This window comes from Glycine soja, chromosome 4 (genome assembly GCF_004193775.1).
Source record: "Glycine soja cultivar W05 chromosome 4, ASM419377v2, whole genome shotgun sequence".
Taxonomy (NCBI): domain Eukaryota; kingdom Viridiplantae; phylum Streptophyta; class Magnoliopsida; order Fabales; family Fabaceae; genus Glycine; species Glycine soja.
In genome coordinates, this window is record NC_041005.1 from 29692483 (window position 1) to 29764571 (window position 72089).

Consider the following 72089-nt stretch of genomic DNA (forward strand, 5'->3'; position numbering starts at 1 on the left):
TCCCTTTCTTCCCTTCGCAACTTGAGTTCACTATTGCTACCCCATAGAGCTCCGCGAAATTTGTTCCGGCCATACTCTTCCTTGCGAGCCCTCTTGGTCTCTCGTTCAAGGGCTCTTGCGGTAATTGCATTCTCTTCCCGTAACCCGGCACACTCCTTCCGAACGTGTGTAGCAGCCAACTTGAACTTCTCCTTGGCGAGTTTTGCCTTTCCTAACTCGCTTTTGAGAGCTTGGACTTCCTCGTCCTCTTCCGGTGCTTCAAAATTCTCTTCGCTGACGACTTTTAACTTGGCGAGCCAATCTAAACCTCGTATGCGAACTTTCAGCCATTCGTGGTACCCACCAATGATGCCATTACGAATGCCTCTAAGCTCTTGATCTTTCCTTAACGGGGTTTCCCATGCCTTATGGATTCTTTGTATAGTCTTGGAATTTTGTGCGCCGAGATCCCTCACAAGGAAAGGAGACATGCTTTCTTCCGTCGGTGCTCCCCTCATGGGGTACCCTAGTTGTCTTATAGCGAGCGTGGGATTGTAATTAATACAACCCCTCGTTCCTACCAGCGGAATGTTTGGGTATCTTCCACATGAGAAAAGGACTCCTTCTTTTCCTTCCTTCCATAGGGGGAACCAACTGATTGTTCTACCTCCTATCCCGGCCAAGAGCTGGTCCCAATCCATTCTCCTCTTTTCAGTACACGAGCGATGACTCAGGAGCGGACATGGATGTCTTGTGTCTTGTTGGAACAAGTGTGAAACCAACCAAACACAGAGGGCGGGTAAGCAACAGATGATCCGTGCGCTACTCTTCTCGCACCTTCGGTCAAATGTGTCAAATAGATCTGCCAAGACAGCTACCACCGGACTTTCCTTGCTATGGTGGTAGGCAAGGAAAGCGTCGATTGCTGCTAGGTCTATCAAACCATCCACGTTTGGAAAGAGGACGACCCCAAAAATTAGCAAAGCTAACACATCCATAAACGGGACCCAGTCTCCTTGATTGGCCATACCCCTCGCCTTGTCTTCTAGGTACTTCTGTGGCAGGCCCGCTATGCCGTTCCGAGTCTGTTTTATGCGGTCCAAACCTCTGGCTGAATCCTTGACCACAGTTGCAATTCTGCTCAAAGAGGGGAGACACCCGGAGGAAAGATATGGTTTCCTTCCCCCGAGAGGACATCCTAGAATTTCCTCAAATTCTTCAATGGTTGGTACTAATTGGAAGTCCCCGAATGTGAAGCATCTCAAGGGCTGGTCGTAGTATTGGGTAAGTGATGCAATGGCTTCTATGGACACTTCTGCTATGGTCAACTCTAAGATCTTTCCGTAAGTCTTGCGGAAGGCTTGCATTTGGAGGGGTTCCATCAACCGCCCTAATTCCTTGACGCTGGTGGTATCTGGGCTTTTGACCTTGACTTGGTAGAACCTCTTGCCGGTTTGATTTGTTCCCATGCTTACTAAAGTGAGACAAAAGCTGGTGCAAATCAAAACTCCGATATCTCATGGGTGGGATGGATGAATGCATGAAGAAATGCATATGACACAGATGCAATCTAGGAATGCGGGGGTCCGGGGAATTTGTCCCCTTCTTAGATACGACGTCTAGGGGTAGCAAAATGCCCCGACGCACGTTTTTAAGAAGGCGACACGGACCCTCCGTTGGATCAAGACAGAACCCATATGCAATGCCTATGCAAAAGACACAATGCGGGAACGTACACAGTATGACAATATTTACTGAACATAAGCAAAAGGGTATATGATACTCATGCATGGCAGTGTGAAAAACGGCACGCAGCGTGTTTGCTTCGTGCCCCTATTTAAGGGACCTATAAGGGAGAGAACTAACTAGGCTTTTAGCAATAATCCCCAAGGTAGTTATATCTCTCTTGATGGTTTCTAGAGGTATCATCCCCTTTGAAGAACATATTGTAGCAGTAGGGACTACTAGCAACAATAGGTTTTCAAAGAGAAAAGCTCTAGATGAGGGTTCACTGTAATCAAGCAAGTCGGAGACCTAGCATGATCACAGATTCACCTCCACTCCTTATGCTCCCATGAACCCGGGTATAGGGCCCTTTTTCACTCACAGTGTGTGCAAATAGTGTTGGTGTTTGTGTGCATCAAATGAATAAATATTTACCTCATGCATACATTTTAAAACACACTAAAAGCAACAAAGAGTTTATATACACAAGAACATAACGAAAGGAAACCAACAAAGGGGTAAGTCATGGTAAAACATTGCACAAAATTAAATGGCCTAACTCTCTAAAAACAGTCCCCAGTGGAGTCGCCAACTGTCGCAACCTACCCTTCGGCGGGAGGGCGACGCGAGACTCGCGGGATGCGTGTTCCACGAAAGGAATACGCGCGGAGTCGCCACCAACGTTTATTTGAGGAAAACGTCGGAAAAACCGGAAAAGACGCGATCTACGAACTTTTTAGTGAAAGGTTCGGGAGTTGTATTTACGCACGGGGAAGGTATTAGCACCCCACACGCCCGTCCCAAGGGAAGACAGCCTTTAATCGAATGTGCAGACATGACTTTGATTTTTATGTTCCCTTTTATGCTCTTTATATCCTTTATACCCTTTTTATATTTTTTCTTTTTTGTGGTCGACAAGGGTGTTTCCCTTTGCTCCTACGTATTCCTCAATTTGGGATGAGAAAATCAGACCTACGTAGTTCTTTCGGAACAAAGTGTTTGGTTAAGTTGTTTTTGTCTTTTTTGCAAAATATGTTTTTATTGAACAAAAGGTCATTTAAGGTGTTGAACCATTAAATGGTCTTTTGATTTTGAAAGGGGAGAAACGTTAAGGCGTTGGACCATTAACGATCTCTTGTTTTTGAAAGGAGAGAAACGTTAAGGCATTGGACCATTAACGATCCCTTATTTTTGAAAGGAGAGAAACGTCAAGGCATTGGACCATTAACGATCTCTTGGGGTGGTCGACAAAAGCGGGGCTTTTGCTCCTACGTATCCTCAATGAGGAACTCAGACCTACGTAGTTCTTGCTTATCAAATGATTCTTTTTTACTTAAGTGGTGATCATTTTAAGGCGTTGGACCTTAAAAATGATCCATTTTACTTAGTGAGAAATTGAAATGACAAACTTCAAAAGCCTATTTTTGTGGACGAGCTTGACTAGGCGAGTTGATTTTAGCCTTAATTTCACTTTAGTTATTAATCAATTCGATTAAGAATGAGAAATCCCAAAGAGAAAACGTCCGATTGATTTTCCGCTTTATTTTACTAAAAAGATATTTTTTTGATTATTATATCATTTTTTTACCTCTTTTTGATTTCCAACGTGGTTACGGCACGACCGAACGGTCGGAATTTATTTTAACCGAAGTTAATGGATAATACAATTCAAACGTTCGGTGGAAATTTATTTTATTTTTAAGTTAAGCGAGAAACGACTTAAGAAAAATGGCTTAAGCACGTCAACAGGGGGTATAAAAAGTAAACAAAACGAGAATAAAAATGCACTAAACACAATGTGGACCTCTATGGGTGCATAGAATGAATCGAAAAGCTTGGTTCGAGGTACTTACCCGTTGAAGATCGAAGAACGATGAAGAACGAATGAAGAACGTCGAAGAACGGTTGAAACCTTTGCGAGATTCCTCACGGAAAACGTTACGGAAACGTTTCGGAAGCGCCTCGGCTTAGATTTTCTTCACGGAAACAATTTTTCCAAGCAAATTCGAAAGAGAGAGAAGTGCCTAAGGGGGCTGGATCCTTTCCTTCTTCATTTCCTCCCCTATTTATAGCAAAATAGGGGAGGTGATTGCCGCCCCGCTCGCCCAGGCGAGCTCAGCTCGCCCAGGCGAGCAGGGTTGCTTCCTCCAGAAGCAACCGCCTTCTGGAGGAATCTTCTGGAGGGCCCAAATGGGCCTGGGTGCTATTTGCACCCCCATTTTTACTAAGTACACCCCCCTCTGCTGTTTTTTGGTGATTCTTTTTTCGTAAAGTTACGGAAACTTACGAATTTCGTAACGATACTTGTTTTCTTTCCGTAATGTTACGGAACCTTGCGGATTACATAATCATCCCCTTTTTGACTTACGGAATGTTACGGAACCTCACTTAATTATGCAACGATGCTTCCATTTGATTTCCGGTGTGTCACGGAAACTTACGGATTGTGCATCAATATTTTTTGGTTTTTCGGCATGTCCTGGAATTTCACAAATTGCCTAATGATGGGTGCTAAGCACCTCACGAGGACCAAAGAATGGTCGCACGTCATCAAGCAAAGGTCCCCGGACGAAATTAGGGTATGACAAAAGTGAAGGATGAAGAGGAAAGCAATTATGATGAAAACTCAAAGAAGGGCCCGCCAGCGAAGGTTTTGTGGTATCTTCCAATCATTCCAAGGTTTAAGCATCTTTTTGCTAACAAGGATGACGCAAAAGACCTTACATGGCATGCAAATGGAAGGATTTCTGATGCACTGGTCCGTCATCCGGCTGATTGCTTATAGTGGAAGAAAACTGATGGTTTGTATCCAGATTTCAGGAAAGAGCCAAGAAATCTTAGACTTGGACTCACCAGTGATGGAATGAATCCATATGGCACCTTAAGCACTCAACACAGTTCATGGCCAGTTCTGCTAGTAATTTACAATTTGCCTCCTTGGTTGTGCATGAAGCGAAAATACATGATGTTGTCTATGATGATATCAGGCCCAAGACAGCCAGAAAATGACATTGATGTTTATCTAAGTCCGTTGGTTGAAGACCTGAAAAAGTTGTGGGAGGAGGGGGTTGTAGTATTTGATGGATTTCGCAAGGAGACGTTTGAAATGCGTGCAATGCTTTTTTGTACCATTAATGACTTTCCAACATATGGGAATCTCAGCGGTTACAGTGTTAAGGGTCATCATGCATGCCCCATCTGTGAAGAAAACACAAGCTACATACAACTAAAACATGGAAGAAAAGCAATCTACAATAGGCATCGCCATTTTCTAACACCCACTCATCCTTACAAACGACTGAAAAAATCTTTTAATGGAAGTCAAGAGCATGATATTGCACCCATATCGTTGACTGGTGAGCAGGTATACCAGCGGGTTCAACACCTGAATACTGTATTTGGAAAGACCCAAAAGAAGGATAAAAGTAAGAGTTGCATATGGAAGAAGAGGTCCATTTTCTTTGATCTTCCGTATTGGTCTGATCTAGACGTTAGACATTGTATTGATGTTATGCATGTGGAGAAAAATGTATGTGACCGTGTGTCACAACGTGCGCTTCGCGGGCGAGCGAAGGCGAGGCTCACGGGTGTTCTTTCCAAAGGAGGAAAGATGCGCGGAGTCGCCACCAACGTTTATTTGTGGAAAATGTCGGAAAAACCGAAGGAAACCGGTCAAAATGAAAATTCTAAGTTCGGGAGTTATATTTACGTTTGAGGAAGGTATTAGCACCTCTCACGTTTGTCTCAAAGGACAACAACCTATTTTTTAGAATTGTGGAAATTGTGTTACCTTAACTTTTATTTCTTTTTATTTTTTGAGGTCGACAAAAGCGGAGCTTTTGCTCCTACGTACCCTCCATCAAAGAGGAAATCAGACCTACGTAGTTCTTTCTTTAGAGGTGACTCAAGCGATTATTTTACTTGAAAGGTGATCACTTAAAGGTGTTGGGCCTTTAAAAATGATCCATTTAACTTGGTAAGAAAAAGCTGAGATAAAACTTTCAAATCCTTTTTTAGTGATTTTTTGGTGGACGAGCTTGACTTGGCGAATTGATTTTAGCCTTAGTTTCGCTTTAGTTTATTTAGTCAATTCAATTAAGAATGAGAAATCCCAAAGAGAAAACGTCCGATTGATTTTTCCGCTTTATTTTACTAAAAGATATTTTTTATTATTATATTATTATTTTACCTCTTTTTTGATTTTCAACGTGGTTACGGCACGACCGAACGATCGGAATTCATTTTAACTGAAATTAACGGATGATACAATTCAAATGATCGGTGGAAATTTATTTTATTTTTAGATTAGGCGAGAAATGACTTAAATAAATGACTGAAGCACGTCAAAAGGGGATATAGAAAGCGAATGAAAACGAGAATAAAAATACATGAAACAAAATGTGGACCACCACGGGTACATAGGATGAATTGAAAAGCTCGGTTTGAGGTACTTACCCGTTGAAGACTGAAGAAAACGAAGAACGAACGATGAATGTTGAAGAACGGTCGAGAATTTTCGTGTAATTACTCACGGAAACGTTACGGAAGCGCCTCGGCTTGGATTTTCTTCACGGAAACAATTTTCCTCAGCAAATTTAAGAGAATACGAAGTGCCAAGAAGGCTGACCCCTTCTCTCTTCACTCCTCCCCCTATTTATAGCAAAATAGGGGAGGAGCTTGCCACCCAGCTCGCCCAGGCGAGCAAGGTTGCTTCCTCCAGAAGCAACAGCCTTCTGGAGGAAGAATCTGGAAGGCCCAAGTGGGCCTGATTGCTATTTGTACCCCCTTTTTACTAAATGCATCCCCCATTTACCTTTTTTGGTAATTCTTTTTCCGTAACGTTACAAAACTTTACGAATTTCGTAACGATACTTATTTTCCTTCTGCAAGGTTACGAATCTTCACGGATTATGTATTTACACTTTTTTAGCTTTCGAAGAAGTTACGAAAACTCACGGATTGCGAAAAACACCTCTTTTCGATTTCCTTCACATTACGGAATTTTCACGGATCGCGTAAGCCTTTTGATTTTCGGCACGTCTCGGGACTTCACATATTGTGCAACAAAGGGTGCCAAGTACCTCGAAGCGGCCAATCAAAGGTTGCATATCATCAAATAATAATCCCCGGACGAAATTAGGGTTTGACAGTTGACCCTCTTTACTTACCTCTCATCGGAGATAAGAGGAAAGCAAAGATAAGACACTGATTTCATCCGTTCTGCCCTTTCCGTGATGACGATTCTCGTCTCTACTCCTTCGTTTTTTGCTGTACAACACAAAACAAAATACAAACAACAACAAGAACAATGAATATAATATACATATACACATATACACATGTTTGGCGAAGGAACCGATCCGGAAAATAACAGAAAAACATATTTCCCAGTCACCAGAGGCTCCGCGCTTGATGACGGAGGACACATGAACAACGCTAGGCAATGACATTCATGGGGCTCTGAATAAAAGTGAAGAACGGAGAATTGGCGAACAGCGCTAGGCAATGACATTCACGGGGCTCCAGACTCGAAGGTGGAGGACACATGAACAGCGCTACGCAATGACATTCATGGGCTCCGAAAAAAGTGGAGAATGGAGGATTGCACTAGAGGGTCCACACTTAGGCAATCATGAAGCATAGCTCCAAACTCGAAGGTGGAGGACACATGAACAACGCTAGGCAATGACATTCATGGGGCTCCGAATAAAAGTGGAGAATGGAGAATTGGCGAACAGTGCTAGGCAATGACATTCGCGGGGCTCCAGACTCGAAGGTGGAGGACACACGAACAGCGCTAGGCAATGACATTCATGGGGCTCCGAAAAAAAAGTGGAGAATGGAGGATTGCACTAGAGGGTCCACACTTAGGCAATCATGAAGCATAGCTCCAAACTCTTTGGGTGGAGGATGCATGAACAGCGCTAGGCAATGACATTCATGGGGCTCCGAAAAAAAGTGGAGAATGGAGAATTGGCTAACAACGCTAGGCAATGACATTCGCGGGGGTCCAGACTCGAAGGTGGAGGACACATGAATAGCGCTAGGCAATGACATTCATGAGGCTCCGAAAAAAGTGGAGAATGGAGGATTGCACTAGAGGGTCCACACTTAGGCAATCATGAAGCATAGCTCTAAACTCGAAGGTGGAGGACACATGAACAGCGCTAGGCAATGACATTCATGGGGCTCCAAAAAAAGTGGAGAATGGAGGATTGCACTAGAGGGTCCACACTTAGGCAATCAAGAAGCATAGCTCCAAACTCGAAGGTGGAGGATGCATGAACAACGCTGGGCAATAACATTCATGGGGCTCCGAAAAAGTGGAGAATGGAGGATTGCACTAGAGGGTCCACACTTAGGCAATCATGAAGCATAGCTCCAAACTCTTTGGGTGGAGGATGCATGAACAGCGCTAGGGAATGACATTCATGGGGCTCCGAAAAAAAGTGGAGAATGGAGAATTGGCGAACAGCGCTAGGCAATGACATTCGCGGGGCTCCAGACTCGAAGGTGGAGGACACATGAACAGCGCTAGGCAATGACATTCATGGGGCTCCGAAAAAGTGGAGAATGGAGGATTGCACTAGAGGGTCCACACTTAGGCAATCATGAAGCATAGCTCCAAACTCTTTGGGTGGAAGATGCATGAACAGCGCTGGGCAATAACATTCATGGGGCTCCGAAAAAGTGCAGAATAGAGGATTGCACTAGAGGGTCCACACTTAGGCAATGACATTCATGGGGCTCCGAATAAAAGTGGGAGGATGGAGGATTGCACTAGAGGGTCCACACAAGGCAATCATGAAGCATAGCTCCAAACTCTTTGGGTGGAGGGTGCATGAACAGCGCTAGGCAATGACATTCATGGGGCTCCGAAAAAAAAGGGGAGAATGGAGGATTGCACTAGAGGGTCCACACTAGGCAATCATGAAGCATAGCTCCAAACTCGAAGGTGGAGGACACATGAACAACGCTAGGCAATGACATTCATGGGGCTCCGAATAAAAGTGGAGAATGGAGAATTGGCGAACAATGCTAGGCAATGACGTTCGCGGGGCTCCAGACTCGAAGGTGGAGGACACATGAACAGCGCCAGGCAATGACATTCATGGGGCTCCGAAAAAAGTGGTTTGTTGGTAGGACCGAACGGTCCACCGGGTTTTTCCACCTAAAAGGCAAACATGGTTTTTTCAAAGAAAAATAAATCATTCGCGAGAGCACCATATCTTAGAGAAACAATATACTTGTGCTAAGGGTAATCTTCCTTGTAATCGAGAATGAAGGGCAGGATGTCAACTTTTAGCTTTTAAATGAACATGCCGGGGAAACATCGGGCTATGTTGAAAAAAAATCACTCATAGTGTATAAAACTCACACAGGCAAGTGTTTTATCCTATTCCCAAACCATAACTGCACCACGACTCTAGTTTGCACACGACTTCCTATCGAATCAAAGATCAAACGTACGATCACGGACCAATAGGATTTTCTCGAGGGAAGTGTTTTTGGAGAGGAAGCCGGGTGTTTCGGTCTTTTTCTCTTTGTTCATGTGGGGTGGGATATCGCCAGTCGAGAATGGCAATCTGAAAGGAAGAGATACCAAAAATGGGTTTCCCTTTGCCGGCAGTCATTTACCTTGCCGAGAATTTATCTGATCTGAAGATTTTCCATTCCCTTTCTTTCATTGACCCAAAATTATTCTGTTTGCCTCCGCTCTTTTCCATTTTCACTTTCCTTTGACCTTCGATCGGGAATCTATCTTGGGTGTTCGAAAAACTTTTCACAGCATTTACCCTTCAAATGTGTACACATTTTTTTCAAAAACTGGTTAAGATCAGTAAAATCTTTCAAAGAAAAGTTGGAAATTATCTAGACAACTTTTTATTATTATTATTATTATTTTTAATTATTTTTTTGTTTTCTTGCTCACTTTCTTTTTGCTCTCTTTTTTCCCATGAGGTATTTTGCTACCTAAACATACATATATATATTTTGTGAAGTATATATATATATATTTGTGAGGTATGACTACCTTCCGAGCTTGTGCTTGTTTTATTTAAATTCCTAGGATCGTGAGCAACTAGGTGTGTCCTGCAATGACTTGAGAAACAAAGGTGATCAGATAACAAGCAGAGATTTAAAAGGTACTAGGTTGCCTCCTAGTAGCGCTTCTTTAACGTCTTGAGCTGGACGCTTGATGGCTTGTCGGTCACGGACCTAGTACTTTGCTTACCTTTGGCTCTGGACTTGGTTGCCTATTGCTCGGCCATGGGTCGTAAGCAACGCTCTAACCTTTTTGTGGATGAGCTGAGGTGAACTCTAGAGGTGATGGCGGTGCGTCTGTTGCCCGCTGCTGGCCATCCCCAGGCTGCTGTGGTGTTTCGCCCTGCGCCTGCCTGGAGACGCAGTACTTCTTGATGAAAGCTCGATTAGTAGGGGGCCTGATGCCCTTGCTAGAGGTGACAGGTACTCCGTAGAACTGACAGAGACCCGTAATTAGAGCTTGACAACTCCAAGACCCTGTTGGACTTCTTCGGGTCCACTGGGTGTCTTGCAGGCGCGATCCTTGCAAACAATAGATGAAATCAGAAATCAGTTGAGCGATGTGCATACTTACCTATGATGACGTGACCTTGCTGGGGGGAACGGGCACCCTGTAGGACTACAGAGGCCCGTAACCAGAGCTGGAAACCCCAGGGCCCTATTGGACTTCTCCGGGTCCACTGGGTGTCTTTGTAGGTGTGATTCCTGCAAACAATAGATGGTATCAAAAATCAATTGAACCATGTGCATACTTACCTATGTTATGACGGCACAGACCAACCGATACATCTGCAGGGGGAGATTGGCATTGTGGTCGCCGGGCAGAATGTTACTAAATAGCAACGTCATCCATATCCATGTAAAAGTGGTCATGTTGGTGCGCATGATCCACACTCGTCTTTTTGCAGCGGCACGGGTGAAATCTTGCCCCGGTATGCATAGTAGATGCGTGATAGCCTCCCTCTCTGGATGTGCTCGCACAGCTGGTCGCCCTCTAATATCAGGGGGTGGCCCAGGAACTGATAAAAGGAAACTACTGGCCCCTTAACCGGGAGCGCAAGTCTCGGTTAAGCATCTAAGGGCAAAGGACCTTATATTCTCCTAAGGTGTGGATATGGAGCACACTGAAAATGAGGACGCGTAGCCCTCTAAAGGCCAGGGCGTGCAGCCCTCTGCAGGCGAGGATGTGCAGTCCTCTGATGGCAAGGACATATAGTCCTCTAAAGGTGATAGGTACTAGTACCCAAGGGTCCACCTTTATGAGAAGCAAGAGATCGACTCATCGAGAGAGCCGGTCATCCAACAAGATTGGACATGAGATGTAGGAAATCTATGCAGTTAACATGATTTTTAGGGATACAGACGTATGCAACCTTTGTCGTGAAATTTGGTAATGGTGACCTCATATGAAACAATGCAATGCAATGGAAAGTTGTACAATGTTCATGACATTCTTTCCCTACTTTGTGATTTTGATTTTGATTTAATTTTTTTTTTTGGAAAACATAGATTGACTGTCCTTTTGAAAAAGGTGATAATTCATGCAACCTTATCCTATCTTTTGCAAATCTCTCCGGGAACTCCTCAGAGTGTATTCAGTCACTTGACCATTTTGGAGCAACGACAATGGAGCGGTTTGACGTTTAATCCATCTATTGAAATTCTAGGGCTTGTATCCCCTTTTTTTTCTTGTTTAAAAACCTCGACGGGTGAGAACTTTTGATCTGCCCCTATGTTCACTTGAGGCTCATGCACGATGCCCCTCATTGCCCCAGTGTAAGGCTTTGAGGTACCAATTGTTATCTTTCGTCATGACCTTGTAGCTGGGAACCTATTGGGTGAAAACTTCTAATCAGCCCCTAGGTTCGCTTGAGGTTTTTGCATGGTGCCTTTCGTTGCCCCAGTGTAGGGCTTAGAGGTACCAATTGTTGTCTTGTTTTCACAACCTCGTAGTGAGGAAGAATGAAAGAAGCAGTTGATTCTTGCAAAAAGAATTTTCCAAGGATGAGAAATATTTGAAGGATTTTTCAGTTGATGGATTAAGTCAAATGACTCCTATGTAGAAGCAAGATGTTTTGATGTCTTGATGATGCTAAAGGATCAAGTGCTTCTAAGTTTTATTCAAGACAAGAATCCAAGAAAATCAAGATATATGATCAAGTTGATCTCTAGAATCTTTAGGAAGAAGTTTCCAAATTGAAAAAACAAAAGGTTTGATCGAAGAATTCTATCACCTCAAATTGAGATTTTCTCTCTGGTAATCGATTACCGGCAGCTGAAAATGTTTATCACAGTCACTAGAAATTTGAATTCAAAATTTATAATGTGTAATTGATTACGCATGGATGGTAATTGATTACCAAAAGTTTATTGAACGTTTTAATTCAAATTTTAAAGCCTTTAATCGATTACACAAGTCTTGTAATTGATTACCAGAGGGGATTTTCAGAAAATAATTTCCAAGTCACATCTATTCAGATGACAATAAAAGGTGACTTGGAAACACGAATTTAAAGAGACTTTTCTTTGCCCAAACAGTTTTATCCTCTCAAAAGATTAAGAGTTTTTCTAAACTGAAATGTCTTTATCCTCTCAAAAGGATTCCTTGGTCAACCACTTGCATATTCAATAAGGAATTTTGATTGATCTTCATTATACAATCTATCTCTTTTAAGAGAGATTTCTTCTTCTCTTCTTCTTATTTCTGAAAAGGGATTAAGAGACCGTGGGTCTCTTGTTGTAGAGGATTCATGAACACAAGGGAAGGGTTGTCCCTGTATGGTTCAGACTTTGTAAAAAGAGTTTTACAAAGAGAATGGAAAATCTCAAGTGGGTTGCTTGAGGACTGGACGTGGGCACGGGAAGTGGCGGAACTAGTATAAATCAAGTTTGCATTCCTCTCTTCCCTTAAACTTCTTTTATTTATTGCTATTTATCTTTTGCCTTAAAGAACTTTATTTTGAATTGTCTTTTGAGTTATTCATGTTTTAAGGGTGCATTGTTAATCCGAAAAGAGAGAGTGAAAGTTTAATTGGGGAATAGTCTTCGTATCTTAATCAACCCCCCCCTCTTAAGATAACTGAGGCCATTTGTCCAACATCCTATTCTTGATAACTCACTTCTCTCTAAAAAGACAAACTTTCCGGAATGATAAAATGAGGTCACATGAACGTCTTGAAAACACAGCCAATCAAATGCTTTTTTTTTCTTTTTCTTTTTGAACCTTTTTTTTATTTTAATTTTTTATTTTGAAACTTATTGGTTTTGAACTTTATTTGTTGTTTTACGGCAGCCCCACCAACGCGCAAGACGAGTAATCTCTGATTGAACGGTCTTGGAAGTCCAAACTCAGGAGCACAGGTCGCTTGAGCAAACAGACCAATGGCTTGCACCCACTTCCGGTGAAAGTTGAAAATCCTGATGAGTCATTAGAGATATCTAACAACAGCTTTCAAAATTGCCCCATGTGTGGCATCTCTTGTCAATGTCAGGATTTACACGCGATTCTCCTCAAATTTCAGCCAGCCCATATCAATTAGACCTTGCACCTTATGCTTCAGAGCCCTACAATGCTCAATGGAACGCCCCGGGGCTTCTCCTTGACAAGTACACGTTGCGTTCGAGTCGTATTCTAGGAGAAATGGAGGTTGATGAACCTTGGCTAGGGTTATGGCTACCATTGAATTATCAAGTAGATATGGGAGCAAGTCAGCATAGGACACTGGAATTGGGGTGAATTCTACAGGCTTTCTCGCTGCAAAATTCATTTCTTGGTTGGTGTTTTGGTTTATGCTAAAGGTGGTGGTTGTAATTGGAAGTGCGGTAGGTAGGCTTTGTGGTTGATTTTAGGGATGGCCTTTGTGGATAACTGGGCGGTGGGTAAGGAGAAGGTTTGTTATTGGCTGAGTAATGACATTGTTGGGTTGGTGGAAAACTTGGCTGTATAGGAATGACAGTCGCAGCACGGGCTTCTCCTTCATCCTCACCCTCTTCATTTGCCCCAGCTTTTTTTTTGCATTTATCAAAGCAAGATGATCAGATTTGCCTCTTTTTAGACCCACTTCGATCATTTCGCCGGCGAAGACCAAATCCGCAAAGCTTGAAGGTGTGTAACCCACCATTTTCCATAGTAAAATACTGGTAATGTGTCTACTATTATTGTCATCATTTTTTTCTCCGTCATTGAGGTGCCACTTGAGCTGCCAGGTCTCTCCACCTTTGGGCGTATTCTTTTGAAGGATTGTGCCCCCTTTTTGCACATGTTTTGTAGTTGCATCCTATCTGAAGCCATTATACTGACACTGCCTAACGAAGGCAACCATTAGGTCCTTCCAAGAATGGACTCGGGAAGGTTCCAAGTGAGTGTACCAAGTAACAGCTACCCCAGTAAGACTTTCTTGGAAGGAATGTATCAGCAATTCCTCATCTTTTGCATATGCCCCAATCTTCTGATAATACATCTTTAGATGGTTCTCGGGGCAAGTAGTCCCCTTGTACTTGTCAAAGTCCAGCACCTTGAACTTGGGAGGGATGATGATATTGGGTACTAGGAACAACTCTTCTAGGTTAGCAAAGGCATAATCTCTACCTCCTTCAATGACCCTGAGCCTTTCCTCTAGATGATCCAACTTTCCCATTTCTACCATAGCATGAGGGTTTTTACTTGTCGTGGAATGCAAGAGGTGTAGTTGTGGGTGATACTGAGGGCCCTCCAAAGGGTTTTGTAGGGGTATACCAACAATTGCCTGCCCTTCAGTGGCATATCCGAGGCAAGGCTCGAAGTCGGCTAGATTTTGGTGGGGCATTTCATGTGTCTTACCCATGGGTTGAGAGACATGTGCATGATCAGATTGAGGTTGTTGGCTCTCAACGAGTATAGGAGTGGCGCTATTGACATTCTCATTGGGAGTGTACGCCACACTGGGTGGCGTATAGTTGAGAGGCAAGCCATATGGCGGGAAAGCGTGCTCGTTTTGAATTTGCACATCATGGGGGCCGCCCGTACTTCCCAAATCTTTGCCTACCATATCTGAGGTTGGATGATTCATTTGGTTGATGTCGAATGGGGACGTCGGGTTCACCTTAGCAACAACGCTGGTAGCGGCAATTGCAACCGCATTAGCTTCCATTATCTTTTTCACGCTAATCATGGCCTCCATCATTGCGGCCATTTGCTCTTTCATGGCCTCCATGTCGGCCTCCATCTACTCTTGTACCTCCTCCGCTTTACCCATTACTCTAGCTCTAGCACAGGTTCGGCGAGGGCACCGTAAAGCATGCTCTTTTTTTTCTTTTTTATAACAATGATTAGGTTCTCTTTTTCTTTTCAAGTAAAGAATGCAATGAGCAATGCAACCAATGAACAACATGGATGTATGCGAATGATGCACAATTGAAGTATTGCGAATTTTTACACTGGATATGGGGTTGAATCAATTTAGATTTTCAACATGGTCCATGACATCTTCGTCAAGGTGAAACTGGAAGTAACAGGGACATCAGCATCCCTAAATGTGTTTGGCAGTAGACGAAGCAGTGATGTAACACGATCTTTTGCCCCATTTTTTTTCAAGATGGTTACTTCCATACTTCAACTTGACTCGATGAACCTTTTCGTAAAAGCACGAGCTTGGTTCAACCCCATAACCCAGGAAATGGCAATTTTGATCGCCAATACTTCATCAACAATTCATAGGGATGAAAGACTCGGGAATATGCATGCAATGTATGGAAAATGTAATTATGAGATTGAGATGCCCGAAGAAACATCCTTTCTTAGTTAAACATGCATTAGGTACCATGTTCAATCATTTTGTTTTTAAGTGAAATGGGTTTATGATCCCAACATGGTTGGCTCATGGTACCGAATATATGCAACTAAGAATGCAGCGTGAATTTTCGTGCTTCCCCTTTTTTGTTTTTGTTTTGTAGAGGAAAATACAAGGATCATGTATGAGAAAACAAAAAGTATGTTGAACGCATATGCATGATGATGCAATGACTCATGCAAAATGGGAATGTGATGTGACATCTTGGAAATTTTTACCCGGAATTTTTGAAAACGATGTATTTTGAATATATATATATATATAAGTATTATTCAGTGTATATGCATATATGTTCTTGGTAGAAGTAGGAATAGTGGGGGCAAGATACGCGGGTTAGGCTAATTAAGGAAGAGAAATCCATAACTGAAAGGTTATAGGTTAATTCTTAATTAATTAGTCTAAAAATCATCGTTTTGCGTGCGACTTAAAATTTAACAAAACCAACCTCTGAACCACGCTCGGGGTTTCATTCTGAGCTTTTTGATATATATATATTGCCTACTTTCGAAAACTGGCCCCGACGGGTGCAGAGAAACGCGAGGGACTGGAACCAGAGAAACGGCACGCAAACTGAGGCAGGACTTTAGCGTTTCAAAGGTCAAATTTTTCTCACTTCCTATGGCTGTGTATGGGTCACATCAAAAGAAAAGTGGGCCCTTTTTGGCTCCACTCAAATGGAGACATGTGGCATAGCTTAAAATAAAATAATAAGAAAAGAGAAAAGCCTTTCTTTTAAACTAAAAAGCTGTATTCTCTCTCCTTACTCAGCCCCAAAATTTCAGAAGCCTTTTCCCTCTCTCTCTCACGTTTCCATTCTCTTCTTCTTCCTCCACCATTGAAGCTCCAACAAAGCTCCAACCTTTGGTCATCATTTCTGCTCCAAATCGCGAAAGGAAGGCATTTTCGGAGTCGTGAAGCGCATCTCTACGTGTGGGACCACGAAATTTCAGGTTTGGGTAGACTTCTTTCTCACTTGATTTTCGTGGGTATTGGGTTTTGGGAGATATAATGGGTAGTTTTGCTAGGTTTCTGCTTCATGATAGTTATTTGTGAAGAAATTTGTTGAAAGCATGTTGAACTTGCCATGTTTGGATGGGTTAAGCTTACCCATTCAGTTTTAGGGTTTTTATGATGATGCTTGTGATGTTTATGTGCTGAAATTGCTTATGGAAAACTGTTAGAGATGAAGGGTAGAGTTAACCTAGGGTTAGAAAGTGAGAATATGGTGTTATGAGTGGAAAAAGAGTGAGGTTTTTGAGAGTTGGAAGGCCAAATCTGGATTTAGTGGTATTTGGAGGTTAAAGTGAGTTAATCCTAGTTTAAAATGTCATTTAGGACTTATGAGGAAGCTTGGGTTGTGCAAGAGAGAAAAACAAATGACCAAAGTGAACAAAGAGCCATTTCTAGGGTAAAATTGGGTGTTGAGGAGTCAAATTTTGATTCGGTGGAATTTTAGGTGTAAATCCAGTTTGAGAAAGTTTAGATTGATGTTATAGACTTGTGTGAGGTGAGAGTTTGCTCCAAATTTACCTCATTCTCAATTTCACTTCTCAAACCTTGAAAATCCATTAAATTGAGGGGTTTCGGATACCTAGATTTTATGTTGCTTTGGTTTGAAGCTTGTCCTTGGTTTAGACATGATTGGTACATGATTTGGGACTTGTAGGATTCAATTTGGGCAAAATTGGATGAGGGAAAGAGTGGTTTTCGAAATTTGCACTTTATGCAGAATTTTGCTGTTGAAATGTGCAGCAGAATTTTGTATAAGTGCAGAAAAATGCTTGTGTATGGCTGGTTGTGAAAAAGGGTAGTACATATGGGGTTCTGGACATTTTCTAGCAGATCCCAACGGTCCAAATGTAGACTTATGTACTAGAGACTTCCAGTCAAATTTTCGAGTCGATCCAACGGTTAACGAACTGGAACGAAGAGAATGTTACTGGGGAAATTGAATGTGAAAAGCTGTGATGTTGGTTTGTGTTTTGGGCAGAGTTTTCTGCCTTTGCCCTGTTTTCTTGGCTGTGTTAGTTTGTGATGATCGAATGTTGAATTACTTGGATGTCATGGAAGCTTGGTAGGATTGATGGGGACCCGGCGTTGAGAGGAACGAGGATAAGGGCTACGTGGGAGTACGTGAGCTCAGTTGGAGGTGGGCAACAGAGGATGGTGGGTTATACGTGATTTGTGGATGTGGAGAATCGTTTTGCACCATCGCCCGACCGCCACCTAGTACCACATGTGATGGGTACCCCATAATCCTACAAGCTTGAAATGAGGAAGTGTGGAAGGGTGAGACTTCCTTCTTTTATTGTTGACCACAGAGTGGTACCTGGAGATATGTCGCGGGGGTCAGGAGACCTTGGGGACATCAGGTGGGCTGCTATTGCCCAAAACCAAGCTTGACCAATCCCGACCCAACCCGGGCATAGTCAGTCAGTGAGAACCTGTGATGTACCTAAGCAGGCGAGCTCCTGGCAGTCAACAGATAAAAGGAACAAAGACCACAAAGCAAGGAGGCTTGTGTGGTGGCTGGCTGGCTGTGAATCTTGTGTGATATATGGGTTATGGCCTCTGGTAATCGATTACTAAGGGTGGGTAATCGATTACAAGGCTTAAAAATGAAGACAGGAGGCTAAGATGGTCTCTGGTAATCGATTACCAAGGGGTGTAATCGATTACCAGGCTTGAAAACGAGGTCAGGAAGCTAGGAGAGCTTCTGGTAATCGATTACCAAGGGGTGTAATCGATTACCAGGCTTAAAAAGGGAATTGGAAGGTTGTGGAGGCCTCTGGTAATCGATTACCAGTCTGTGTAATCGATTACACAGAGGAATGGGTCACTGGTAATCGATTACCAGGTATGTGTAATCGATTACACAGTGCCTTTTTCAGGTTTCCATGTCCTGAAGCTTTGTGATTCGAGTGTGGCCTCTGGTAATCGATTACCAAGGCTGTGTAATTGATTACCAGAGATGAAAAGCCTAGAGATACCCTTTTTACTTGCATGTAGTGTTATGGGACGCATTGTGTTGCTACGTAGTTAGATATCGCGTGAAAGAGTCTACCCCTTTCTTTTCTTTCTTGTAGATCGTGATGGCGGCGCAGCTAATCCATGATCGAGTGGAGATGGAGTGCCTAGAGGGAGCTTGGGAGACCCTCGAAGGCAACACGAGGTGCCGATTTCGGGGCACGATTCGATTTACGGCTACTTCATTGGTGCATCCAGATGAACCCGCGCGCACGCTTCAGCGCACTGTAGAGTGGATACTACCCACGCCTACACCATACCGTCTAGTGGAGCTAGTCCACATGATTGAGGTGACGTCATCCGAGGAAGACCCTGAGGAGGGTCTCGAGGAGCTACCTCCTGAGCCTGCTGTGGATGCTCTTGACTTTCTAGAGGGTGATGAGGACCCACTCCCTGAGGTGGATTCTTCTGAGGACGTCATGTCGGCATCTGAGGCAAACTCTACGGAGGATAGTGGTCCGGGAGAGATGGCGATCAGTGGAGGCTCTTCATCATAGTAGACAGCTCATTGGATTAGTTTTGTATACTTTTGAGGGTGGGTGTATCTAGGACTGACTGTTAGGTTTACTCTTTTGTTTTTGTATGGGTAGACCTATTGTATAGGAATTTGATGATTGTATACATGTGGCTGAAGCCACCACTGTGGACGCCTTTGCTCTGGATGACACTATGTATTTTGTAAAACTCCCATATTTTGGACAGCTTTTAGATGATGAATGTACTCATGTTTAATCTTGTTAATTGGAAAGAAAGCAGTAGCAAACTTTCTTTGCAAAAGAGTTTACCGACCGTATTTTATTTTACTATTTTCACGTGACGACCTAAAGTAATTGCTGGTATACTCTGCCTTTTTAAACAGCAAAATAGTTTAGAGAGTACGAGCGGTAAGAAAGAAATGACTCCGAATAGAGTTGTGAACTGGCCATTCAGGACTCTATAGTGAGGATTTTCCTTCTGAACCTAATTATTGTGAAAAGAGAAAGAAATGAAAAAGAAAAAGAAGAAAAAAAAGATTACCATGGTTTTTGTTATTTAAATCATTACTATTAAACAAGTCATTATTTTAGGGACGCCACATGTGATAACGGACAAATGCAGGAACAATATGTTCATTATGATGCTGAAGAGATGTTTATGCGGTGCATGATAAGAATGCATTTACGGACACGAGAGCCCGGAAAATCATCTCTCCTTACTGCGCATTCGGGGGCGCAGTGCCCCATGTGTGCAGTTAAGAAGATGATATGGATCTTTCGACTTCCCACGACAAAAGACGAGACCCACATACAACGCATGTGTGACAACATGATGCAGATGCGCAAAAGCGCAACAGGGGGATGCACCGAGTACGACAATATCCATAAATAATCGTACAACAAAGGCGTACATGACATTTAGGTCTACATGCATGGCAATGTTAAAAATGGCGCGCAGCGTGTTTGCTCCGTGCCCCTATTTTAGGGACCTATAGGACAATATCTAGGGGTCTCTAATAACTACTCCCCAACAATTCATAACTCACACGGCTATTTTCTAGAGGTATCATCACTCAAGATAATAATATTGTGGCGGTATGGAATACCAGCGACAACACATTATAAAGAGAGAAAGCTCTAGACGAGGTTTCACTATTATCAAGCAAGTCGGAGACCTAGCATGATAATAGATTCACCTCCACTCCTTAAATTCCCATGAACCCGGGTATAAGGCCCCTTTTTTACTCAAACCCGTGGGTGCTTAGAATGCAGTGTAAAGAATGCGAAATAGACAACAGTTATTTACATTTTACACCGTTCAACAAATGCACACACAAAGTTTCACAAATCCACAATTCCTTAAAATAGGCCTAACTCACATAAAGGTCCCCAGTGGAGTCGCCAACTGTCGCAACGTGCCCTTCGCGGGCGAGCGAAGGCGAGGCTCACGGGTGCACTTTCCAAAGGAGGAAAGATGCGTGGAGTCGCCACCAACGTTTATTTGTGGAAAACGTCGGAAAAACCGAAGGAAACCGGTCAAAATGAAAATTCTAAGTTCGGGAGTTATATTTACGTTTGAGGAAGGTATTAGCACCTCTCACGTTTGTCTCAAAGGACAACAGCCTATTTTTTAGAATTGTGGAAATTGTGTTACCTTAACTTTTATTTCTTTTTATTTTTTGAGGTCGACAAAAGCGGAGCTTTTGCTCCTACGCACCCTCCATCAAAGAGGAAATCAGACCTACATAGTTCTTTCTTTAGAGGTGAATCAAGCGATTCTTTTACTTGAAAGGTGACCACTTAAAGGTGTTGGGCCTTTAAAAATGATCCATTTAACTTGGTAAGAAAAAGCTGAGATAAAATTTCAAATCCTTTTTTAGTGATTTTTTCGTGGACGCGCTTGACTTGGCGAATTGATTTTAGCCTTAGTTTCGCTTTAGTTTATTTAGTCAATTCAATTAAGAATGAGAAATCCCAAAGAGAAAACGTCCGATTGATTTTTCCGCTTAATTTTACTAAAATATATTTTTATTATTATATTATTATTTTACCTCTTTTTTGATTTTCAACTTGGTTACGGCACGACCGAACAGTCGGAATTCATTTAAATCGAAATTAACGGATGATACAATTCAAATGATCGGTGGAAATTTATTTTATTTTTAGATTAGGCGAGAAATGACTTCAATAAATGACTGAAGCACGTCAAAAGGGGGTATAGAAAGCGAATGAAAACGAGAATAAAAATACATGAAACAAAATGTGGACCACCACTGGTACATAGGATGAATTGAAAAGCTCGGTTTGAGGTATTTACCCGTTGAAGACTGAAGAAAACGAAGAACGAACGATGAATGTTGAAGAACAGTCGAGAATCTTCGCGTAATTACTCACGGAAATGTTACGGAAGCGCCTAGGCTTGGATTTTCTTCACGGAAACTATTTTCCTCAACAAATTTAAGAGAATACGAAGTGCCAAGAAGGCTAACCCCTTCTCCTTTCACTCCTCCCCCTATTTATAGCAAAATAGGGGAGGAGCTTGCCACCCAGCTCGCCCAGGCGAGCAAGGTTGCTTTCTCTAGAAGCAACAGCCTTCTGGAGGAAGAATCTGGAAGGCCCAATTGGGCCTGATTGCTATTTGTACCCCCTTTTTACTAAATGCACCCCCTTTACCTTTTTTGGTAATTCTTTTTCCGTAACGTTACGAAACTTTACGAATTTCGTAACGATACTTATTTTCCTTCCGCAAGGTTACGAATCTTCACGGATTATGTATTTACTCTTTTTTAGCTTTCGAAGAAGTTACGAAAACTCACAGATTGCGAAAAACACCTCCTTTCGATTTCCGTCATATTACGTAATTTTCACGGATCGCGTAAGCCTTTTGATTTTCGGCACGTCTCGGGACTTCACATATTGTGCAACAAAGGGTGCCAAGTACCTCGAAGCGGCCAATCAAAGGTTGTATATCATCAAATAATAATTCCCGGACGAAATTAGGGTATGACACCGTGTTATTGGGACGCTTCTTAACATTCAAGGCAAGACAAAGGATGGCTTGAATACCCGTCAAGATCTAGCTGATATGGGAATACGATCACAGTTGCATCCAAGGTCTGATGGGAAGAAAATTTACTTGCCCCCAGCTTGCAATACTTTGTCCAAAAAGGAGAAGATAAGTTTTTGTCAGTGACTTCGTCGGGTGAAGGTTCCACAAGGATACTCTTCAAATATAAAGAGCCTTGTGCAGTTGAAGGAGCTTAAGCTTGTACGGTTAAAGTCTCACGATTGTCACGTGCTCATGCAACAATTGTTAGCCGTGGCTATACGAGACATCTTGCCAAACAAAGTCAGGTTAGCCATAACTCGCCTGTGCTTTTTCTTCCATGCTATATGTAGCAAAGTCATTGATCATGTGAAGTTTGATGAGCTGGAAAATGAGGCTGCAATTATACTGTGCCAGTTGGTGATGTATTTTCCCCCTGCTTTCTTTGACATCATGATTCACTTGATTGTGCATCTAGTCAGAGAAATCAAATGTTGTGGTCCTGTTTATCTACGGTGGATGTACCCAGTTGAGCGATACATGAAGATCTTAAAAGGGTATACAAAAAATCTATATCATCCAGAAGCATCTATTGTTGAGAGGTACATTGCAGAAGAAGCCATTGAATTTTGTTCAGAATACATTGAGAAGGCTAAACCTGTTGGCCTTCTTGAGTCTCGGCATGATGACAGGGTGGGTGGTAAGGGTTCAAGAGGACTGCATGTGATGACTCCAAGTCTAGAAGATTTGTTACAAGCTCACTTGTATGTCTTGAACAACAGTAATGAAGTTTTTCCATACATACTTAAGCATGAAGCTTTAGTCAAACAGAATAATCAAAAAATGTCAAAGAATTGGGTGTTGAAAAAGCATAACAAGACTTTTTGTGATTGGTTTAAAGATTCAATCTTTGCAGATGACAATGCTTCTGAAACATTAAGAAAGCTAGCAAATGGGCCTAAAGGAAATGTTATAACTTGGCAAGGATACGACATAAACAAGTATTCATTTTACACAAAAGCACAAGATGACAAAAGTATAATGCAGAACAGCGGGGTCACCCTAAGGGCTGAATGTCAACACTTCGCAACTGTGAATGATGCCAATCCCTGTGTAGCGTCCATCCCTTACTTTGGGTTCATTGATGAAATTTGGGAGCTTAACTATGAGAAATTTACTGTATGTGTTTTTAAATGTAAATGGGTTGACAGCAACACGGGTGTGCGCACCGATGATATAGGATATACGTTGTTAGACCTAAAGAAACTTGGTTACCATGATCACCCTTTCATCATGGCAGAACAAGCTAGACAAGTATTTTACGTGCAAGACCCTTGTGATGAAAGGTGGTGCATGGTTCTCAAGGCAAAACAATTGGCGTCAATGTAGAAGATGATGATTCATACATGGATACCAATGTTAGCCCTTTGACCGCACAAATCACTCCTAACGTTGTTGGAGAAGAAGAAACTGACGACGTTCATGCTAATCGCAATGATCATGATGAAGGAGAATTGATTAACATCGTCTAATGTAATTTTCTATTTATATATTTGATTTTGCTACATTCATTTACATAAGTCATATAGTTGTTTTTTCGTAATGTTTACTAAATTGAGTGTACTCAAACAAATCATATATGATTGCTTATTATATCATTGGTTTACTAATTGCATTAATGAAAACATGCATATATTTGATGAAAGCTTTGAAAATGGAACTTATGCCATTTCATCTTTTTGTATTCAGTGGATCTCATCAATTGTTTTCTGAAGAGAGAGAGCTCACGAAAGCAAGTAAGTGACAGCTACACTTTTTTCCATTGCTTTAAATTATATCTTCGCCAGTGATGCAAAATTTATGTATAACTTTGTCTTGTTATTTATGGATGGTTTACTGAAGAGGGAGTGAAATCAAGCATAATTCATCAGTGTTATAATAAAATATGAAAAATTTTGTCATATTTGTATCTTGCAAGTTTCCCAATTTTCCTTTAATCTATATTCTAATGGGTTGGGATAGTCAAAGTATTAAGTGTATTTAACATGCATTGAAGTTGGTTTCTGGTAGATGTAGAAAATGATGTTTATAATACCCTTCCTGCCCTCAGTAAAAAACTTGAGGCATTAGTTTTTACACATCTAGATGACATCCTTAGGACTTCATACAACTCATGTTTGTCGCCAGTTTCATGATCCACCACCCTTACCTTCTCTGGCTTCTCACGTCTATTATTGTTAAACCCATATTTATGCTCTCCTCCCTTCATGTCTTGTTTTATCACAACTTTAGTCGAATCTCGTATCTTCTCTTGGCTTCTTGGCAAAAAAGAAACACTCCTCGCATTTGTTCCTATGCCACAACAATGCTCTTCTCCTTCATGGTCATCAAGAATCATGCAGTCGTCGGTATCAGCATTATTATTTTTCTCACTTATCTTGACCACAGTTGAATCTCTTGTCTTATTCTCCAATCACACACTTTGATGGCCTCAATCTCTTTTCTTCATATGTTCTAGTGCTTCAGCTTCAGAATGCATAGAGCAATCTGAACTTTCCCAATGATCACCAAAGGCTTCTGCATTAGCATTGACACTCTCCACCCTCCTTGGTTTATGCTTCTGTGTTGCATAAATCTCATATTTATTAGAGGTTGCAGCAGCACAGAAGCATAAAGCAAAGTGGGTGGTGAGTGTCAATGCGGATGCAGAAGCCTTTGGTGATCACCTGGAAAGTTCATATTGCTCTATGCATTCTGAAGCTGAAGCACTAGATCATATGAAGAAAAGAGATTGAGGCCATCAAAGTGTGTCATTGGAGAATAAGACAGGAGATTCAACTGTGGTCAAGATAAGTGAGAAAAATAATAATGCTGATGCCGGCGACTGCATGATTCTTGATGACTATGAAGGAGAAGAGCATTATTGTGGCAAAGGAACAAATGTGAGGAGTGTTTCTTTTTTGCCAAGAAGCCAAGAGAAGATACGAGATTCGGCTAAAGTTGTGATAAAACAAGACATGAAGGGAGGAGAGCATAAATATGGGTTTAACAACAATAAACGTGAGAAGCCAGAGAAGGTAAGGGTGGTGGATGATGAAACTGGCGACAAACATGAGCTGTATGAAGTCCTAAGGATGCCATCTAGATGTGTATGAAGTCGGAGGTTTTGGTTTTTGTATAGGCAATTAGTTATATTTTTTAAGGACTGATTTGACATTAAATTGTAAAATTTAGAAACTAATTTATTTCTCAGACTAATTTATCATTTTCCACGTATTCAAAAATTAAATTAAAACTTTTTGCATCTTTCAAAAATTAATTTATTTCTCAGACACTTTATTTACCCTTTAAAATTACCATCATAACTTCATTGTAACTTTGAAACTATAAAAACTTTTGTAACAAAAAAAAAAATTAAAAACTTTATTTAAAAATTGGTGAAAGTATAGACTATAGAGTCCTTCCTGCACATTAATTTAAACTAGAGATCGTACTGAATTTTAATTAAATGTTGAGATGTGGCAAACTATGAATTGAATCCTCCTTGAACTTGTAGGACACAATATGGACCTACCTCTTTAGACATGCATTTAATGGTTATAAAAAATTCCGACAGTATTTAAGGAATACAGCATATGCAGACAATCAATCATCTTTAAGTTAATTCTATCAAAACCACCATTGCTATGTATTCATTACAAGGATGGTAACCATGTTGAGAGAAATTGTTAGGAATTAATACCCTTCAGCCATTAAGCAAAACATAATGATCCCCCAGTACATCATCTCAGAAGCAATTGTTTTCATCTTCAGCCATTAAGAGACAATAAAGATAAATAACAGAGTGAACCATGTTTGATTAAGAGTGACAGGCAATGAAGCACATAGACTTCAGGATAATTTCAGGAGACCTATAAATATGTTTAACATAGACACACCTTTTCTTTTCCTTCAACCATGATAACTTTGAATGGATGCCAATCTGGGTCCTTTAGATATTCTTTCCACAATGAACACAGTTCTGAAGCTCTCTCTTCAGCATCCTCCTCATTATATCTTTGCTTCATTGCTTCAAGGAATGGTCTAGTATCAAGTTCCCCCATTCTCTTGAAACGAATATTTCCATGAGATTGTAACTCTTTAATGGCCTGCAAGTGAGAAAAGAAGATTACTAATAAATCTTGAAAGCAATATTAGACAGTTAAAAAGTCCAACAAAGCTTTAAAAATTGCAACAACAAGAAAAATCAGTACATAACACCCATGATAAAAGTAATGAAAATATAGGTAGAGAATATCCACACAATCATAGTTAGGACTCGTCTGGATAATCAAATGAACCATTAAAAACATTTAAATTTTATTCAAATCACTTTGCTACCTAGCTATGAATCATAAAAGGAAAAAGTGCAATGCTCTATAAAAATGTAAATTCATAACTTATAACTTATGAGACCATGTGTGCATCAATTCATAAAACACTTTAAATGGGCAAGTAAAATCATCATAAAAACACTACCAGCCCTTGACCCAAGTGAAAGAATAGTTACACTCGACTGAACCTCATTGAGATGCTCTAGCAAATTCATTTGAAGAATTAGGAGGAACATATATTTGAAAAAAAAATGCTTACATCAACCAATGCTTGTCGAGCTTCCTGCAACTCATCATTACTCTCACGCTTTTTAATGATTAGTGTTTGGTTCAATGCATCTAAGTCTTGAAGTGACTGCTCCTTGTCCCTTAAATTCTTTTGTAGTGTATCTACCTTATTCAGAATTTCTGCATCTTTGTCATCTTCCATGTGCTTCAGCACAGTTAATGAACCTTTTAATTGCTGAATCTCCAACTCCAGCTCTTGTTTCATATCAACTTGTTTTTGAAGCTGAATGATTTTAGCATGGAGTTGTTCTTTTTGCCTCTGTATAAAATATAAATAGCATTAATACTTATACTATGTCATTCTGGTGCTGATGAGGACACTTTTGGTTACTAACAAAGCAAAAAATGGGCAACACACCTTTTGATCTTCAGCCAGTTTCATAACATTTTCATCAGCTTTCATTTGCTCTAAAGCAGCCATCTGAAGAGAGGTATTTTTCGATGCATTCTGCAAAAACAATAAATGTCAGCAGTGTTAAAAAAAACCTTCCACAAGCTTAATGAGCAGATTATAATTTTAAATGATTTTAAAGACTCGGAAAAAACAGATTATGTAAAAAAAAATTGATTTACAGTCCTTAAGCAAAATCCTTAATGAGAGTAAACAGAATTATGGAAAAACGAAAAAACCAATGGCATGAAATGCTTTGGAATACAACTCTAGATTGATCACACTCTTGTCCCTTCTCACTCCCCCAAATTTCCATTTTCATCCCAGAAATTAACGTGTTTTGGATTCATGACCTTCAACAGCGTACACCTTAAATATGTAACTTACTTGTTCTTCTTTCCATCTTTTTCTGCCTCTTGTTTGAATTGCATGTACTGTTCAAGCAATTCCATCGTAATCCTCTACTTCTGCTCGTCTTCCAACAACCTCATTGCCTCAGTTTCATGTTTTTCCTCTGGGTTTGCTTTCTTGATCTGCACCAAGCCATCAATACATAAAAAACATTGAGCTTAAACCAACAAAATAAAGAGAGAAAATAAGAAAAATTGAATGGATTATCCCAAATGATTTCCTGTTTTTTTAAGTTCATTCCATTGGTCTTTCCTGTGCCTGTAAACCAATATCCAGGTTTTCTATCCATCTCCTCCTGAAATCTGAAAATTACATGTTATTGGCAAAGATAAAAACCAGTCCAGGGCCAACACATAACATATTAAGCCTTTTAGAAGAGTTAGTTCTTGTTATTGTCCAGTGACAGAAAATTTAACAATTTCTAAGGATGAAATCATAAAAAATGACATCATTTCATAACCTATCTATTATGCAACTCACCCAGTCAGAAGTAGAAGGAAGGACTAATTCATACAAGGAATGCAAAGCACCATATTTAGTCTAATAATGTATATAAAAGTATCTAATTTTAAAGTAAATGTCACCTGAGCTATATATTCTGCAAGCCCACCTTTATTTTGTGAATAGGAGTAGAACAAAATCTCCCAAATAAATATTCCAATTTATACTGAGTTGTTGATAGTGTAGCTATCCTTGCAAACAATTTGTCTCACGCATGGGTTGCAGCTTAACATCTTCTATGTTTGGAATTGTCAAGCAAAAGAAATGTTCAAGCTTGCATGCTTTGTTATTTCAAAATCATAATAGTAGCAGGTTTGATATCTCTTCATCATTTGAAAAGTTTGGAGCAACAGGTAGTGTGGAAGAAGACTAAGAATATCTATCTTTCCAAAATCTTGGAGGGCAATTAGGCATTTGTTCTGGATTTTATTCACGATCCTGACATGTAAGTGTATCGTGTTTGAGCTCCAATTATAAGTTCAACAAGTTTTGCTGTAACATTCATTAGAAAAATAGATCAGATGCTTAGAGTAATTTATGAAGCTGAAATGATGATGAAAAGAAGGTAAGGCACTAAAAGGGAAACAAATAAGTATTAAGCTCACCTGTGAGAAATCCTATGACAGGAATAGGCTCCAAAACTTTCTCCGTGCTTTCAATTCTTTGCCTAAAATGTTATTGATATTTTAGTGTCATTTTTTCTCCAACTTTGAAGGAGCAATTTGCAAAAATGTGAAGTGTTACAAAATGATAAAGAAAGGGAAAAAATGGGAACAAAATGTACATCATTGCTACCTAGTATACTTGCTGAAAAATGGATCTCTCATTAGGTAAAGAACAAATAGTAGCTTTCGCCGTTTAACCTGAAGCAAAACTATTTAAGCATTAACTCTTTAGTGGGTGGAACATTACTAGGAAATAAGACAGTTCTGAACGTAGTATTAATGGCCAACATTCAATGGAGAAGACCATTAAGCCCAGTGCATCTTATGTTGTATGGCTTTTCAGTCTATAGAAACATAAACCTCATCCTTTTCTGGGGCAGACAGATGAAACATTCGGTCCTTCCCACCAGCCACTAACGATGTAATGAGTGAAAGAATACTGTTTCCTATGCAATCAATAGCCAGCAAAAGGAACCAAGGGGTCCATGATCGAATACCATATTTTCCAATAAATAAAACATAAATAAGTGGTCTACTAACAAGTAGAACTTCTCCAATAAAAAAATAGAGCCCCACAAAGACCCCTTTAAAACAATATGGTGACAAGTGTTGGTCTATCTACCCTTAAAGCTGTAGGAATAGAGTGAGAAACAAATATAAGTTGAATATCTCATGCATTATAACCAATTACACTTGCTAAAAAATGCTAAAAATATGGCTTAAATGCAATTATGGTTCTCCTATTTTGTTAGATCCACAATTTTGGTCCCTTCATTTGAATGACAAGTCTAGAAGTTCTTCTCCTAAGGCCTATTGGATCATGAAGAGTAATTTGACTCTTTTGAAGTTCCGATTTTCAAATATCTTTATCCAATCAACCTTTATGTCATAAATAAAAAATAAAAACCTTAGAGTCCTACTAGAGATTGACCCTAGAAGAGAATCGACATTGCACTAAACTACCATTATGCAGGCCATTGGCAGCAAGGACAGAAGGACCAAGCTAAACCAAATTCAGCAGTGAGATGCCTCATAATTGTAATGAAACACATATGATAGAGTTTAAAATAAATTCAATTAAACACGTTTTGAGTTTATGGGCAATTTAGTGCATGTTTGTGGGTAGTTTCTGTTCAGTTCGAACATGATGATGGGTGGAGACTTGCAAGCTTTAGTTGGGGGATTGTTTTAGTTGCCTGATCATGATGGACTTCTATGGTTTTGTAACTTGTGGTAGGTGATCATTTGTAAATATTTTATGCTTAAGTAAGATATAAGTAAAATTACACTGGTGTATGTGGTTCAATTAGTAAAATTATGCTTTCTAGCGTGTGTGAGTGCATCATATCCCGCATCGTGCGTAAGGAATTTATTTTAGTCTTATTTGTTCAACCTTTTTTTATATTATGTACGAAATACTTATACTCGTTTAATATATTTTAAATGACTTCAAAATTAAGTTTTGAATTTTTTTACATGTTTAACATCATTTTTTTTACTTTTGTTCTCTTAATTTATAGTAGTGTACCTAAGTTTAATATTTATTTTATAGTTTTCGAATACAATGAACTGTTGATGTCGATATTTGTCTGTAATCCAAATTTACATTTTCATGATTGTCATACCCTAATTTCATCCGGGAACTATTGCTTGAAGGCATTAAACCTTTGATTGATCGCTTCAAGGTACTTGGCACCCTTTGTTGCACAATATGTGAAGTCCCGAGACGTGCCGAAAATCAAAAGGAAGCATTGTTACGCAATTCGTGAAATTCCGTAACGTGACAGAAATCAAAAGGAAGTATTGTAACGCAATCTGTGAGTTTCTGTAACTTTTTCGAAAGCTAAAAAAGAGTAATTACATGATCCGTAAGGTTCCGTAACCTTACGGAAGGAAAATAAGTATCGTTACGGAATTCGTAAAGTTTCGTAACGTTACGGAAAAAGAATCACCAAAAAAAGCAAAGAGGGGTGTATTTAGCAAAAAATGAGTGCAAATAGCAACCAGGCCCACTTGGGCCTTCCAGATTCTTCCTCCAGAAGGCGGTTGCTTCTGGAGGAAGCAACCTGGCTCGCCTTGGCGAGCTGAGTGGCAAGCTCCTCCCCTATTTTGTTATAAATAGGGGGAGGAGTGAAGAGGAAAGGGGTTAAGCCTTCTTGGCACTTCGTATTCACTTGAAATTGCTGAAGAAAATTGTTTCTGTGAAGAAAATCCAAGCCGAGGTGCTTCCGTAACGTTTCCGTAAGATTTCCGTGGGTAATTACGCGAAGATTTTCAACCGTTCTTCGACATTCATCGTTCGTTCTTCGTTTTTCTTCGGTCTTCAACCGGTAAGTACCCCAAATCAAGCTTTTCAAGCCTTAACCACGTTGGAAATCAAAAAAGAGGTAAAATAATAATATAATAATAAAAAAATACCTTTAGTAAAATAAAGCGAATCGGACATTTCTCTTTGGGATTTCTCTTTCTTAATTGAATTGACTAATAACTAAAGTGAAACTAAGACTAAAATCAACTCGCAAAGTCAAGCTCGTCCACAAAAAAACACTAAAAAGGATTTGAAAGTTTAATATCTCAGTTTTTCTTACCAAGTAAATGGATCATTTTTTAAGGTCCAACGCCTTAAAATGATCACCTTCCAAGTAAAAAGAATCGCTTGATTCACCCTTAAAAAAGAACTACGTAGGTCTGATTTCCTCTTTGATGGAGGGTACGTAGGAGCAAGAGCCCCGCTTTTGTCGACCTTAAAAAATAAAAAAAAGAAATAAAGGTTAAGGTAACACAATTTCACAATTCTAAAAAATAGGTTGTTGTCCTTTGAGACAAACGTGAGAGGTGCTAATATCTTCCTCAAACGTAAATACAACTCCCGAACTTAGAATATTCTTTATGACTGGTTTCCTTCGGTTTTTCCGACGTTTTCCACAAATAAACGTTGGTGGCGACTCCGCGCATCTTTCCTCCTTTGGAAAGCGCACCCGTGAGCCTCGCCTCGCTCGCCCGCAAAAGGGCATGTTGCGACAGTTGGCGACTCCACTGGGGACGATTTTTTGTGAATTAGGCCTATTTTAAGGAATTGTGGAATTGTGAAACTTTGTGTGTGCATTTGTTGAACTGTGTAAAATGTAATAACTGTTGTCTTTTCCACATTTTTACACTACATTCTAAGCACCCACGGGTTTGAGTAAAAAAAGGGGCCCTATACCCAGGTTCATGGGAATCTAAGGAGTGGAGGTGAATCTATGGTCATGCTAGGTCTCCGACTTGCTTGACAATAGTGAAACCTCGTCTAGAGCTTTCTCTCTTTATAATGTGTTGTTGCTGGTATTCCATACCGCCACAATATTATTATCTTGAGTGATGATACCTCTAGAAAACAACCATGTGAGTTATGAATCGTTGGGAGTAGTTATTAGAGACCCCTAGATATTATCCTATAGGTTCCCAAATAGGGGCATAGAGCAAATGCGCTCCGTGCCATTTGTTCTCATGCATTCTTCTATGAATAGCACATAAATTATAGTTTTGCTAGTGATATTTTGTTTCTCTAGAGTAATACATCACTTTTTAATACATACGTTGAGGCGCCATAATGCCTAGAACGTAGTATTAAAAAAGATGGATCTTTTTGGTCTCGTATATGTAAAGTACCCCTTTGTTTTGTTTTCTTTTCGTTTCATGCATACGCATTGCATCATTCATATCGGAGTCTTGATCCACCCCTTTTTTAGGTAAATGATGGGGACAAATCAAAACGGAAAAAGATTTTATCAAGTCAAGATTAAGGGTCTAGATGCCACCAGCCTTAAGGAGTTGGGACGGTTGATGGGACCCCTCCAAAGGCAAGCCTTCCGCAAAGTGTACGGAAAGATTTTGGATTTGACCGCAGCGGAGGTATTTATGGAAGCTGTTGTATCCCTCGCCCAATACTATGAACAGCCGTTGAGATGCTTCACTTTTGGGGACTTCCAAATGGTATCGACTGTTGAAGAGTTTGAGGAGATATTAGGATGCCCTCTTGGGGGAAGAAAACCATATCTTTTCTCCGAGTTTCTTCCCTCCTTGAGTAAGATTGCAGCTGTGGTCGGAGATTCGGCAAGAGAGTTGGATCGCATGAAGCAAACTTGAAACGGCGTAGTGGACGTACCGCGGAAATACTTGGAAGGCAAGGCAAGGGATATGGCAAGTCAAGAAAAGTGGGTCCCGTTCGCGGATATACTAGCTTTGCTAATCTTTGGGGTTGTCCTCTTTCCGAACATGGACGGTTTGGTGGACCTAGCCGCAATTGATGCTTTCCTTGCATATCACCATAGCAAGGAGAGCCCAGTGGCGGCTATCTTGGCGGACTTATTTGATACATTTGACCGAAGGTGCGAGAAGAACAGCGCACGGATCGTCTGCTGCTTACCCGCTCTCTGTGTGTGGTTGGTTTCGCACCTATTCCAACAAGACATAAGACACCCGTGTTCGCTTCAAAGTTATCGCTCGTGCGTCAAAAAGAGAAGAGTCGATTGGGACCAACACTTGGCTGGGATAGGGGGCAGCACAATCAATTGGTTTCCTCGATGGAAGGAAGGAAAGGAGGGAGTTCTTTTCTCATGTGGGGACTACCTTAACGTTCCATTGATGGGGACGAGGGGTTGTATTAACTATAATCCCGCACTTGCCATAAGACAGCTAGGGTACCCCATGAGGGGAGCGCCAACGGAAGAGAGCCTCTCGCCTTTCCTTGTGAGAGATTTTGGCGTGCAAAGTCTCAAGGTTGTAGAAAGAGTCCACAAGGCGTGGAGAAGTCCATTGAGGAAAGATAAAGAACTTAGGGGCATCCGTAATGGCATCATCGGTGGTTATCATGAATGGCTAAAAGTTCATACGCGAGGGTTAGATTGGCTCTTCAAGTTGAAAGTTGTCAATGAGGAGAACTACGAAGCTCCGGAAGAGGATGAAGAAATCCAAGCTCTAAAATTAGAGCTAGGGAAGGCAAGACTCGCCAAAGAAAAATTCAAGTCAGCCGCTACAAACATCTGGAAAGAGTGCACCGAGTTACGAGAGGAAAATGCGGCCACTGCAAGAGCCCTTGAACAAGAAACCAAGAGGGCCCGCAAGGAAGAACATGGTCGAGATAAATTCCGAGGAGCTTTGTGGGGTAGCAACAATGAGCTCAAGCTCCGGAGAAAGGAAAGAGACCAGTCACGGGTACATGGCATGATCTTAAAAGAAGAATTAGCTGCTTGCTCAAGATCCAAGAGGAGATTGGCTCAACACTTGGAAGCCATGGAGCAAAGTATGCTAGCTATCATAGGGCAGTACAAAGAAGAGTTAAACCATTCGTGGACCCATGAACAAAAGCTAGTAGAGGATGTCGCACAAGCGTACGCCGAAAAGGAAGCAAGAGGGAGGGTGATTGATGCACTGCATCAAGAAGCGACCATGTGGATGGATAGGTTCGCCTTGACCTTAAATGGAAGTCAAGACCTCCCGTGACTACTAGCCAAAGCAAAGGCCATCGCTGAAGTGTGTTCAGCCCCTGAGGAAATTCACGGGCTAATCAATTACTGTCAACACATGATAGATTTGATGGCCCATATAATTAGAAACCGTTAGCTTCTGTTGTAACACTTTTGTATGATCTTGGCTAGATAAAAGCTTTGTTCCTTTTTATAAAAAGAGAAGTTCTGAAACTCATCATGTTATCTAAAAAAGGTCTTGAGGTGGATCCAAGTGCTCTAATCATTCATTAGCATATTCATGTTTTGGTGGCATACTCACCATTGTTTGTTTCTTTAGGGAACTCACAATAACTAAGAAAGCGCAAAGGCACCCCTATAACACTCGATCCAGAAAAATGGATAATGAAGAGGGAGTGCAAGAACAGATGAAGGCCGACCTATCGACCTTAAAAGATCAAATGGCTTCTATCACGGAGGCCATGCTAAAGCTTCAGAAAACTATAGAAGATAATGCCACGGTGGCCGCCTCCAATACAGCTAGGGAAGCGGAACCGGTGCTACAGCCCGCAATAAACTTGGGCTGAGACAGAAAGACGACGGTTTTCGGTCGGAGATATAGTCCTCAAGCCTACCCTTATGGTTTGCCTCCGGACATCACTCCCCGTACCGCTCTGGATGATTTGAGCCAAGCCCCTACCTTCGAGGGGCAACTCCCTCCTTATGCCGACTATCCCCTGCAAGAAGATGATGAAGGAGATGCCCATCTAGGCCCTCTACTTCCCCTCAAAGATCCGGCCCCCCATGAATTGCCCCAACCAAACATAGTACGCCATGTCCTATCTCCACCCGCACCCATTAAAGAATCCATTCCCTTTGCAAAAGATAAGGGAAAGATTGATTCACTTGAAGAGAGGCTAAGAGCGGTAGAAGGCCTCGGCAACTACCCATTCTCGGATTTAGCGGATCTGTGTCTGGTACCTGACATCGTCATCCCTCCCAAGTTTAAAGTACCAGATTTTGATAAATACAAAGGGATGACATGTCCAAAAGGTCATCTTCGGATGTATTGCCGAAAGATGGGGGCATATTCAACGGACGAAAAGCTATTGATGCATTTCTTTCAAGACAGCTTAGCCGGAGCAGCAGTGGCATGGTATACCAATCTGGAAGCTTCTCAGATCCGGTCATGGAAAGACTTGGCAACTGCCTGCATTAGGCAGTACCAATACAACACGAATATGGCTCCTGATCGGAACCAGCTTCAGAGCATGACCAAGCAAGAACATGAGTCTATTAAAGAATACGCCCAAAGGTGGAGAGATCTCGCAGCCCAAGTTGTCCCGCCCATGACCGAGAGGGAGATGATCACAATTATGGTAGATACGTTGCCTACGTTCTACTATGAGAAGCTGATAGGATACATGCCAGCTAACCTTGCGGACCTCGTCTTCACCGGAGAAAGAATCGAGTCCGGACTGAGAAAAGGCAAGTTTGAATATGCCTCCAATGTGGCCCCCAACAACAACAGAAGAGCCCCAGTGGTGGGCACGAGGAAAAAGGAAGGAGATACCCACGCGGTCACCACCGCCCCAACATGGATGAAAGCGCCCCTAAATGTCCAAAACTCATACCAGCACAACCCCCTGAACTTTTCAATCCGAGCCGGGAGCTCCCTCCCAACTCAAGTGAAAGGGCCTCCCACGACAGAAAAAACGCCTGCCCAACACACAGCTCCAGCTACTCCCCGGCCAACGAATAATACAACTCCTAGCGCGAGCTATAATAATGCATGGTGCCCCCCCCCCCCCCGAGAGATGATCTCTCTCCAATTCCCATGGCATACTCCGAGTTATGGCCTTCATTATTGGAAAATCATTTGGTGGTGGCTATACATCTATCTCGCCTTCGCCGAAGAAGAAATCCCTGCCGAGGGGAGAGGGCATAACAGGGCTTTGCATGTATCTGTCAAATGCATAGACCATGTTGTGGCCAAGGTGCTCATCGATAATGATTCCAGTTTAAATGTAATGCCCAAAAGCACTTTGGAGAAATTACCGTTTAATGCTTCTCATCTAAAGCCAAGTTTCATGGTAGTCTGTGCCTTTGACGACACCCGCCAAGAGGTTAGGGGAGAGATCGACTTCCCTGTACAGATAGGCCCTCATACCTGCCAGGTTACCTTTCAAATAATGGATATTAATCCTGCTTACAGCTGCCTTTTGGGACGCCCGTGGATCCACTCGGTGGGAGTCAATCCCTCTACACTCCACCAAAAATTGAAATTTGTAGTAGAGGGGCATTTGGTTATCGTATCGGGCGAGGAAGACATCTTCATGAGTTGCCCGTCCTCTATGCCATATGTGGAAGCCGCGGAGGAGTCATTTGAAATAGCCTTCCAGTCTTTTGAGGTGGTAAGCATTGCCTCCATAGATTCCTTCTCTGGGCAACCTTGCCTGTCCGATACGGCAGTAATGGTGGCCCGGGTGATGTTGGGGAATGGATACGAGCCCGGAATGGGTTAAGGCAAAGACAACGGCGGCAGAACCAGCCTGATAAGTGCCAGAGGAAACCGTGGGAAGTTTGGGTTAGGCTATAAACCCACATAAGCGGACATAAGGAAAAGCGTTGTAGGAAGGAAGAGCGGAGGTCAAGGCTCGCGATTGGGACAAGAAGTCGAAGGAGGCCCGCCTTGCCACATCAGTAGGAGATTTATAAGCGCAGGTCTAGGACATGAAGGCCAAGTCGTTGCGATATGCGAAGATGATTCTCCGAGTGGGTCGAATTTGGTACGACCATGCCCTCCTGGTTTCCGACTAGGAAATTGGCGAGTGGAGGAGCGTCCGGACATTTACGTGACAAGCATAATATCTGACGACGAGTCCCTCGAAGGTACTAATACCTGGGACCCGACCATCGATTTCGAGCAAGAAACGGATCAGACGGAAGATGAAGAGAACGAAGATGTGGGACTTCCCCCGGAGTTGGAGAAGATAGTCGCCCATGAGGACCAAGAGATGGGGACTCATCAAGGAGAGACAAAACTAGTGGACTTAGGAACTGGCAGTGGAAAAAAAGAAGGAAAGATAGGCACGGGTATGACCGCACCCATCCGTGAAGAATTGACAGCCCTGCTAAAAGACTACCAAGACATCTTTGCATGGTCATACCAAGATATGCCCGGTTTGAGTTCTGACATTGTACAACACAGATTACCTCTAAATCCCGAGTGTTCCCCGGTGAAACAAAAGCTGAGGAGGATGAAGCCCGAGACATCCTTGAAAATAAAAAGAAGAGGTAAAGAAACAATTTGACGCTGGTTTTTTGGCTGTCGCTTGGTACCCAGAATGGGTTGCCAACATTGTACCAGTCCCTAAGAAGGATGGGAAGGTGCGAATGTGTGTGGATTATCGGGACCTGAATCGAGCCAGTCCCAAAGACAATTTCCCTATACCGCACATCGATATCCTCGTGGATAATACGGCCAATTTCGCTTTGTTTTCCTTCATGGATGGGTTCTCCAATTACAATCAAATAAAAATGGTACCGGAGGATATGGAAAAGACTACCTTCGTCACCCTGTGGGGAACGTTCTGTTATAAGGTGATGTCCTTTGGACTCAAGAATGCCGGGGCAGCTTATCAATGAGCTATGGTGGCTTTGTTCCATGATATGATGCACCGAGAAATCGAGGTCTATGTGGACGACATAATTGCCAAGACTAAAACCAAGGAGGAACACATTGTCAACTTGCGGAAGTTGTTTGAAAGGCTTAGGAAGTATCAATTGAGGTTAAACCCCTCTAAGTGCACTTTCGGGGTCAAATAAGGGAAATTGCTAGGTTTCATCGTGAGCCAGAAAGGGATCGAGGTGGACCCCGAAAAGGTGAAAGTCATCCTTGAGAAGCCGGAACCCCGTACCGAGAGGCAAGTCCGAGGTTTCCTGGGACGTTTGAATTATATTGCCAGATTCATATCACAGCTCACCGCTATTTGTGAGCTGCTGTTCAAACTCTCACGCAAAAACCAATCCGTCCGTTGGAATGAGGATTGTCAAGAGGCATTTGGAAGGATCAAAAAGTGTCTCATAAACCCTCCCGTGCTTATGCAACCGGTACCTGAAAGGCCTCTCATCTTGTATATGACGATTTTGGATGAGTCGATGGGATGTATGCTGGGGCAACATGACGAGTCCGGGAAGAGAGAGCGCGCTGTCTACTACTTGAGTAAAAAGTTCACGACCTGTGAAATGAATTACTCCCTGCTCGAAAGAACATGTTGTGCTTTAGTCTGGTCGTCCCACCGTCTAAGACAATACATGCTGAGCCATACCACCTGGTTGATATTCAAGATGGACTCGGTTAAGTACATCTTTGAGAAGCCTGCTCTCACAGGACGGATCACCTGGTGGCAAGTTTTGCTATCCGAGTTTGATATAGTTTACGTCACCTAAAAGGCGATAAAAGGAAGCGCCTTGGCAGATTATTTGGCTCAGCAGCCTCTCAACGACTATCAGCCCATGCATCCCGAATTCCCGAATGAGGACATCATGGCCTTGTTTGAGAAAAAACTAGAAGAGGACCGGGACAAGTGGACCGTGTGGTTTGACGGAGCATCAAATGTTCTAGGCCATGGCATTGGAGCAGTATTGGTCTCGCCAGACAATCAATGTATACCTTTCACAACCAGGCTGGGGTTTGACTGCACCAACAATATGACTGAGTATGAAGCGTGTGCCCTGGCCGTCCAGGCGGCAATTGACTCTAATGTCAAACTGCTCAAAGTGTACAGAGACTTAGCACTGGTGATTCACCAGCTGAGAGGAGAATGGGAAACTAGAGACCCCAAGTTGATACCCTACCAAGCCTATATCAAGGAGTTGGCTGGTTCCTTTGAAGAGATCTCCTTCCATCACGTTCCCCGAGAGGAAAACCAGATGGAGGATGCGCTTGCTACTTTGGCGTCCATGTTCCAGCTAACACCGCATGGGGACCTACCATACATTGAGTTCTAGTATCGTGGCAGACCCGCGCATTGTTGTCAGGTGGAAGAGGAACGGGACGGTAAGCCTTGGTATTTTGATATCAAGCGATTCGTTGAAAGCAAAGAGTACCCACCGGGGGCTTCCGACAATGACAAAAGGACATTGAGGAGGTTGGCGGCCGGTTTCTTCATGAGCGGAAGCATACTATATAAGAAAAACCATGACAAGACCCTCCTGCGATGCGTGGATGCCAAAGAGGCGAACCACATGATCGAGGAAGTCCACGAGGGTTCGTTTGTAACACACGCCAATGGGCATGTTATGGCCAGGTAGATCCTGAGAGCAAGTTATTACTGGCTCACCATGGAAAGTGATTTCTGCACCCATGTAAGGAAATGCCATAAATGTCAAGTGTTCGCGGACAATGTCAATGCCCCGCCACATCCTCTGAATGTCATGTCCGTCCCTTGGCCTTTTTCCATGTGGGGAATAGATGTCATAGGGGTCATCGAACCCAAGGCTTCGAACGATCATCGCTTCATTCTCGTGGCAATAGATTATTTCACCAAATGGGTCGAAGCGGCTTCCTACATCAATGTCATGAGGAGTGTAGTGGTCAGATTCATAAAGAGGGAGTTGATTTGTCGGTACGGACTCCCTAGGAAGATCATTAATGACAATGGCACCAATCTGAATAACAAAATGATGCAGGAAATGTGCGCGGATTTCAAAATCCAACATCATAATTCCACGCCCTACCGACCAAAGATGAACAGAGTCGTGGAAGCAACCAATAAGAATATTAAGAAAATTATTCATATGATGACAGTGTCGTACAAAGATTGGCATGAGATGTTGCCTTTTGCCTTGCATGGATACCGAACTTCAGTACGAACTTCCACTACGGCAACACCATACTCCTTGGTTTATGGAATGGAAGCGGTACTCCCGTTTGAGGTAGAGGTCCCCTCCCAGAGGATACTAGCAGAATCAGAGTGGGCTCGAACACGCTACGACCAACTCAACCTTATTGAAGGTAAGCGCTTGACGGCCCTGAGCCATGGGCGCCTGTATCAACAAAGAATGAAGAACGCGTTCAACAAAAAGGTGCGCTTGTGCAAGTTCCATGAGGGGGACCTTGTGCTGAAAAAGATGTCCCACGCTATTAAAGATAATCGAGGGAAGTGGGCCCTGAACTACAAAGGGCCTTTCGTTGTGAAAAGGGATTTTTCCGGAGGGGCCCTGGTGCTCGCCAACATGGATGGCGAGGAGCTACGTTCACCCGTGAACTCTGATGTTGTCAAGCGATACTACGCTTAGGATTTGGGGCAATTGAGGATATCGCTGCATGTTATTTTATTTTTGTGTGTTCTTCTTGGTTTCCCCCAGGGATTCCTGTCCGCTGTAATTTTCTCATCACAGTCTTTTAAAAGAGGAGAACATGAGATTGAGGCTTCAGTCCTCACTTTGTGCTTTAAACCATGTGCAGTTTGTGATAACCTGAGCCTTTTTGCTCAGTTCATGGGATGCCCCAAGCGCTTAATTAAAACTAAACCTGACCAGCTTTCACTAAAAAGATTGTTGCATTTAAAAAAAATTCATGCATATGCATACACATGCATATTTTGTTATCTTATAATAGGAGCAGAATCGTCTTAGGTAGTGGTCAAATGTCGGGATAGGGCTAAAGGTAGAAACCAATCAAGGTAAAGCGGTGACGCGGCTACAGTTTGTCGCGCAATGTCATTTCCTGCTTTCAGGTACTTAGGGACGAACGCAAGTAAAGGCTAGGGTCATGACCAATAGATCGTCGTCCCTTGCCCAGCTCTGGACAAACAAAAAGCGCCACTGGGAGGCAGCCTAGTATCCTTTAAACTCCCAGTAGTTATTACTGCTGTGTCTTTAAAGTAAATATTGGATGCCCGATCTACCCTAAGGGGGTTCGAGTAAGCGAACGCTGACCCGTAGGAAGCCGTACTTATTTCCTCCCGAAAAAAAAATGCAGGTTAGCTCGCCTGGGCGAGCAACCCCTGCACGAGGATGGTTAAAAAGGGGGAGGGGGAAGTTTTCTGCACCCAAAAACTCTCCCCCCTCATTCAAAAAACTGAAAGCTACGGGATTCACGAGTTTTGCAGCCCTAAGTCACCATTTTTGCATTTTTTGCTTCCATTTTTGCACTCTTGCTCACTCCCAACAAGTAAGTGCACTTTCCCTTGATTATTTGGCTCTCCATTGATGTGTTTTAGTGCTTTAGTTGCTCATTTTTTGCAAAATTCGTGAAGCAATTCATATGTGAATCCATGATTGTTTGCTTGAATTGGGGGGTCGTAGGGGATAGTTGTAGGCCTATTCTATATTCTGAAATGCATGGGCATGTTGCATTGCCCCCGTGCCTCATTTTTTCATGTCCAAACATGCGCCCACCAAGCGTTCGGTGAAATGCCTCAATGGCATTTGCGCATGATTTTGTGAAACTTAGCTTGTGGAATGAATTATGCACATATGGCTGCCATTGTGAGTGTGTGGGAAGTTTTGTATAAGCTAGACTAAAGTGCCAAAAGCATGAATTATGCCTAGGAATCTAAGTTTTTGGTTTTGAATGTAAAAGATGCATGAATATTGGAACATGTTTGTGAGGTTTTTGACTATAATTTGAATTTGCTGCCTCATGAGGAGTACCTTGCACCTAGGTAGCATGAAAAATACCTTTTCAATAGTATGTATATATGTTGAATATATAGCATGAAAATGCCTTGCAAAGTGTGTGAATATATAGCAAAAAATACCTTTCAATAGTATGTATATATGTTGAATATATAGCATGAAAATGCCTTGCAAAGTGTGTGAATATATAGCAAAAAATTCCTTTCAAAATGTGTATATGTTGGATAGGTAGCGTAAAAATGCCTTTCAAAATATGTATATTTGTGAGTAGGTAGCATAAGGAGCCTTTCAAAATAAATGTGCATGTATGTGGGATGTAGCATGAAAATGCTTGTCAAAACATACGTGGATATGTGTCATAAAATGCCTTTCACCAAAAAATTATGTGTGTGTGTGTAAATGCATGTATATAGGTATGTGTCATAAAATAGCACAATGCCCCAATACGATTGTTTTGTAAAGTGCATGTTGACATTCACACCATATAAGTGTTGTTTGGCTCTTGTTTGTAATGATTAGTATGTCCTTGAAAATTAAGTTTCCAAATGTTTGTCCTCGCAGGAAATGGCTCCAAAAAAGCTTTCCGCGAAGAGATCTAGGAGGGACGCCGCAGCTGAAGGGACCAGTGCCACCCCTGAGTTTGAGAGCCACTGTTTCAGGAGCGCCGAGCACCAGCAGCGCTTCGAGGCCATCAAAGGATGGTCGTTCCACAGAGAGAGACGCGTCCAGCTCAGGGACGATGAGTACACAGATTTTTAGGAGGAGATAGCTCGCCGACATTGGACGTCGTTGGTGACTCCCATGGCTAAGTTTGACCCTAATATAGTCCTGGTGTTTTATGCTAATGCTTGGCCCACAGAAGAGGGAGTGCGAGACATGCGGTCATGGGTGAGAGGTCAGTGGATTCCCTTTGACGCAGATGCCCTCAGCCAGTTCCTGGGTGACCCGCTAGTGTTGGAGGAAGGCCAGGAGTGCGAGTTCGGTCAAAGGAGGAACAGGGCCGATGGGTTCGACGAGGAGGCCATTGCCCAGCTATTAAGCACACCGGGGCAGGATTTCGCCCAGACTGCTGCAGGGAGGCGGGTGCGGATCATGCGCACCAGCATGACCACCTTGACCCTGATGTGGATGACATTGCTGCTCAGCAATGTCTTGCCTAGTGATCATAACTCCGACCTTCCTCTAGCGAAGTGTCAGCTGGTGTATGCCATCCTGACACGGATGAGCATCCATGTGGCTCAGTTGATTGCTGACGCCATCTATTTATTTGCAGGTATGCCACCCACCAGGCACCCTCTAGACCCGGATAAGTCTAGCAGGGCCCTGGGGTTTTCGGCATTGATCACGGGCCTCTGCCAGTCATTCGGGGTTCCCGTCACCCCTAGTAAGGTGATCCGACCGCTGATCACCCGGGCCTTCATTGAGAAGTATTGCACGCCTAGGCAGGCGCAGGGTGATGCACCTCAGTCCGCAGACGCACCGCTACCACCTCATCAGGCTGATCCCGTTGGGTCACTAGGCATGGAGCATTATCTACAGCACTTGGTTCGCTAGCAGGCGGCCAACCACCGGGGGCAGGTGCAGATACATGAGTGTCTCTACCAGCTCAGCCTCAGTTAGCAGGGGCAGGGTTTCGCTCCTTTTGCATGCCCTACTCTATATCAGTTTAGGGCTGAGGTCGCATGGCCCGGAGATTGGCCTGAGGCCCATGCAGGGGAGGCGCCTGCAGGATCCCCCGCCGATGCAGAGGAGGCCCATATGGATGAGGAGATGACGGACTTGCTCGGTTTCTTGGGAGGAAGCGGAACCACGTGACCGAGGTCACCACACCTTTTTATTGACATTTTTCTGTTAGTTTGCTATTGACATTTTTTGTTATTGCCTATATTGCTGTTGACACTTCTATTTTCTGTTTTTGTTCATATGGTTACTAACATTACTATTATTATTGTTCGTTTCTGTTAGAAATTTTTGGCGTTATGGCTCTCAGTTATTTCGTCACCGTTTTTGCGACTTACCATTTCGTGCGTTTTTCGTTTACCTTGTGGTTAGACGTAAGTAGGTAGTGTGCGCCCTCGTCCGCATGACCTTTTCAGAGAGAAAAAGAGAAAAAAGAAAAAAAAAGAGAGGAAATGAACAAATGATAAATAACTTAAAAAAGAAAAAAAGAGGAAAAGGAAATGAGAGCAAGTAAGAAAAGAAAAAGAAGGAAGAAAAAAATAAAATAAATAAAAATAAAAAGTTGTCTAGCTAAAAAAAAACATGCTTGTGAAAAGAGATAATTTCCAACTTTTCTTTGAAAAAATTCACTGATCATAATCAGTTTTTGAAAAAAAAATGTGTATACACTTGAAGAATGAACCTGTGAGAATTTTCCCGAACACCCAAAAATAGACTCAGTTGAATGCACAAATTGATAAAAGAACATATTTTGGAAACACTGGGTTGACTAAAATAGAGAAAATGAATACTGAGCCCTAGTATCACATAACCATAAAAGTTTGATGCTTGAGTGTCCACGTAGGTGCATGCATGACCAGTTTTGCATAAAATTTCCTAATCATGATTGTTGCATGTGTATCATGGAAATAATGTGGGACATCCCTTTTATCCCTGGACCGCTGGCCAAACCCACACCCTGACATTTATCATGTCCAGCCGTTCTACAAGCCTTGAGCCCAAAATCCCAACTTACCATAAGCCTCGATCCAGGTTGAGAATGTCAATCATTGCCCTCGGAAGAAAACAAAGAAAGAAAATTCCCAATCAAAAGAGGGGGAGAAAGCAAAAAAGAGAATTTTCAATCAAAGATCGGAAGAAAACAGAAGAAATATGCAGAAAGGTCTTTGGACCAGAAAATATTTGAACAATACAGAATTGTCACACAGTAAACAAGAAAAAGCAAGGAAACCACGACCTAAAGTGGTCCTCTCCCTTTGATTGCCAACCAAAAGGCAAGAACAAAAACAGAAAAGGAAAAGGCAAGAACACTCAAAGCCACATTCCCCACAAGAAAACAAACCATTCCCAAGAAAAAGTCCTATCGATCCATGATCACGCATGTAATCTTTGATTTGATAGGAAATGATTTGCAAAATCAAGTCATGACATATCTATGGTTCGGAATTAGGACAAAACACTTACCTGTGTGAGATTGATACATTTTGAGTGATTTTCTTCTATTTTTGTTGAGCCCAGTCTTTCCTCTAAATGGTCATTTAGAAACGAAATGCTAACATCCAAAATCTCATTTATGGTTATGAGAAGACTTCATCAGCATACTCTCCTTCCCTGGTAGACACATTGTTTTTCATCCAAAAAGCATATGTTGCTCTGAGTAGTTGGAAGTTTTGTCTCTTTACTAAAGCATGTTCGCATTTTAGTAAAGAAAACACTGAGACTATTTTAGTCTCACAAGTTATCCAGAACTATGTAGGTCTGAGTTCCTCATTGAGGATACGTAGGAGCAAGAGCCTCGCTTTTGTCGGCCGCAGGTCAGAGACAAATTATGGTCATTCTGCGTCTTTTGTCATCTAGAGGCGGCGGGCCCGATGACATGCGGAGACAAATTATGGTCTTTCTGCTCACCTTTTCGCCATTCAGACACAATCGTGTCCGATGGCACGCAGAGACAAATTATGGTCATTCTGCGTATTTTGTCAACCAGAGGCGGCGGGCCCGATGACATGCAGAGACAAATTATGGTCATTCTGCTCACCTTTTTGCCATTCAGACACAATTGTGTCTGATGGCACACAGAGACAAATTATGGTCATTTTGCGTCTTTTGTCATCCAGAGGCGGCAGGCCCGATAACATGCGGAGACAAATTATGGTCATTCCGCTCACCTTTTCGTCATTCAGACACAGTCGTGTCCGATGACACACAGAGACAATTATGATCATCTGCACCTTTGTCTTCCAGAGGCGGCAGGCCCGATGACATGCGGGGAACCATTTGGTCCCGCACTTTTTCACCCTTTGTCATCCAGAGGCGGCGGGCCCGATGACATGCAGGGAACCATTTGGTCCCACACTTTTTCACCTTTTGTCATGCAGAGGCGGCGGGTCCGATGACATGCGGGGAACCATTTGGTCCCGCACTTTTTCACCCTTTGTCATCCAGAGGCGGCGGGCCCGATGACATGCGGGGAACCATTTGGTCCCGCACTTTTTCACCTTTTGTCATCCAGAGGCGGCGGGCCCGATGACATGCGGAGACAAATTATGGTCATCCGCATGCTTTTGCTATCTGTAATACTTGATGAGTGATAAACGCGCAACGACAAATTATGGTCATTCTGCGGCCTTTGTCATTCAGGAGCAGCAAGTCAAGTGATAAACACGCAGAGACAAATTATGGTCATTTTGCGCCCTTTGTCATTCAGGGACAGTGAGTCAAGAGGTGGGCGGAGACAAATTATGCTCATTCCCCACACCTTTTCGCCATCCAGAGGAGATCATGTCCGGTGGCACGCAGAGACAAATTATTGTCATTCTGCGCCTTGTCACCCAGGCTCGATCGTGCCCGAGGGCATGCAGAGAAAAATTATGGTCATTTTGCGTCTTGTGCCAACCAAAAGGAACGAACTCGGCAGTATCAGGATGATGTTGGTCATTCAGTGCTGATCATTTTCAAAATTTTTGCAGGTTCTGCTGGCGGGGAGATTCATCGGCCGAATGGTGTTTCGCTCGAATGAAATTAGTGTCTTATCTTTATTTCCCTTTTATCTCCAATAAAAGGATGATGTTTCGCTCGAATGAAATTAGTGTCTTATCTTTATTTCCCTTTTATCTCCAATAAAAGACAAGTAAAGAGGGGCAACTGTCATACCCTAATTTCTTCCGAGGACCATTTGTTTGTTGGGATGCGACCCTCTTTTGACCACTTCGAGGTACTTGGCACTCATCGTTAGGCAATCCATGAAGTTCCGTGACATGCCGGAAGTAAAAAGAAAGCATTGTTGCACAATCCCTGAAGTTCCGTGAGATGCCAGAAGTCAAAAGGAAGTGTTAATGCACAATCTGTAAAGTTTCGTAACATTACGGAAGGCAAAGATGGGATGATTGTGTAATCCGTAAAGTTTCATGACATTACGGAAAGAAAACGAGTATCATTGCGAAATTCGTAAAGTTCCGTAACGTTACGGAAAAAGAATCAGCAAAAAAAGGCAGGGGGTGTATTTAGTAAACAGAGGGGTGCAAATAGCAACCAGGGCCACTTGGGCCTTTCAGGAAGTTCCTCCAGAAGGCGGTGCCTTCTAGAGGAAGCAACCTAGCTCGCCTGGGCGAGCTGGGAGGATGGTTTCTTCCTCTTTTCCCTATAAATAGGGGAATGAGGGAAGAACAAAAAGGTTCAACCCTCCTGGTATCTGAGAATCACTTAAAATTAGTGAGAAAAATTGTTTCCGTGAAGAAAATCCAAGCCGACGCGCTTTCGTAACGCTTCCGAGACGTTTTCGTGGGTGATTTCGCGAAGATTTTCCACCGTTCTTCGTTCGTTCTTCGGTCTACAACCGGTAAGTTCCCGAAATCGAACTTTTCAATTCATTCTATGTACCCTTAGTGGTCCTCATTTATTTCGTGTGCTTTTATTTTTCATTTCATTTACTTTCCGTACCTCCTTTTGACGTGCTTTAGTCATTTATTTAAGTCATTTTCTCGCCTAATCAAAAAAATAAAATAAATTTCCACCGATCATTTGAATAGTAACACCTTTTAATTTCTGTTAAAATGAAAACCAACCATTCGGTCATGTCGTAACCACGTTTAAAACCAAAAAGAGGCAAAATAATAATATAATAATAAAAAAATATCTTTTAGTAAAATAATCAAAAAAATCAATCGGACGTTTTTCTTTGGGATTTTTCTTTCTTAATCGAATGGACTTTTGTCAAAATAATCAAAGTGAAACTAAGGATAAAATCAATTCATAAGGATAAAATAATCAAAGTGAAACTAAGGATAAAATCAATTCATAAATCAAACTTTTGTCATCACCTAAAAAATCCATTTTTAAAGGTCCAACGCCTTGAAATGGTCTTTTCCGCTTTTATTGGTTAAACGTAGATTTCTAAAGGCCTAAAATCAACATGTAGCTTTATTACCTCTTTCAAAAATAATAAGAGATCATTAATGGTTCAATGCCTTAATGTTTTCTCTCCTTTCAAAAAGAACCGAAAGATTGTTTAATGGTTCAACGCCTTAAATGACCTTTCATTCAATCAAAATATATCTTGCAAAAAGGATAAAAAACAACTTAACCAATACTTAGTTCTCAAAGAACTACGTAGGTCTGATTTCCTTGTCACAATTGAGGAATACGTAGGAGCAAGAGAAACACCCTCGTCGACCACAAAAGGATAAAAATATAAAAAGGCATAAAAAGACATAAGAACGTAAAGAAGGGAAAATAACATAAATTGAAGTCATGTTTGCACATTTGATTAAAGGCTGCCGTCTCTTGGGACGGATGTGTGGGGTGCTAATACCTTCCCCGTGCGTAAATACAACTCCCGAACCTTTCACTTAAAGATCGTAGACCATGTCTTTTCCGGTTTTTCTGACGTTTTCCTCAAGTAAACGTTGGTGGCGACTCCGCGCGTATTCTTTTCTTGGAAGACGCACCCGCGAGTCACGCGTTGCCCTCCCGCCGAAGGGTAGGTTACGACACAAGGCGAGCGAGTCAATGGTATCGGGATGATGTTGGTCGTCCGATTCTGATTATTTTTGAAATTTTTGCAGGTTTTACTTTCATCATCCAGAAACACTCAAGTCCGGCGACGCAAAAGATTCTTCTCTGCTAGGCAAGGACGATCAAGTTTGATAGCATGTGGAAACATCATGGTTATCCCGTTTTATCGCTTTCAAAGCACTGAAGTTTTTCTGACGCTCCTGATGCCTTTTCTTTTCTTTCTGAATGAAAGGTTCCGCTGGTTGGGATATTGATCGGCCGAATGATGATCCGCTCGAACGAAATTAGTGTTTTATCTTTACTTCGCTTTTATCTGCAATAAAAGATAAGTAAAGAGGGGCGACTGTCATACCCTAATTTCGTCCGGGGGCCATTATTTGTTGGCATGCGACCTTCGCTTAGCTGCCTCAAAATGTTTAACACCCATCGTTATGTAATTTGTAAAGTTTCGCAACATTCTGGAAGGAAAAAACAAGCATTGTTGTGCAATCCGTAAAGTTCCGCAACATTCCAGAAGTCAAAAACAAGCATTGTTGCGCAATCCGTAAAGTTCTGCAACATTCTGGATGTCAAAAATAGCATCATTGCGTAATCCATAAAGTTTCGCAACATTCTGGAAAGAAAATGGGCGTCGTTATGTAATCCGTAAAGTTTCTTAATGTTTCGGAAAGGAATCAACAAAAAAACACAAAGGGGTGTATTTAGTGAAAAAGGGGGTGCAAATAGCAACCAGGCCCACTTGGGCCTTCTTGAGGGTTCCAAAAGAAGGCGATGCCTTTTGGTGGAAGCAACCCTGCTCGCCTGGGCGAGCTGGGCGGCAACCACCTCCCTCTTTTCTCCTATAAATAGGGGAAAGAGGTAGAGCAAATTGTTCAACCCTTCTAGTATTTGAGGATTGTCTTGAAATTAGTGAGAAAAATTGTTTCCGTGACAAAAATCCAAGCCGAGGTGCTTCCGTAACACTTCTGAGACGTTTCCGTGAGTGATTTCGTGAAGATTCTTCACCGTTCTTCGTTCGTTCTTCATCGTTCTTTGGTCTTCAACCGGTAAGTTCCCGAAATCGAATCTTTTAATTCATTCTATGCACCCTTAGTGGTCCCTACTTGTTTCGCGTACTTTTATTTTCATTTAGTTTGTTTTCCGTACCCCCTTTTAACGTGCTTTAACCAATCGTTTAAGCCGTTATCTCGCCTAATAAATGATAAAATGAATTTCAACCGATCATTTGCATTGTAATCTCGTTTAATCACTGTTAAAACAAAATATAACCGATCTTTCACGTTGTAACCACGATTAATCCAAAGAAAGACAAAATAATAATAAAATAATCAAAATATCTTGAAAAAAATAATAATAAAATAATCAAAATATCTTTGAATAAAATAATCAAAAAAATCAATCGGACATTTTTTTTTGGAAGTCTCCTTGAATGAATTGACTTATAACCAAAGTGAAACTAAGGCTAAAATCAACTCACAAATCAAGCTTCGTCCGCAAAAGTCACTCAAAACCGTTTTAAGGTCCAACGCCTTAAACGGTCCTCTTTGCTTTTATCGGTTAAAAGGGACCGTTCAAAAGCATAAAATCAACACATAACTTTACCGCTTTTGCAAGAACTACGTAGGTCTAATTTCCTCATCGCAAATGAGGATAAGTAGGAGCAAAAGCCCCGCTTTTGTCGACCACCCCAAGAGATCGTTAATGGTCCAATGCCTTAACGTTTCTCTCCTTTCAAAATCAAGAGATCATTAATGGTCCAATGCCTTAATGTTTCTCTCCTTTCAAAAGAATCAAAAGATCATTTAATGGTCCAACGCCTTAAACAACTTTTGTTCGGTTAAAATCGATCTTGTGGAAAAAGATCAAAACAACTTAACCAACGCTTAGTTCTGAAAGAACTACGTAGGTCTGATTTTCTCATCGCAGTTGAGGATACGTAGGAGCGAGGGAAACACCCTTGTCGACCACAAAAAGATAAAAAATACAAAATAAAAACATAAAGAGCATAAAAACACAAAAAGACATAAAAAAGGGGAAAATAAAACATTTTGAAGACATGATATTGCACATTTGATTAAAGGTTGTCATCCCTTGTGACGGACGCGTGGGATGCTAATACCTTCCCCGTGCGTAAAAACAACTCTCGAACCTTTCACACTTAAAGTTTGTAGACCACACCTTTTCCATTTTTTTCGATGTTTTCCTCAAATAAGCGTTGGTGGCGACTCCGCGCATTCTCCTCCCATGGAAGACGCACCCGTGAGCCCCGCGTCGCCCTTTCGCCGAAGGGTAGGTTGCGACAGCTTCCAACAAAAAAATTGACTAAGTTACATGGGCTTAGCGATTGAGCCTCGCTTAGCCACAGGCATCTCAGCAAGAGGATGAGTGTTCATCCTCAAAAGATGAACTCGCTTAGCGAGGTAGGCGCTCTTAGGGAGTTCTTCTAGAAATGCATGTATTCAATGAATACTAATGAACTTGCTTAGCGCAACATGCTCGCTTAGCAAGTTCATTGTGTTTTCCAGAAAAAGCGCAGAAAACGCAGTTTGTTTTCTTGCATTTTTTTTAGCCTCTAACAGGCATATCAAACATGCAAACCAACCAAAATGACTTATACAATATAAACATATATAAAGTCCTAATTTTTAACTAATTCTAAAAACATTCAAACCTTAAGAATCTAAAGCTAAATTTAAGGTTTTCTAACCTAAGGTCTAATGGAATAAAATAGAAAAAAGGAAATGGGAAACTTACTTGAATCTTTGTCAGTAGTAGAAGATGAGTGAAGATGCAGAAAAAGCAAGAAAGCAAGAAGTTGGGTGTGAGAGAAAATGCAGGTAAGGTTCAGTAAATTTGGGCAAATGTGAGTGTAATTGACGTTACACTCACTTAAGCAAATTTCGATCCTCTTCCTTAGCGGATTGCCTAGCTAAGCGAGCCAGAGAGATTTTTGGTTTCTCAAAGGGGCTCGCTTACCGGATCTGCGCGCTTAGCCCACATTTGAAATTCAAAATTATTTTATTTTATTATATATTTTCTTTTGAAACACAAAAAAAGGGATTGGCTTAGCGCGAAGATATGGCCGCTTAGCGAGTTCTGCAGAACAAAATACCTGCAATTCTCGCTAAGCCGAGATCTGGGTCGGCCTAGCTAAAATGATGCATCTTGATTACAGAGGGGTATGCGCTTAGCGAGTGATGGATCGCTTAACACTGACATTACAACAAGGATTTGGGCTTAGCTGGCTTGAGTTGCGCTTAGCTCGATGAAACCCAGTTTAAGCCGCAAAGAATTGAGCTTAGCTGCCATGAGTGGCGCTTAGCCGAAATCAGATCGAGTTGAAATCGACTTAGCTTAGCCTTGGCCAGCTTAGCGGATCAAATCAGCTAGAGATGCAAGGGTTGAGCGCTAAGCACCAGAGACTCTCAGCTTAGCGCATGACCAAAGATGCGCTTAGTGTGAGGCTTGTGCTTAGCGAAATGACTATTTTCAGAAAAAAAAAATTAAGTTATTTTTCAGTCCCTTCCTTAAGATTATGAAGCAAGTTCCACATGATGCAATGCATTACCAACACTGATAACAAAAATTAAAACTAGGTTGCCTCCCAGGAAGCGCTTCTTTAACGTCATTAGCTTGACGCTTTTACCTCAATGGGCGAAATCACGTTTTGGTTCTTACTTCCAGAACCTCCTTACTCACTTCCATTACCTGCAAGCAAACATTTTGTTCTGGAGTAGGCTTGTCTTCAACAAATAAAGAAAAATCAATTTTCTGATCTTCAAAGCCCAACTCCAGCTTCTTTCTCCCCACATGGTCTGGTAATGGAGCGGTCAGCAAGTTGTAAAGTCATCCTAGTGGGCATGATCTCCAACTCTCCTAACCTTTTGCTCATGGAGAGTGGCATTAAGTTAATACTAGCTCCCAGGTCAATAAGAGCCTTTCCCACAGTAACTTCTCCAATTGAACAAGGAATTGTTACACTCCCAGGGTCTTTATGCTTGGGTGGAAGGATCTTTTGAATCACAGCACTACAATTTCCTTCCATGACAATGTTTTCCTAGTGAATATTCTTGTGTTTCCTTGTTAACATATCCTTTAAAAATTTGGAGTAGAGTGACATCTGTTGAAAAGCTTCTCCGAAGGTCATGGTTATTTCCAGTTTCCTGAAAATATCTAAAAATCTCTCCAAATGGCGGTCCTTCACCTTCTTGGAAGGTACCACAGGATATGGTACTTCCGCACCTTTATTCCTAGCTTTTTCTTTCTTCTTCTTTCTAGCTTGTTCACTTTTACTCCTCTCTTCATTGTTATTTTTTTCATCGTTTTCATTTTTTTCATTTTCTTTTTCTTTTTCTACTTCTTTTTTCTTTTTCTTGGTCATTTAATTTCTTTTTCTTGACCATTATTTGTTTTTCTTTCTCCTGAATAGTTTTACCTCTCACATCACCTTTCTTATCATCAGTACCTTTCTTTTCAACAGCTTTCTTCTTGGGCACGAAACCACTGTCCTCATCCTCCGCCTCCACAAACCTCTTACTCCTTGTCATCACAACTTTACATTCCTCCTTGGGATTCTTTTCTGTATTCGCCACAAAACTATTGGATGACTTGTCAGCTATCTGCTTGGCCAGTTGTCCCACCTGGACCTCAAGGTTTTTCAGTGCTGACTCAGTGCTTTTATGATTTGACATTGTTACCTGCATAAACTAAGTCAAAGTCTCCTCCAGCTTAGTAGTCCTCTGAAAGATATTTGGCCCTTGTTGGATTGGCCATTTAGAAGGTCCCCCCCTGGTCTTTGTTGAATTTATTGCCAGGGTGTGATCTCCACTGTCCTTGTTGGTTATAAGGACCCTGCTGGAAGCCTGAAAATCCTCCTTGAGTATATCCTTGTCTCTATTGATTTCCCATTGATGTGTCATTATTTTCTCCTATTTCTTAACCCTTTTTGTCACCATTTTAATTACTGATTAGCCTTAATTGTTAAATTAATTATGCAGTTTTATCATTTGGGCCTACTTGACTAATTTTGTGTTTTTAATTTAATTTCAGGAGAATTATAAGCAATTGGGCTTGAATCCGGAATTGGGCTTGGACTTCAAGAGAGCAGACAATTTTATTTTATCAAATCTTATCTTATCCAGATTTTATTCCATCTAGATTTTATTTCATCCAATCTTATCTTATCTTGTCCAAATTTTATTTTATTTTGTTTATGGGCTTGGACTTAAAATAGATTTGTAAACTTTGGGGCTGAGGACCTATATAACAACACTAGTGTTTTAGTTCAGAGAGTTTTTTTCAAAGAGAAGAATAATTCTAGGGTTTTAGAATTCCAGTTTTTACTGTTCATGCACATTATTCACGTAGAATAAAATTCGTTTTCTGCAATTTCATTTCTACTTCAATCTACAATTTCGTTTTCTACTGATTAATGGAAAGCTAAGTCTCCAGCGTTGTTTTCTCTTGAGGATCAAACATAGTTCTCTTTGAGGTTTTGTTATTACTGTTGAATTCTGATAAGTTTTTCCTCTTCACCAATTACTCTGTATTTGTTGCTATTAATCCTTGCATGATTAGTGCTTGATTAATTGTTTCTACGCTTAATTTACCTTCATGCTTAATGATCAGTTTCGGTCATGATTAATTGGTGTATGTGTTGCTTAATCACATAATGACAACCTTATGTTAATTTTCGCTTAGTAATTTAATTTAGGGTTGGATTAAGTGGTTGAACTGATTAATGATAAATTCGCATAACCTAGGATAAGAGACATGCTTGTGAATCAAGGGAAAACAACATGTTTTAATTCTGTTATTTTCTAATTCAAATTTGCTTGCTGTTTAATTTACAAAAACATATAACCCCCCCCCCCTAATTCATTACTATTTTATTATTATCTGTTATGAACGTTTGGTTGACCATTGCTCGTTGGGAGACGACCTAGGATCACTTCCTAGATACAACATTTTTAATGTTTATTTGATTCGGGTACGACCTCGATCAAATTTAGCGCCGTTGCCGGGGAGTAGTGGTCCAAAGGTTCATCATAGTATTTAGTTGTTTTGAGTGTAGCTATGTTGTTTAGTGTTGTGAGTGTGTGTTTTTTTTTTGTAATGTTCTGTTTTGCATTTCAGTCGCGTCCCCTGTTTATCGCTTCCCTGTTTCAGTTTTATGTTGATAGTTAGATTTTTTTTGTTTAGTAGCGACTGATTTTGCAATTTAATTGGCGATTTTTGTTTTGATAGTTAGATTTGTTATTTTTGGCTGATTTTTTGTGTGGTAGTTTCTTTTGGTCCATATTTTGTGTGAAAAATACCAGAAGCACTTGGTGTGACTGAATTTGAGAGAGGCAAAAATTTTGGGGACTTGTTTTTAGCAAAACTTAAAACGGTCATAACTTTTGCTCCAGTTATCAGAATGACTATTATTATATATGCATTTGGGGTAGAAGAAAATTTCCCATGCCATGTCAGCTGACCTTAGGCAGTTTTTATTATTTTCTTATACTAAGTTTTTATTTTTAGTTTTTTAGTATTATTGTCTTATTTTTCTGAATAAAACAAAGTTCCACCGATTATTTGAATTGTAACATCCGTTAATTTCTGTAAAAATGAAATCCGACCGTTCGGTCATGCCGTAACCACGTTGGAAACCAAAAAGAGGTAAAATAATAATATAATAATAAAAAAATATCTTTTAGTAAAATAAATCAAAAAAATCAATCGGACGTTTTTTCTTTGGGATTTCTCTTTCTTAAATCGAATCGACTAATAACCAAAGTGAAACTAAGGCTAAAATCAATTCGTAAACCAAACTTTTGTCATCGCCTAAAAAAGCCATTTTCAAAGGTCCAACGCCTTGAAATGGTCTTTTCCGATTTTATTGGTTAAGTGTAGATTTCTAAAAAGCCTAAAATCAATATGTAACTTTACTACCTCTTTCAAAAATAAAGAAATCATTAATGGTCCAATGCCTTAATGTTTTCTCACTTTTCAAAAGAATCGAAAGATTGTCTAATGGTCCAACGCCTTAAATGACCTTTCATTAAAAAAAAAACATATCTTGCCAAAAAGGATAAAAAATAACCAAAACGCTTTGTTCACAAAAGAACTACATAGGTCTGATTTTCTCATCACAATTGAGGAATACGTAGGAGCAAAGGGAAATGCCCTTGTCGACCACAAAAAGATAAAAATATAAAAAGGCATAAAAAAGACATAAGAACGTAAAAAGGGAAGATAACATAAATTGAAGTCATATTTGCACATTTGATTAAAGGTTTCCGTCTCTTGTGACGGACGTGTGGGGTGCTAATACCTTCCCCGTGCATAAATACAACTCCCGAACCTTTCACTTAAAGTTCGTAGATCACGTCTTTTTCGGTTTTTTCGATGTTTTCCTCAAATAAACGTTGGTGGCAACTCCGCGCGTATTCCTTTCTTGGGACACGCTCCCGCAAGTCACGCGTCGCCCTCCCACCGAAGGGTAGGTTGCGACAGACGCCTATATGGACACCTAGCGCAACATACCCTCTGAAGTCGAGTACCATTTCAGCCATATGCTCACATATTTTGTACAACACGTCTTGGTCTTCAACATATACAAATGACAAGTATCGTTCGACCACGATTATAGTTAATCAATCTGCTTAAAGATAATTAGCTGATTAGAAGCACCTAAACAAGGTTAAGAGACATATTACCTACTTGGTAATCAGAATACGAAGGCCTAGAAACCCAAGGTCCAATAAGGTCGGTATATAAAGGGAAGAGCCCCCGAGGTAAAGATCATTGTTCATGTGAATATTCCATTGATGTCATTTGTTTCTTTAAACTTAACCCTTACTTAAGCGTCAAAGTGCCTTTTGTAGATGCCTACCTCCCCCACACACATACTCTTTTGGACTCATACATTGAAGATATGGACAATTTGTCAATAGGAGAACCATTCGACATAACTAGTGACCTTTCTGCAGAAGAGTAAGTGCTCAATCTATTTGTCACATGAACAAAAGCTAAAAAAACTTAATTATGTGTCACGAGGAAATTGCTATAAATTAAACTATGATAGTATTAGATTATATGTAATAATATTTCCATTAATAACTTAGTACTTATAATTTTTATTTATATCTTTTTCTATCACGTTATATTATTTTTCATAATACACAAGTGACAAGTCATAGTAACTTTCTAAGTATCACAATTTGCTAGTGACAATTTTTTTTTAAAAAAATTAAACGATTAATAGACACCCATACTCTATAAAACATTTTAGAGAGATAAATTTATATAACATTTTCACTTTAGTTCTTAAATGGAAGAAAAAAAGGTCTCTCAATTCATATTTCATCTTTCATGTTAGTCCTAAGGTGACAATGCTAATGTGACAAATCAATTGTCACAGTGTCTCACTTGACTATCACATGTTGTCTACATGATCAATTACCAAAATTAAATGGAGGGAAAAGGGAGTTAAGGACCAATATGAAATATTTAAGTTATCATTTTTTGTCTTTTCTCTTTGTTTCTCTCTCTTCCATTTTTCCTATTTCTTCTATTTTTCTATTCCTCCATTATCTTTTCACTCTTTTCCATGTTAAGCGAGTCCTACTGGCCAATCCATTTTATGCTATTTTGGTTTATATATTTTATATGTATATGATACATGTCAGTTATTATGTTATTAATTGCATATCATAATAATGCCCTTAGAATATACGATTCACTCAATGGTAGATCAAGTGGGACTTGATTGTGAGATTCATTGAACAATGAAATATAATTCTAAAAGTATTTGTAGTCAAGAATTATTGTTAATTGGGATGACAACAGTTCATTGAGGTTATTATGTGAGCAAATTGATGATCATATCTCATAGGTCATGGATACGAGATATCAAGTCAACACACAAGTATAAATATTAGGAGTAAATATTTATACTGGATAGATCCAATATGAGAATGCTTCATAATAGTCATTTAACTATCATAAGCGCTTCTCATAGCAATCATAAGGTAATAGTTGTCCTTGATTTGAAGTTACTACATTCCTACATGTAGAGTTATAGGCTTTAATGCTATCATACACCATCTGTAACAAAGTTATCATAAAAGTAGTAGCTAGGCCTACAATAATCATATTAAGAGATGTGAGTGATATAGATATGATTCATCCCTCCTACATAATAGGAGTTATATCTTTTGACCTCTCGATAGAGTAGGATGCGCTATATGCGTGGCCACATGGAAATGGGATCCAATCAAATAGTTTATGGAGATTAAAATTGTAGAAGCAAAGCTTCATGGTGAATCAAAGGTGATTGAAAGGTGTTTTGATGATAACAATGATGATAACAAAAGATGATGACAAAGGTGATGACAAAAAGCTCAAAGATCAATCAAAGAACAACTCAAGTGAATCAAAGATCAATCAAAGAACAACTCAAGTGAATCAAGAACAATTCAAGAGTTCAAGATAAGAATCAAGAAGAATTCAAGACTTAAGAAGAAAGTCTAGAGACAAGAATCAAGATTCAAGGTTCAAGATCTCAAGAATCAAGAAAAAGATTCAAGACTCAAGATTCAAGAATGAAGAGAAGACTCAATCAAGATAAGTATTAAAAAGTTTTTCAAAACTTTGAATAGCACATGAGTTTTGACAAAACCTTTTACCAAAGAGTTTTTACTCTCTTGTAATCGATTACCAGATTGTTGTAATCGATTACCAGTAGCAAAATTGTTTTGAAAAAGTTTTCAAATTGAATTTACAACGTTCCAATTATTTTCAAAAAGTTGTAATCGATTACAATGTTTTGGTAATCGATTACCAGTGCCTTTGAACGTTGAAATTCAAATTCAAATGTGAAGAGTCACATCCTTTCACATAAAAGCTTTGTGTAATCGATTACACTGATTTGGTAATCGATTACCAGTGAATGTTTCTGAATAAATCAAAAGATGTAACTCTTCAAATGGTTTTTGACTTTTTCAAATTGGTTTTAAGTTTTTCTAAAAGTTATAACTCTTCAAAATGGTTCTCTTGACCAGACATGAAGAGTCTATAAAAGCAAGGCTTTGTTTTGTATTTTCAATCAATCTTTCTAAGCAATCTTTCTATCAATTCATCTCAATCATTTCTTTCAATCATCTTTCAATATTTTCTTTTATCTCTTTCAACAGTTGTTTTGTTTCATCTTCTCTTCATGTTTCTAAAAGTTTTTGTTCAAAACTTTCTCTTCGAAGAAAAGTTCTTTGTTCAAAAAATTGTGCTATTCATCTTTTTCATTCCCTTCTCCCTTTGCCAAAAAGAATTCGCCAAGGACTAACCGCCTGAATTCTTTTTGTATCTCTCTTCTCCCTTTTCCAAAAGAACGAAGGACTAACCGCCTGCATTCTTTTGTGTCTCTCTTCTCCCTTGTCAAAGAATTCAAAACGACACAGTCTGAGAATTCTTTTGATTCTTCCCTTTCCCTTATACAAAAAGTTTTCAAAGGACTAACCGCCTGAGAATTCTTTTGTATCCCCATTCACAAAGTATCAAAGGTTTAACCGCCTGAGATCTTTGTCTTAACACATTGGAGGGTACATCCTTTGTGGTACAAGTAGAGGGTACATCTACTTGGGTTTGACTGAGAACAAGAGAGGATACATCTCTTGTGGATCAGTTCTAGTGGAGGGTACATCCACTAGGGTTTCAAAGAGAACAAGGGAGGGTACATCCCTTGTGGATCTTTGCTTGTAAAAGGATTTTTACAAGGTTGAAAGAAATCTCAAGAACCGTAGGTCCCTTGGGGACTGGATGTAGGCACGGGTTGTTGCCGAACCAGTATAAAAACTCTTGTGTGTTTGTTTCCTTCTTCCCTACTCTTTTACTTTCCGTTGTGCATTTAATTTCCGCTTTTACTTTCTGTTAAGTTTCTCTTCTACTCCTTATTCTCTTAACAATTTAGTAAAAGCCATAGAAGAGTAATTTTTTAATTAGTAAAGGTTTAGGAATAATTAATTCAACCCCCCTTCTTAATTATTCTGAGGCCACTCGATCCAACAAAGATAAGCTCATGTTTTCTATAAGGAGGTGCATACCTTAAAACATGACGTTTGAGAAAAAAGAAACATTATTTTTGTGAGTTGTCTCTAAACCCCTAACCATCAACTAGCATCGAGACACCACTCCAGCTTTACATGTGTGGACTGAGGAAAGACATTGTCATGTTCGACGCTTGGCAATGAAGAGGACACTCTCCATTATTTGAAACCACATTTCAAAGGTAACCTCTAAACTCTCAGTGATTCATGCTAGATGTGTAGTCCATGGAATGGGGTTCTTTCTGCTCATAATCTTTTTAGAATTTTTTAAAGAAAATTAGGGTTAACTAAGTTTTTAGTCCGTAAACTTCTTCAAAATTCGGTTTTTAGTCCCTAAACAAAAGTTTGACTAGTTAAGGTCCCTTAACTATTAGGTTTTCAGTCTCTAAACTTTTGTTTGATTGGTCAAGGTCCCTAAACTTTTAGAAATTTCAGTTTTTAGCTCCTAAACAAAAGTTTGAACTTATCATTTTTATTCATTTAATGAGATTTTAGGGACTAAAAACTGAATTTTTCAAAAGTTTAAGGATGAAAAACCTTAATGAAAATAGTTGGAGGACCTTGACCAGTCAAACATTTGTTTAAGGACTAAAAACTGGATTTTGAAAATGTTGAGAGATTTTGACCAATCAAACTTTTGTTTAAGGAGTAAAAATCAAATTTCAAATATGTTTAGGAACTAAAAACTTAGTTTACCCAAAAAAGTATAGACTATGAAACCCCAACATTCCATTCTTCCTTTCACTTTCTCTATCTTCTCTCCCTCTATCATTCATGCTCTTTCTTTTGCTCTCTTGTCTACATCTTCCACTCTTCCTTTCTTCTCTTTTCTCCTTCATTTTTCCTCTTTCTCTCCCTCTCTTTCACTTATTTCAATGTCTACTTGACTCTCTTTCATTCTTCCTCTCTCTTAAGCATCAAGTAGTGTCCTAATTGTACATGGCATCCACACAACAAGAACAAAAATGAACTCAACAAAAACAAACGAAATATTTAAGTAGTTTGTCTTTCTCTTTATTTGTCTTCTCTTCCTTACATTATCATTTAGAGACCTTCAATTTGAGTTTTCTCATGATGAAAACCTTGTAGCTTGTAATTTCAAAAACTTTGACTACTCGATTGTTAAATAGAAAGAGAGAGAGAAGGAAGAATGAAAGAAAGTGATGAACAATGGAAGAAGGAGAGAAGACATAGGAAGAATAGAAGAAAGAGAAAGGAAGAATGACATAAAGAGATAGGTCAAAACAACATAAAATATTTCATTTTGGTACCTGTTAACTTCATTTCAGTCCTTGTTGACATGGACGTCATGTGGAGAATAGTTAGGACATTACTTGGCACTTAGGATTTGTTTGGGAGGGGAGAAGAAAGAGGGATGTGAAGTAGGTAGGTGAGAAAAGAAAAGAAAGAAATAGGATGGAAATTTAGGTTCTTTAGTTGAATAAAAATAGAGTGAAAATGGAGAATAAATATTTAAATTAAAGTTGCTGAGTAGATAAAAAAATAAAAAAGGATAAATTAATATGACTTTTTTACCTAGGTTTGATAAAGCATAAATAAGTTAGAAATTTTTTAATTTGGAGTGAGACCCAACCAAGAACCTTGGTTTAGTGCTTTCTCTTCTCTTCCCTTCTTTTCCCTTCTCTTTGCTATTTCATGTCTATCAAAGAGAGGGTTAAGGATGGACAAAGAAAGAATGGAAAAATGAAAGAAAGAAAAATAGAGGAGAGAGTGCAAGAGCAAGAACGGAGGAGTGAAAGATAAGGGAGAAAGAGAGATGGAAGAGTGATAGAATACAAGAAAGAAAGAGAAAGAATGGAAGAGAGTGTAGAAGAAGGAAGAAAGAAATAAGTTAAATATTTGATTCTTTTCCTTGTTGACTTCATTGATTGATCATTGATAATGTTGATGAAAAGTGGCACCATAAGTGGAAAACTATGTGACACTTAATGTGTGACAATATCAATGTTGTTAACAACATTATAAAACAAACATCTACTTTCATATTAACACTAAATATTGAATACACTTTTAAGAACTTTTTTCTATCTAGTTTTCCTCCATTTAGGGACTAAAGTGAAAGCATCATACAAATTCAAGATTAAAATGGTGATTTAATTGGAAAAAAATATAAAGAGGTGAAATGTATAGTAAATAATATGATTTTGATCCAGCAAAAAAAAAACATAGATAATATGATTGATAGAAAGAAAAATGGAGAGAAATAACGAGGGTAAGTGGGCCTTGGTATTCATATATCATTATTATTTTTAAGGAGCCAATATATCTTAATTTGACATGAGATTTTAGATATGGTCCTATCTTGTGAAAAATCGAATATTAGAGCAATTTTGACAGAGTTGCTTAAGTTTTTTTTTTTTTTTGGTGAATTAGCGGGGCAAACACCTTGAAGCACTACTAAAAATAAGCTTTTTTACGACGTTCCTTCTACGACGGTCGCGAGAAAAACGTCTTAGTTAATTAGGCGGTGGCATTATCGTAAATATAAATGTGTGGAACGAACTCTATGGCAGCGGTTATGTTCAAGACCATCTTTGAAAGAACAACTCACATTTGAGTGGAATTTTTGAAATTAAATAAAAGTTAATTTAAGACGGGTTTATGGTAAACCCGTCTTTAAGTTTTAATATATTTTTGATAAAACCCTAGATTCAGGCTCACTCGGTCTCGCGTCATGGCCTCACTACTGCCTCCCTACGCTCGTGCTGTCGACTCTGTCGCGACTTTGCCTCATGTCAAGACCAAAGCGGCACGCCACTAAGTTCATCCCCAACCACACCACCCTCCACCCCCCCTGGTGGTAGCGCCGATCAATGTGGTGGACCACTGCCTCCCCTACGAGAAGCACAACTTCTACGACGTCACCTTCAACAACACCGTCCTCCGCGACCACCACCACCACGTGCTCACCGTAGGCCTCGACGTCCTTCTTTTTTTCTATTTTTTCGAACCCCTTTTTTATCTTTTTCCTCAATTGCTAATGCCCCTTTGGTTGTTGCTGTTGTGAGGGGTTTTGTTGATTTTGGGAAAGTGAGGCAAATTGCATAGAAGTTGGGCTGAAATATGTTGCCTAGGTTGGGCCTGCTTACAACTCTTCTGGCCAATGGTGGTCATGCACAAGTGGTTTAACATGGGGAGCTATGAGTCTAATTTCAGAGCTGATTGAAGTCCACAAGTGCTTTTGCGAGATTATCTCTATGGCGGGACGAGAACCAAAAACCAAAAGTAGAAGAAAAAGCTACCATTTTGTGCATGTGTGCGACCTCCCACCAAGGGAGATCGATTGCTACCATATAGTTTGAAGTAAGTGATATGTTTAGCCTTCTTGTTTGTAAATTTTTTGTTTTTAAAGATGCACACACAAGTTCTATTGCAAAAGCAGGAACTGAAGAAGCTATTCGTAAATCCAAGATTTCTGAGTCCCAATTTGAGAAAGGACTGACGTATATGATCTTTGATATTATAAAGGGTGCCAGTAGTCTAAAATCCTATAAGGATTTAATATTCAAAATAAAAAAAATTGGGAAAGAAGTGAAAAATTGTGTGCACAAAACATGGGCCTTTTGTTTATTTTATATAGTTTTAGTAAATTTTCTTTTTTATAGACATTATCTATTTTCTTACAGGTTATGTGATGGGGATCTGGGTTCAATGAAAATCTAAGGGTGTGTTTGGTTTGCATTTTCATTTTCTATTTTCATTTCCTGTTTTCATTTTCTGAAAACTGTTTTCATTTTCAAAAGATTAAAATTCTGAAAACATGTTTGGTTTGACTTCTTGTTTTCTGTTTTCATGAAATAAAAATATTGAAAATTTATGATATATTGACTTCTTGTCTTTTTGTATTTTTAGATTTTCTTAAAATTACATTCATTGCCACCGCAATTTCATTTTATCCAAAATGAGGTTTATGTTCTCAACTGAAAACACTGAAAATGAGAATTTATTGTTTTCATTTTCTGGTTGTTTCTTGTTTTCATTTTCACTGAAAATGTTTTCAGAAATCCAACCAAACACATTTTCATCACTGTTTTCTATTTTCAGTGAAAATGAAAACAGAAAACAACCAAACCAAATACCCCCTAAGGATCTAATGGCTCCTTTCCACTTGCTTTAAGAGTCTTGGCAGTTTGGAAACTATAGGCTTACATGATAGTGATACAATTATTTTCTTACATTATATGATTATTTTCAGTTGTCTATTTGCCATAAAAAATTTCTATTATTGACCTTTGTTCATGTTTGAAACTTTTAATGTGAGAAAATTAAGTAGTTGAAGCTAATTTACACAATATTAGAACTTCAAATTTCAAAATAACTTTGTTCATTTGCTTTGAGCAGTGGTTGCTGTTTCTGATGGCTTGAAGGCATAGGATAAGGCCCCTACTAAGATTGATCCACGACTTCTTGATGTGAAGCATCTCTTTTAGGGATCTGTGGAACCACAACCTAAGGTAATAATTCAGTTTGTTTTCGGGGATGCTGGGTTGGCATTTTTGGTTTTGTTCGTTTTTGGTTCATTTGGTTTGGTTTTCTTGGGTTGTGATTGGTGTATTGGTGATGCAGGAGGTGGATGTACTTAGAGATACTAAGCAAAAAAGCACCCTGATGGGTAATTATTGCTTCTTTAAAAGACTTGGTTTGACTTTTAATTTATATTAGCTTTTTTGTGGCATACTTTCTCAAATTATTCTGGTCATCTTCTTGCAATGGAATGGATGATCTTAATTTTTTATCTGCTATATTCATCACAAGCAATATTGCATAACAAACTAATTACAATGATTAGTAAGGTATCCTGAAAAACTGAAAACATTAAGAATGCAAAATAGTTGGCAGTTCAATTGCTTGAGCTGATTTATTGCTATGAATAGCAGACTTATTGTTCCCCATTCCCACCCCCTCAATTGCTTACCCTTTTATTGTGGTTTTTGTCTTCCAAACATATGGTACTTGTTGTTGCTAACTACTTTGTGACTACAGCTATGAAGATGGAAACACAACTTTGAGGAAGGTGTCTTCAGCTGCAAATTTCATTTGGTCATGTGTAGGTGGAGGATTCAAGTTAGAAAAGCTCTTTCACTAACTCAAAAGCTTGATATTCACTCTCTCTGTTTTTAATAAATACGGGTGATTTGATATTCACTCCTAAGATTGCAAACTAGATAATTCGTAGTTTTTTTTATCGTTTTATTCTCTTTTAGCCCACCTCACCTAGTGGGATAAGACTTTTGTTGATCATTTTTTTCTCTTTGTCTTTGAATGCAATGTTTTGAGAGGCAAGTGATTTCTTGGTATATAAACACCTAGTTGGAAAAAAAAAAGTAAGTATTTCTTTTGTAAATTCATTTTCCTGTTAAATGCAGATAGCTGATTCGCTTGCTGCTTTAATATTATTCAATAAACTTGATGATGTTAAATTTTAATTCCAGGGTCTTAATATGGCTGCTCTAATCATGTGCATACTTCTAAGACATCATCGTGATTCTACAGTTCTATGATTTGATGAACACAATCCCATCATTCCAATATAACTATGTAACAGTAGAGGTGATGAGTTTAATCCCTCTCCTCCATATTTAGACTGGGAAAAAAAGATGTAGGTAAATGAAAGAAAATAAATTCTGTAAAGAAAAATTAATTTATATTTTTAGGACAAAACCAAACAGATTCATATTATATATAATTGGATATCTAAATTAGCATTTTTGGTGGTCATTTCTTTCCTTAGTAGCTTGTCATGTTGTTTTTAATTAGTTATCTTTTTTAACTGATCTTGTATCTTACATGTGATATTTTAGTCATATATATTTCTTATATTAATATCATACACTTAATTTTTTAGTCTTTCATCCTCAATGATGCAAATAATTCATCATTGTTCTTATATTAATATTCATCATTGTTTTTAGTCTTTTTTAACTGATCTTTTATGTAACACTAGATAGTGATACTCAATCTCCTTAGCCAGAGTTCTAGTGTATTATTACCCCTTAGCTGGAAGGTTGAGGAGTGTGGATGATCACACTCACAAGCTTGAGGTGGATTGCAATCGAGAAGGTGTTGTTTTTGCTGAGGCTTTCATGGCCAGAGTTCTAGTGTATTATTCCCCCTCTCATAATACAGGTCACAGATTAATTAATTCCTTCAACTTTTGGAATTTCTAGTTCATGAACCGAAAATCCTATGACCACAGTTTATAAAAAAGAAGAAAAAAACACGTCTAATTATAATTATTATATTCAATTATAATTTATTTATTTATTAAATATGATCATAATTATGAAAATATTTAAATTATGACCTACTGGGTTTCTGTTAATATAACAGAGTAGGCATCAAGTATTTAATCCAAGTTTTATGGGCTGGTGGGTCAACGCACAAAGCTTGTGTTATAGGAAGCTTATGGTGTATTTAATCCAAGTCAGAAAATAAAAAATATTAATTATTTTTCAACAGTATTTTTCTCATTGAATATTGTTGCTCCTAAATATTAATTAATTCGAAACTATAATATAATGTTTTATAATGAGGACATTTTAATAAATAGAGGGGCTCACTAATTAATTTGATCTTCAAACTTCAAGTTCTTGAAGACGGGCAACAAGATCGAGCAAATAAAGATAATGTTCAGACAATAGAATAGCGCCCCAAGCAATTGCAAGTAAATTTGGAGGAAACCAACAAATTCAATTCATACTTTTTTTTTATTATTTATTTTTATATGTATAAATTAAAATAGTTATGTACTTATGTTGAATGAGAACGTTTTCTTAAATTATTTTTCAGAGTATTCTTACGAGCTGAATTTTCTTTTGATGGGAGATTTTTTTAATAAAATAAAACCTATCTCTCTTTTAATTTATCATTTTTTATTTCTAAATCAAAATTTCATTTTTTAAAATTATTAATAATTAAAAATAATCCTACAATATAATATAAATTATTATCATAAATTAAAAATATAACATATTTAAAATATTTATTTATTATAAATTTCATTTAAAATAAAATAGACATCTATCCTTTGCACATGTTAAAATACTAGTTTGTTGAAAATTGTAAAATTAAAAAAATCATTAAATAAAATATTTAATCCATAATATTTTATGATTTCAAACAAACTTCAATTAGTAGGATATTGTCATATTGAGATATTCAAAAAAGTGTGGTAAGAATGTTGTTATCATTAATAAAAAAAGAAAACAATGTTGGTACCATTTCTCTTCAAATTAAATAAATTCAGGAACAGAGGTAAAGAAAAAAAAGAAATACAAAATGAGAAAAGTACATTCATGGTAGCCGAGACATGTTTTCTTCCCTAGTAACAAGAGTGCTATTGATCCAATGAAAGTCACAGGAAATGATAGTTATTACTACTACCTTGGGAGAATTTGGATGGATACTGATGGAAATCCTATTCAAGCTCATGGAGGGGGCATTTTATATGATGAAAGATAAAGAACATACTATTGGTACGGTGAATATAAAGATGGGCCCACGTACCATGCTCACAAGAGAGCATCTGCTCGGGTAAGTCATTTCAATTGAAACTATTATTGTTTTAACCACTAGTCAATAATTGTCCTGATGGCTATGGGAGTTTATTTAGTTTTTTCTATTTCATCAAATAAATTTAATTGTTGTTGATAGCAGGCTGATTATCAAGCAGGTCTATGTTTATAAGAAATAAAATTGGGCCAAGGGAGGGATAGGACAATTAGTAACTAACTAACTGACTGAATGTAAGTTGTTATAGGACTTGGTATAAATAGGCCATTGTAAATAAGAGGTGTGGGAAAGTAATTGTAATGTGGAAAGGTGCTGATGTACTCTCGAATTAACATAAGAAGTGTATTCGACTATGCTGTACAGTGATGAGATGAAGGCAAATTAATAAACAAGCATATTACTTAGTCCTAGTGATATTAGACTTGTATTTTAGCGAACAATATATATGTATTTAAAATTTAATTCAAATTACTTAGTCCTAGTGATATTAGACTTGTATTTTTTTTCTTCTGAAAACAAAATATCTTCTTAACCAAAATACCTATACTCTTAGCTTGTTAGTGATAGCAATTATCTCCTTTTCTTTTTTTCTGTTTTCTCTTGTGTAGGGTGGCCTCTATCTAGTTTACATTCCTTATTGGGTCATAATTTTTCTTTAATCAGAACTTGAAAAGAAAAAAAAAACATATTAGTAATGTTGTCATGTTTGAATTTTTTGCAGTTATAAGATTAAAAATTAAAAATATTGCTTATAAACAACATTTTCCTACCTGTCTATAGGCAAAGGCTGTTATTCCAAGGAAATAAAAAATATATTACATTCTACATCGGTTCTGGGATGACTGTCGTAGAATGCTATCCATTCTAAGATAGTCACGTGTGAAAGATTGTCTTAGAATGAACACCATTTTACATCAGTTCTAGAACGCCCGTCGTAGAATGAAATCAGTTCTACATCGGTTCTTGGACAACCGTCGTAGAATGTGTACCCCTTTTTACAACGTCGCCTACAACAACGGTCGTAAATCGATGTAAAATGACCCAATTAATCGATGTAGAATGCAATTTTTCTAGTAGTGAAAACTGGAATTAAAACCTGTGATAGAACATACTATAACTTACATCCTCACAAATAGCGATTAAAACAAATGAAGGCACAACATCAAAAACTTTTTCTTGATCTAACAAGGATAAACCATGATTTGCTAGTCACCACTTGATTACCTTCCACCTAACAGCTTGTAGTTATTTATACTTAGAATAACTTGGAAAGCAAGATGAGTGTTTGGGAAACCTTTCAACAGCAGCTAAATCAAAGTGGAAGAATCAGATTTAACAATAAGGGATGTATACCCTCTATTCCATGCTAATTTTATCCCCAACAGAATGGCCATAGCTCGGCATTCACACTGCAAATGCCAATATCAACTCACTACTAAAAAATATACATTTAACATCGCTATGTTAACATCGGTTTCCGGAAAAACCAATGTTAACAAAAGCACGGTGGCATACTTGTAATTAAGATTAGTTTATTAACATCGGTTTTATGAAATACCGATGTTAAGATGTAACTGTTAACATCGGTTTTGTAAAAAACCGATGTTAACACAAATGCGGTGGCGATGTCAATATCGATTTTTTAAATAACCGATGTTAACATCCACTAGTTAACATCGGTTTTTGCAAAACCGATGTTAACTTTAGAAAGTTAACATCGGTTTTTTAAAACACCGATGTTGATATGAACTACTTAACATCGATTTTGTTTAAAAAACCAACGTTGTCCCTTTCATAAGTACTAAAACCCCGAAAATCCATTTTCCCTCCACGCGTTCAGTAACCGAAACTCTTTCTCCATTTCTTCCTCATCACTTAGGTTATTTGTCCTCCTGAAGCTGCCATTTCTATTCGTGTTCGAGTTGGAGTTCGCACCAGTTCCCATTCGAGTTGGTGTTCAAGTTCAAGTACGTGTTGGAGTTCGAGTTTGAGTTCGCAACAGTTCCCATTCGAGTTCGTGTTCGTCACTGTCGCATTTAGGTACGTGGGCAAACCAGCTTCTTTCTGTGCTTTCTGGTCATAAATCGTGTCATCATTTCCCCCATTGTAGAGTGTGAGTCAGCACCCTGCTTCGCTTCGCTTTAAGGTAAAATAGCATCTTAAATGTTTGTCTTCGAGTTTCATTATTTCACCCTCCTTGGGATTCAATGCTTTTTGTAGCTTTGTGTTTACAGTGACCCTGGACCTCAGCAGCACTGGTCCTTTGAGGGTTTGTGTTTACAGTGACCCTGGAGCTCACCTATCAGTGAAGTTTCCATCAAAGGTAAGTACCACACTGTCCCTGAAACATTTTTTTTCATTCCATGATAGAAAAATGGTTGAACCCTGCATTTACTAATTCATATGGTACTGTTGTTGACCCTGGACCTCAGTTACGCTGTGCCTTTGTGGGTTTGTGTTTACAGTGACCCTGGAGCTCACCTATCAGTGAAGTTTCCATCAAAGGTAAGTACCACACTGTCCCTGAAACATTTATTTTCGTTCCATGATAGAAAAATGGTTGAACCCAGCATTTACTAATTCATATGGTACTGTTGTCCGCCTATTTTGTGCCTGTGTTTGCCTTGTTGAAATTAGTTATCAGTTTAGTTCAATTCAAAATAGTTTTTAGAACTAACCTAGGTTAGGTATGTTGGGTCTTTAAAATTAGTTTGAGAATGATTTGCTGAAAGATACGGGTTGGTATTACAAGGAATTGCTCGAGAAGTGTGGGTGGAACGGTATTGTGGAGGTTATAGAGGCAAAGGGAGAGGGAGACATGTTTCATTTGTTGAATCTAGATTGTGACAATGCTGTTTCCTTGCTCGATCGAGTTGCTTCCTTTATCAACCATAGTTAAGGATACAGTTATGAGTTACTATGTGATATGTCTGTCTGCACTTGTTACTTGTTATTGTTAGTAACATCCTTCCTTTACTTGAGGTTATTTATGAGAATTTGCACTTCCTGTTTGATGTAGCGTATGTCACTGACACTGACTATGTATGTTGAGCAATTCTAGCATCTGCTTGAAAATATGTTCTATTGAAAATGCTATATACATGGTACACAAAATTAGCTTTAATTAATTATACTTAATGACTACGTGCTTGTGTAAAAATTTCTCTGGACTGCCAAACTATATTACTTCAGCAAAAATCAAGGAAATGGTGTGTTAGTAATATAAAATTAAAAGAATAAAGCATCAAGAACCATTTTCCTAATCACTACAAAATTGGTCATTCAGGATAATTTTGTATTATAAGGTCACTAAATTTAGGATATAGTATTAGTCTTTTGTAATTCTTCTGCTGAATGGTAAATCTTTATGTTGTATAATCTTTAGGTAGGAGAGTTGGAATACTAGTTAGTTCATCATGGAAGGGAAAAAGTTCATTATGTTTATCGCTTGTAAGTTGAACACTAGCTCTTTACAAAAGGAGAAATGTTTGGTGAAGTAGAAATCCTTGGAGGTGTATTCTTTCTCCTATTTTGTTTAATTAATAAAATCTTTCTTTGGTAACAAAAACAGCACCCTCTTGAAATTCAACCTTGTCCAATAGGCTGGAATTCTAGAGCTCTGTTTTAGGTACACAAAATGGGGGGACATGGGATGTTGAGCTTTTGCTAACACAAATTGGGATCTTAGCAGATTATTGGGCATGAAAGCCTCCAGAAATGAGGTTGTGGCAAATGTATGCCCCAAAGTGTAACCTTAAAGCAAATCTTCTTCCTTCAATTTGACTTATTTTGGTTCAACATTTCCATTGTGTAATATCACTAGTTAGGAAAACTGACCAATTCATGAAAGAATTATATGTCTTATTCTTCCTCTCTCTTGTTCTTGATCTCTACTCTTTAGTGGCATTGCTGCTTCTGAACCTTTTTTTATCCTTGAAGTAGTTTAATTTTTTTTATTTGTGTTAAACTAGTTCAGAACCATTCTCCAAATTGTGAATTGGTGTAATATTTACAATTCACAATGTTAGAAGAATTATGTCTCTAATAAATATAATCATACATTAAGTAGTTATAGTCTCTGCTAAAACTTAATATACTAAAATATATAAAACAACACTAAAATATAATAGATAAAAAATAACATTTAATCTTAATTAATTTAAAAAAAGTGTGCTTAATGTAATAAGATATTTTATCATATTCTCTAAGAAAAGTAAGAAAGAAAAAATAAGTTTGAACCAATGTTGTACAATGCACTCCAATCTGGTTTCCTCTTTTGTTTCTTCAACTTCTAGGTTATCTCCTTTTACACCCTCCTTTACACTCTCCTTGCTCTTCCCCTAAAGGACAATGTAGAGTCCAACCACTAGTAAAACAGTGCCACCAACACTGCCATAATTAAAGAAAAGAAAAAACAATGAGCCTCGTTAAATAGTTAACTTAATTTGTTTTACATTTTGTGCTTCTTTTGAGATTGATAGAGTAGAATTTGAACCTTCCCAATTAAAGTGTTTCTTTCCACAAAAGTGCTAAGAATATTGTTGTGATTATAAGAGCTAGAGGGGTGAACATTGCTGTGAAAACCAGGCCTATAGTCTCTATTGTGCAGACTTGCAGCCAATAACAAATGCCTGTTACAATTACACCCTGCCAACAAATACTGTTAAAAATAATGAAACAGATAGAGTAGAAACTGAATACCAAGTCAACACCCATCCATACTATTCATTATGGGAACCAAGTCAAGACCCATTTTGGTGTGTGGACCCCCTCCCAGAAAAAGTCTAGACCCATGGACTTGCTATTATACATTTTGCATACAATTTCATCTTTTGACAAAGTGATCATCTCTACTTCCCTTGCTGCTGAGCAAGAGGAGAAGTTGTTGCTAGTGCTCAAGAAGCACAAGAAGGTCATTGGATGGAC

At 39.6% G+C, this 72089-nt stretch overlaps 2 protein-coding genes across 2 annotated transcripts; both read right to left on the reverse strand.

Moving 5' to 3' along the window:
- Nucleotides 1–25994: 25994 nt before the first annotated feature.
- On the reverse strand, nt 25995–27238 carry LOC114408156 (protein INVOLVED IN DE NOVO 2-like). Its single transcript, XM_028371251.1, has 3 exons — nt 27147–27238; nt 26760–27047; nt 25995–26275 (listed from the first exon to the last, which is right to left on the reverse strand). The coding sequence occupies exons 1-3, from the start codon at nt 27207–27209 to the stop codon at nt 26051–26053; spliced, it is 576 nt and encodes a 191-aa protein (XP_028227052.1). The 5' UTR covers nt 27210–27238; the 3' UTR covers nt 25995–26050.
- Nucleotides 27239–28462: 1224 nt separating this feature from the next.
- Nucleotides 28463–53090, reverse strand: LOC114410720 (peroxisome biogenesis protein 16-like). Its single transcript, XM_028374659.1, has 5 exons — nt 52979–53090; nt 29117–29340; nt 28887–28954; nt 28697–28758; nt 28463–28583 (listed from the first exon to the last, which is right to left on the reverse strand). The coding sequence occupies exons 1-5, from the start codon at nt 53088–53090 to the stop codon at nt 28522–28524; spliced, it is 528 nt and encodes a 175-aa protein (XP_028230460.1). The 3' UTR covers nt 28463–28521.
- Between the last annotated feature and the right edge of the window lie 18999 nt (nt 53091–72089).

What these genes read in the sequence shown, in the direction of transcription:
- LOC114408156 (XM_028371251.1), bottom strand. Translation starts at nt 27,209, where the DNA reads ATGGCTGCTTTAGAGCAAATGAAAGCTGATGAAAATGTTATGAAACTG. An exon ending in AACTGGCTGAAGATCAAAAG is followed by an intron (nt 27,048 to 27,146) that starts GTGTGTTGCCCA and finishes TATTTTATACAG; the next exon opens with AGGCAAAAAGAACAACTCCA. An exon ending in CTCGACAAGCATTGGTTGAT is followed by an intron (nt 26,276 to 26,759) that starts GTAAGCATTTTT and finishes TCTCACTTGCAG; the next exon opens with GCCATTAAAGAGTTACAATC.
- LOC114410720 (XM_028374659.1), bottom strand. Translation starts at nt 53,090, where the DNA reads ATGACAAGGAGTAAGAGGTTTGTGGAGGCGGAGGATGAGGACAGTGGT. An exon ending in TAAGAAAGGTGATGTGAGAG is followed by an intron (nt 29,341 to 52,978) that starts GTAAAACTATTC and finishes ATTGTTTTAAAG; the next exon opens with GGGTCTTTGTGGGGCTCTAT. An exon ending in TGTCATAGGATTTCTCACAG is followed by an intron (nt 28,584 to 28,696) that starts GTGAGCTTAATA and finishes TGAATGTTACAG; the next exon opens with CAAAACTTGTTGAACTTATA.